The sequence below is a fragment of the Aegilops tauschii genome, chromosome 4 (genome assembly GCF_002575655.3).
Source record: "Aegilops tauschii subsp. strangulata cultivar AL8/78 chromosome 4, Aet v6.0, whole genome shotgun sequence".
Classification (NCBI taxonomy): domain Eukaryota; kingdom Viridiplantae; phylum Streptophyta; class Magnoliopsida; order Poales; family Poaceae; genus Aegilops; species Aegilops tauschii.
In genome coordinates this window covers 478,406,364-478,476,788 of record NC_053038.3, presented here as the reverse complement: position 1 = coordinate 478,476,788, position 70,425 = coordinate 478,406,364, and the positions used below count along the sequence as shown (strand labels likewise).

At 46.1% G+C, this 70,425-nt stretch overlaps 6 protein-coding genes across 7 annotated transcripts; 2 read left to right on the top strand and 4 right to left on the bottom strand.

Moving 5' to 3' along the window:
- Positions 1-9,929: 9,929 nt before the first annotated feature.
- Positions 9,930-11,253, bottom strand: LOC109735149 (uncharacterized). The gene is made up of 2 exons (XM_020294351.4): positions 10,899-11,253; positions 9,930-10,789 (listed from the first exon to the last, which is right to left on the bottom strand). Exons 1-2 carry the CDS (start codon positions 11,039-11,041, stop codon positions 10,408-10,410), a joined length of 525 nt encoding a protein of 174 aa, XP_020149940.1. The 5' UTR covers positions 11,042-11,253; the 3' UTR covers positions 9,930-10,407.
- A 19,442-nt stretch (positions 11,254-30,695) lies between these two features.
- On the top strand, positions 30,696-33,155 carry LOC109735148 (origin of replication complex subunit 2). The gene is made up of 6 exons (XM_020294349.4): positions 30,696-30,973; positions 31,078-31,184; positions 31,296-31,428; positions 31,930-32,224; positions 32,312-32,539; positions 32,656-33,155. The coding sequence occupies exons 1-6, from the start codon at positions 30,788-30,790 to the stop codon at positions 32,850-32,852; spliced, it is 1,146 nt and encodes a 381-aa protein (XP_020149938.1). The 5' UTR covers positions 30,696-30,787; the 3' UTR covers positions 32,853-33,155.
- A 126-nt stretch (positions 33,156-33,281) lies between these two features.
- Positions 33,282-35,782, bottom strand: LOC109735166 (uncharacterized). The gene is made up of 5 exons (XM_020294373.3): positions 35,365-35,782; positions 34,875-35,003; positions 34,126-34,290; positions 33,713-34,018; positions 33,282-33,608 (listed from the first exon to the last, which is right to left on the bottom strand). Exons 1-5 carry the CDS (start codon positions 35,620-35,622, stop codon positions 33,468-33,470), a joined length of 999 nt encoding a protein of 332 aa, XP_020149962.1. The 5' UTR covers positions 35,623-35,782; the 3' UTR covers positions 33,282-33,467.
- Positions 35,783-35,888: 106 nt separating this feature from the next.
- On the top strand, positions 35,889-38,549 carry LOC109735147 (B3 domain-containing protein Os03g0184500). The gene is made up of 6 exons (XM_020294348.4): positions 35,889-36,156; positions 36,293-36,406; positions 37,519-37,547; positions 37,632-37,815; positions 37,913-38,119; positions 38,220-38,549. Exons 1-6 carry the CDS (start codon positions 36,019-36,021, stop codon positions 38,271-38,273), a joined length of 726 nt encoding a protein of 241 aa, XP_020149937.1. The 5' UTR covers positions 35,889-36,018; the 3' UTR covers positions 38,274-38,549.
- Positions 38,550-38,681: 132 nt separating this feature from the next.
- On the bottom strand, positions 38,682-41,312 carry LOC109735176 (probable LRR receptor-like serine/threonine-protein kinase PAM74). The gene is made up of 9 exons (XM_020294384.3): positions 41,201-41,312; positions 40,582-41,122; positions 40,003-40,466; positions 39,682-39,817; positions 39,432-39,503; positions 39,283-39,351; positions 39,134-39,205; positions 38,984-39,055; positions 38,682-38,892 (listed from the first exon to the last, which is right to left on the bottom strand). Exons 1-9 carry the CDS (start codon positions 41,310-41,312, stop codon positions 38,868-38,870), a joined length of 1,563 nt encoding a protein of 520 aa, XP_020149973.1. The 3' UTR covers positions 38,682-38,867.
- A 5,910-nt stretch (positions 41,313-47,222) lies between these two features.
- Positions 47,223-53,570, bottom strand: LOC109735165 (UDP-glucuronate:xylan alpha-glucuronosyltransferase 2). Of its 2 annotated transcripts, none has more exons than XM_020294372.4 (3): positions 52,950-53,570; positions 52,174-52,801; positions 47,223-48,382 (listed from the first exon to the last, which is right to left on the bottom strand). In XM_020294372.4, the coding sequence occupies exons 2-3, from the start codon at positions 52,721-52,723 to the stop codon at positions 47,445-47,447; spliced, it is 1,488 nt and encodes a 495-aa protein (XP_020149961.1). In that variant the 5' UTR covers positions 52,724-52,801; positions 52,950-53,570; the 3' UTR covers positions 47,223-47,444. The 2 variants fall into 2 exon arrangements, with proteins under 2 accessions (XP_020149961.1, XP_020149960.1); XM_020294371.4 differs by having other exon boundaries at positions 52,955-53,458.
- Between the last annotated feature and the right edge of the window lie 16,855 nt (positions 53,571-70,425).

Here is a 70,425-nt window from a genome sequence, read left to right as displayed (position 1 = left end):
GTTACGACGTTCGGACACACCATTACGCTGTGGTGTTCCAGGTGGCGTGAGTTGTGAAACTATTCCACATTGTTTTTAAATGAAGACCAAACTTGTAACTAAAATATTTGCCTCCGCGATCAGATCGTAGAAACTTTATTTTCTTGTTACGATGATTCTCCACTTCACTCTGAAATTCTTTGAACTTTTCAACTGTTTTAGATTTGTGTTTCATTAAGTAGACATACCATATCTGCTCAAATCATCTGTGAAGGTCAGAAAATGACGATACCCGCCGCGAGCCTTAACACTCATTGGACCGCATACATCCGTATGTATTATTTCCAATAAGTCAGTAGCTCGCTCCATTGTTCCGGAGAACGGAGTTTTAGTCATTTTGCCCATGAGGCATGGTTCGCAAGCATCAAATGATTCATAATCAAGTGATTCCATAAGCCCATCAGCATGGAGTTTCTTCATGCTTTTACACTAATATGACTTAAACGGCAGAGTCACAAATAAGTTGCACTATCATTATTAACTTTGCATCTTTTGGCTTCAATATTATGAATATGTGTATCACTACGATCGAGATCCAACAAACTATTTTCATTGGGTGTATGACCATCGAAGGTTTTATTCATGTAAACAGAACAACAATTATTCTCTGATTTTAAATGAATAACCGTATTGCAATAAACATGATCAAATCATATTCATGCTCAACGCAAACACCAAATAACATTTATTTAGGTTCAACACTAATTCCGAAAGTATAGGGATGTGCGATGATGATCATATCAATCTTGGAACCATTTCCAACACACATCGTCACTTCACCCATAACTAGTCTCTGTTCATTCTGCAACTCCCGTTTCGAGTTACTAATCTTAGCAACTGAACTAGTATCAAATACTGAGGGGTTGCTATAAACACTAGTAAAGTACACATCAATAACATGTATATCAAATATACCTTTGTTTACTTTGTCATCCTTCTTATCCGCCATATACTTGGGGTAGTTCCGCTTACAGTGAACAGTCCATTTGCAGTAGAAGCAATTTAGTCTCCGGCTTAGGTCCAGACTTGGGCTTCTTCACTTGAGCAGCAACTTGCTTGCGGTTCTTCTTGAAGTTCCCCTTCTTCCCTTTGCCCTTTTTCTTGAAACTAGTAGTCTTGTCAACCATCAACACTTGATGCTTTTCTTGATTTCTAGCTTCGCTGATATTAGCATCGCGAAGAGCTTGGAAATTGTTTTCGTCATCCCTTGCATATTATACTTCATCACGAAGTTCTAGTAACTTGGTGATAGTGACTAGAGAACTTTGTCAATTACTATCTTATTTGGAAGATTAACTCCCACTTGATTCAAGCAATTGTAGTACCCAGACAATCTGAGCACATGCTCACTGGTTGAGCTATTCTCCTCCATCTTGTAGGCAAAATACTGTCAGAGGTCTCATACCTCTCCACACGGGCATGAGTCTGAAATACTAATTTCAACTCTTGGAACATCTTATATGTTATGTGGCGTTCAAAACGTTTTTGAAGTCCCGGTTCTAAGCCGTAAAGCATGGTGCACTAAACTATCAAGTAGTCATCATACCGAGCTTTGCCAAATGTTCATAACGTCTGCATCTGCTCCTGTAATAGGTCCGTCACCTAGCGGTGCATCAAGGACATAATTCATCTGTGCAACAATGAGGAAAATCCTCATATCACGGACCAAGTCCGCATCATTGCTACTATCATCTTTCAACTTATATTTCTCTAGGAACATATAAAAAATAAATGGGGAGCTACATCGCGAGCTATTGATCTACAACATAGATGTGCTAATATTACCAGGACTAAGTTCATGATAAATTAAAGTTCAATTAATCATATTACTTAAGAACTCCCACTTAGATAGACATCCCTCTAGTCATCTAAATGATCACTTGATCCAAATCAACTAAACCATGTCCGATCATCACGTGAGATGGAGTAGTTTTCAATGGTGAACATCACTATGTTGATCATATCTTCTATATGATTCACGCTCGACCTTTCGATCTCCACTGTTCCGAGGCCATATCTGCATATGCTAGGCTCGTCAAGTTTAACCCGAGTATTCTGCGTGTGCAAAACTGGCTTGCACCCATTGTATGTGAACGTAGAGCTTATCACACCCGATCATCACGTGGTGTCTCGGCACGACGAACTGTCGCAACGGTGCATACTCAGGGAGAACACTTGTACCTTGAAAGTTAGTAAGGGATCATCTTATAATGCTACCGCCGTACTAAGAAAAATAAGATGCATAAAGGATAAACATCACATGCAATCAATATAAGTGATATGATATGGCCATCATCATCTTGTGCCTTTGATCTCCATCTCCAAAACACCGTCATGATCACCATCGACACCGGCTTGACACCTTGATCTCCATCGAAGCATCGTTGTCGTCTCGCCAACTATTGCTTCTACAACTATCGCTACCGCTTAGTGATAAAGTAAAGCAATTACATGGCGATTGCATTTCATACAATAAAGCAACAACCATAAGGCTCCTGCCAGTTGCCGATAACTTTTACAAAACATGATCATCTCATACAACAAATTATATATCACCACGTCTTGACCATATCACATCACAACATGCCCTGCAAAAACAAGTTAGACGTCCTCTACTTTGTTGTTGCAAGTTTTACGTGGCTGCTACGGGCTTCTAGCAAGAACCGTTCTTACCTACGCATCAAAACCACAACGATTTTTTGTCAAGTGTGTTGTTTTAACCTTCAACAAGGACCGGGCGTAGTCAAACTCGATTCAACTAATGTTGGAGAAACAGACACCCACTAGCCACCTGTGTGTGAAGCACGTCGGTAGAACCAGTCTCGCGTATGCGTACACGTAATGTCGGTCTGAGCCGCTTCATCCACCAATATCGCCGAATCAAAGTATGACATGCTGGTAAGCAGTATGACTATTATCGCCCACAACTCTTTGTGTTCTACTCGTGCATATAACATCTACGCATAGACCTGGCTTGGATGCCACTGTTGGGGAACGCAATAATTTAAAAAAAATTCCTACGCACACGCAAGATCCCACTACTAGGGAAAACCTTATACACAGAACTTTAGTTGTAGCGCGTGTTTCAAAAGCACGCTGGTGCTAAGTAGCAGTAGCGCGCTGGTGTAAACGGCGCTACAGATACAATTGTAGCAGTAGCGCGCCTGAAGATAAAAGCGCTACTACTAAAATTCCCACGACTTAGCCGATAGGCTACACATAGTAGTAGCGATCTACGTAGAACCGCGCTACCGCTACTTGCTTTGTAGCAGCGCGTTTACGATGAAATGCGCTAATGCTAAAGGAAATAAAATTAAATGGAAAGCAAATAGAAAAGTAAATGAAAATGAAAGAAATAGAAAAAGGTGAAAGGAAAAAATAAAATGTGAAGAAAAATAAATGAAAAAGGGGAAAAAAGATAAAGGAATAGCAGTAGCGCGTATCGAGGAAAACGTTGTAGCTAGCTTAGCAGTAGCGCACTTCCTGGAACGCGCTACTGCTAGTTCTGACTTAACCACGCGGTCGTTCTTCCCCACGGCCACTTCCCCCAAATCCAACTCCTCCGCTGTCGCCGCCGCCGTCGCCCGTCGGCCGCCGCGCGCTCTCCCGTCACTCACCGCGCACCCTCGACGCCGCCCCCGACCCCGACCTCGACGCCGCCCTCCGCCGCACGCCCGAGCCCCGACCCCGACCTCGACGGCGCCTGCCCCTCCCTCGCCGCAGGCACCCGAGGTGAGCACGCCTGCTCCTCCCCCTCCCCTACCTCTGCCTAGCTAGGGTTCTTCAAATTTTAGTTGCATCAAATTAGTTAGGGTTCATCTATGGGTGGAAATGAATCGGATATAGATGCGGCTCGGATGTTTTCTTAGATGGTGAATAAACACTATTGTAATGCATAATAAAACAAGTAAAATTTGACCACTTATTTCACTTTTAAGTTGGATAATTGGAATATCCGCTACCACTTTCCACCCCTAGGTTCATCAAATTAGATGGTAATTAGGACAGTAGTTCCTAGGTACTAATTAGTTAGTAAGAACTAGGTACTAATTAGGTACTAGTTTATTTTTATTTATAGTAAGTTTATTTTTAGTAAGAACTAGTTGAATTAATAGAACTAGTTAGTAATAACTTGTTATTTTTCTAGTTAAAGCAATTTTTCCCGCATCGACGTCGACGATGCCTATCCCGCATCCTCGTCGTCGACTCGGTGGAGGACACCTGCTTGACCAGATGGGCCATGTCCGGGACTGGGCTCCGTCGGGCTGGTATTGGGAGGCGCTACCTACCGGGGGCGCAGCTTGGTGAGAAGCCAGCCCATCGTTGAACCGAACCTTCTTTGGTGGCGGTCGCGTGGGCCAGTGACGGTGCAGAGGCTTGAGGACCCCACGGAGGTGGTACGTCACCGTGTCAGCGAGGAGGACGTGCACGTCCGTCGCTACTTGTTTGCGTTGGAGCACAGGTTCTCCAATACCTGGCAGGTTCTCGAGGGATCTCACTGGAGCTATGATCATGTGATGGTTCCTTCTCTTTGGGTGTCCACCGCCCGCGCCGATACCCGTCGTGCGCTAGGGTTTTAGTTGTATTAGTGATGTTATATGTATGATACTATTCGGGATGTATTAGTGATAATATTCGACAATGTACGGACGCATGAGATGATTTACTTTTGCTTATTGAATGCATGCTAATTTGAATACTTATTTATTTTACGATTTGGTTTTGCTTATTGAATGCTCATGTCAATATGAGTCCTATAAGATATTTTGAAATGTATATCTTGTGTTGCTCAAATAGGATATGTGCTTGCCCAAGTGGCCGGCCATGTTTGCAGGTTACACCTCCGAGTGGCCTATGTTTTGCCGGAGTGTTGATTCATTTCTGTTCCGGCAAATTTCAGGCGCTCGATATGTCCTATTTTAGCAAAGGTCATGCCGGATTTTTCCGTGAATTTTGGCATGACTTGTGCCAGAATATGTAGGAAATATCGAGTGCCCCGGATTTGTGTGTTGAGTATCCTGGTAGTTGTCTTCGATCGATTTTCAATTAATGATTCAACTATGAACACAGGAAATGTCTGACAACGAAAAAGATTTCGGTATTTGCAAATACTGCGAAGACGAGTGCGGCCTGTGCGACGGAATCTTCCTAGATGATGATAGGTGCTTCAGCATCAAGCTGGACGAGAACTTCGAAGTGGATACAGTAAGTCACAACGACAAGTCTTTTTTCGTAATTAAGCATGACATCTGCTTCATTTGCTTCAACTTATAATATTTTTTACTATTCTACTAGCGTATCCCCTGCCATGCAAGAGTTTTTGTCTTGGATAAGATAGGTTTCAGTCGTACTATGGAGGTAAAGAATGTTTACTTGAAGACCGAGCATGGTTGTATTTTCCACGCAAAATTATACAACGCAGACGACTACACCTATTTTGGATGCAAAACTTGGCGAGCACTATGCAAGACTTATGCATTTGAGCCTGATATGGTTATCACCTTTGATATTCGTCCGGAAGATGATATTGAAGGTAATATCGACATCTGGGTCGATGTGCAGACGCCTCCAGTTATACCATTATGTGAGTTTCTCAACCATATTTATGTCTTTGATATTGTTTATTCAAAAATAGTTGACAACTAATTTCTATTGTCAGCTTATTTCCGTTCAAGCAAACATGTCCAACGCTTGGTAGACAGGACCTACTACTACCCCGGGGCTGAACTAAACTGCGAGGAGATAAGTCATTATGTTTCATGGCTTGAGGATCTTCATACTGTCAAGACAAATTTTCTTCCCGCACTTAGAAATGTTAGTACTTAAAATGTGCGACCAATAGTGTTCGTACTGAACTATGGTCACATCTATTTAGGAAAGATGTTAAGATTTTTACTATTTGTCCTCAGTGCATCTTTTGCATACATTATTTTTTAAGCTAAACTTCATTGCTAAGTATGTTACTATACGATGTTCTTCAACAGGGACTCCCCATGAATGTTGTGCCTCATGGGATCGAGACTAAAGGTACCATGAGTATTGTTAGCTTACGGCCAAGATATCCTACAATGCACTTTAGTGCATTCAGGATTTCTAATAGCGAGGAATGCTTAATAGTGAAAGACTGGAGCAAAATTGTGAAGGAGGAGTGCAGAGAAGTACTAGGGGGCAGCAATCAGAAGCGCATCCCATGATTAGGAGACAGGTTCATCTGCATGCTCCAACTTGATGAAGGAGTGCTACACATGTTTTATGTTATTTAACCTGAGAGAGAGCAGCATGAGTGATTAGCTAGCTAGAAATGAGTTTGAAGATGATGATGTGCTACACTATGACTATGATGATTAAATAGCTAGTGTTGGTGGTAATGACTATGATGATTATTATTAGCTAGTGTTGGTGGTGATTAGATAGCTACCGCAGCTAGTGTTGGTGGTGATTAGCTAGCTAGAATGAGTTTGAAGATGATGATGTGCTACACTATGACTATGGTGATTAAATAAATATTGTTGGTGGTAATGACTATGATGATGATTAAATAGCTTCTGCTGGCGGATTAGATTCAAGTGGAGACAACATGTGGTGCACATCGAAAGTACTACTAGTCCAAACTAGATCAAGTTTGGATTAGTAGTATACTTTTGACATGCACCACATATTGCCTCCACTTGAACCTAATCCACCTTCATTTGACACACTGTTATGGACATAATGATATAAACCTCATAATTGGTATTGTACCAAAATTTGTATAACGGCGTATAAATACACTAAAAATAAAAAAATTGAAAAAAAGAATACTAGTAGCGATGGATAGTAAACACGCTGCTACTAGCTAGATTAGCAGCAGTGCGGGAGAGAACAAGCGATGCGGCTATGTGTCTCACGCTACTGCTAAGTAATAGCTGTAGCGCCTTATTAGTAGCGCGGCAGCACGCGCTACTAGTGGGCATTAAACCCGCACTACTACTAGGGTTTTCCCTAGCAGTGTCCATCTAGGTGATGCATAGCAACGAGAGGGGAGAGTGTAGTCCACGTATCCTCGTAGACCGAAAGCGGAAGCGTTATGACAATGCGGTTGATGTAGTCGTACGTCTTCACGATCCGACTGATCCTAGCACCGAAGGTACGCCACCTCCGCGATCTGCACACGTTCAGCTCGGTGACGTCCCATGAACTCTAGATCCAGTTGAGGTCGAGGGAGAGTTTTGTCAGCATGACGGCGTGATGACGGTGATGATGAAGCTACCGGAGTAGGGCTTTGCCTAAGCACTGCAACGACATGACTGAGGTGGAAATCTGTGGAGGGGGGCACCGCACACGGCTAAACAATCAACTTGTGTGTCTATGGGGTGCCCCCTCCCCCGTATATAAAGGAGTGGAGGAGGGGAGGGCCGGCCCTCTCATGGCGCGCCCAAGGGGGGAGTCCTACTCCCGGTGGGAGTAGGATTCCCCTTTCCCTAGTTGGAGTAGGAGAGGAAGGAAGGAGGAGAGAGGGAGAAGGAAAGGGCGGGCCGGCCCCCACCCAATTCGGATTGGGCTTGGGGGGCGCCCTCCACATGGCCGCCTCCTTATCTCTCTCCCACTAAGGCCCATTAAGGCCCATACACTCCCCGGGGGGTTCCGGTAACCCCCCGGTACTCCGGTAAATGCCCGAACTCACCCGGAACCCTTCCGATGTCCAAACATAGCATTCCAATATATCGATCTTTATGTCTCGACCATTTCGAGACTCCTCGTCATGGCCGTGATCACATCCGGGACTCCGAACTACCTTCGGTACATCCAAACACATAAACTCATAATACCGATCGTCACCGAACGTTAAGCGTGCGGACCCTACGGGTTCGAGAACTATGTAGACATGACCAAGACTCATCTCCGGTCAATAACCAATAGCGGAACCTTGATGCTCATATTGGTTCCTACATATTCTACGAAGATCTTTATCGGTCAAACCGCATAACAACATACGTTGTTCCCTTTGTCATCGGTATGTTACTTGCCCGAGATTCGACCGTTGGTATCTCAATACCTAGTTCAATCTCGTTACCGGCAAGTCTCTTTACTCGTTCCGTAATGCATCATCCCGCAACTAACTCGTTAGTCGCATTGCTTGCAAGGCTTATAGTGATGTGCATTACCGAGAGGGCCCAGAGATACCACTCCGATACACGGAGTGACAAATCCTAATCTTGATCTATGCCAACCCAACAAACACCTTTGGAGACACCTGCAAAGCATCTTTATGATCACCCAGTTACGTTGCGACGTTTGATAGCACACAAGGTGTTCCTCCGGTATTTGGGAGTTGCATAATCTCATAGTCTGAGGAACATGTATAAGTCATGAAGAAAGCAGTAGCAATGAAACTGAAACGATCATAATGCTAAGCTAACGAATGGGTCTTGTCCATCACATGATTCTCCAATGATGTGATCCCGTTCATCAAATGACAACACATGTCTATGGCTAGGAAACTTAACCATCTTTGATTAACGAGCTAGTCAAGTAGAGGCATACTAGGGACACACTGTTTTTTCTATGTATTCACACATGTACTAAGTTTCTGGTTAATACAATTCTAGCATGAATAATAAACATTTATCATGAAATCAGGAAATAAATAATAACTTTATTATTGCCTCTAGGGCATACTTCCTTCAGAAAGTGCATGGAGGGAGAGAGATCCGGTTTCGGCTTAACATCCGAAACGCACACCTTTTCTGGTCGATCGATCTCGTACTCGTCCCTCGAACGGGGGCTCAGGTCCGAGGTTTCCTTAAGTTGGATTCCGCCGGCCGAGCTAATCAAAGGAGCATAAAGCTCCGAACAGGGTTCCCGATCGCGCTCTGCCACCTCGAAGGGGGAGTGCGACTAGGGATCCATCGGGCCCTCAGATGGCCTGTTGGTGAGAATTGTCGATACGCCAGAAGTACTGAGGGGACTCGGATTGCCAATTGGTGAAGCCATCGTCCCAAGGCGATCACACAGCGACCTCTCAATGAAAGCACCAATGTCGGGGTTAATACCGGCAGACCTCGGGTAGGGGGCCCGAGCTGTGAGATCAGATCGATGGGTAACAAGAGACAAGAGACATGATGCTTTTACCCAAGTTCGGGCCCTCTTTAAGCAGGTAAAACCCTACGTCCTGCTCTTGCTTATATTATGGATGTATCAAAGTACATAGTTGATCTACCTCGATATCGTAAACTGTGGTCTAAACCCTAGGGGTAATGGTGATAATGATGAATAAATGAATGACTGCCTCTGCGGACTAAACCCTCTGGCTTATATAGGCACCAGGGGTATCTAAGGTTACACATGGTCGGTTGCCATCCAGGGGTTACATGCCAAACCTAAATAGACATACTTGGAGTACACGCCAAGTCCTCGGTGAAGTCCGATACACTCACGCCACATATTAGAGGCCTTTGTAGTTCCTCCTCTTTAGCGGATCGTCAGGCCGGCCCATGGACTAGGCCGGCTAGGCCGGGACCCCCTAGTCCAGGACACCGTCAGCTGCCGTCTACCATCCTAACGTCAACCATGTTGCAATCTTTGTCGAAGCGCGGGACGGATCGACATCAACGACAACCGCAGCATCAGCCGTGTTGCAAAACACTCTTCATGCAAATCTCCGAGCATAACATGATCCATGTTGCAAACATCCATCGTCAAGTGGATTGGACTGAACACGACATAGTCATGTGGCAAACCTCATCAAGACCATCCTGCTATGTATCCAACGACTCGCAACCGGACAAATCTTTTCAATCTATCAGCGGCCGAACGCTTAGCGTCGTCCAAAAACTAACCGGCGCAGTCACCTGAAATGCCGCGGGCATCGCTCGTGGAGCGTTGTGCCAGGAGCCCAAGACCAGGCAAGCTCCCATATTGAACACGACTTTTTTTTAACACAATACAGACACAAGCGCTCATATACACGCGCATACACTAATCTCTATTTTAACACAATACAGACACAAGCGCTCATATACACGCGCATACACTAATCTCTATGAATGCACACATGCACACCCACGACTTGAAGGCATCCCGACACCCAAACGAGGCTAAATTGCAGTACTCACTAACCTACAAGTCACTGGCACGAATCTGCTGATAGCGTGCAGAGACGGATACGGCAGCGTCATGTTCAACCTACCAATCCTCCGAGGTTTCCCCTCTTGATTTCGTCCATTTATCTTATCTATCTACCAACAGCACGAGGTTTCCCATGCTAAGCATCAACTGGAGTAGATGTCAGTAACATTTTCACACAAACAAACAAGCGCTGGAGCACTGCACTGGATCGTCGGGTGATTTACGAAAAGTCAAATCAAATCAAGGATGATTAGTTCCAGATCAGAGCAGGAGGTTGCCGAGCGCGAGGCCTACGCACACCGCCAGCGCGACCCACCACGCGGCGGCCACCGGGTGCCGGGCGGCCCCCGCGCCATCCTCCTCCTCGGGCTCCTCGGTCTCCGCACGGGCGGCTCCTACTCCTCCTGCTCTGAGCGCGGAATTCTCGGCCTCGAGCATCATCACCCACCGGCGGTGCGCCGAGAGCGCCACCGAGTCCCGCACGAGCAGCGCCGCGAGGCCTCCGCTGCTGGCGGCCGCGGCGGCCAGCTTCTCCTCGGCCTCCCGCGCCCGCGACTGCGACAGGCGCAGCGCCCGCAGCAGGCTGTCCTTACCGTCGCCGTTACCCTTCTCGTCGGCTCCGCCCGTGCTCCCCAACCTTTCCCTGCGCAAAAAGAGGAGAGGGAGAGAGAGGCCACTCAGTCCGAGCAACGCAAATCCGTCGAGGCGAACGCATGGCGCGACAGTAAAAAGAGCACGGCGCCTTGCCTTACCTCGGCAGGTGCAAAGCCGGGAGCGGGCCGAAGAGCTTGGCCGGAGGGGGCAGGTCGCAGTTGAGGAGCAGATCGGCGGACGGCGGCCGTCCCCGGCGGCGCCTCTGGTGGTCGTCGGCGCCGGGCGCGGCCATCAGCAGCATCCCTTCCTCGGCTGAAGCGCCGGGGCCGGGTCTGGTTTGGTGAGGGGGCGTGGGGTTTGGTGCAGAGGAAGGAAGGAGGTAGATGGGGGAGCGGTTGCTGGGAGTAGGCTTCCGCTGGGAAGAAACCGCGCGGGGCAGTGGGTTGCCGCCGCACGGAGGAACCCGTTTCGCGTGAGGCTTGGCTTGTCCAAGTGCCGAGACGAGGAGTGGCGGACGACGTCGTCGTCGTGACGCTGCTTCCGAAACCTGGCGTGCGTGCTTTTCGGTTCGGCCCACCCTTGGGCTCGTCTCGACGGTCGGTCTCTGCGTCTTTGAGCAAGTAAAGTATATATATCGCGCTTCGCAACTTGCAGGGACGGACCCGGCGTTTCCGGCATAGATTATCTGCCGAGTGCGCGACACACGACGGACAGGAGTGAGCACGGACGGAATCGCGGTGGCAGGTTGCCGTCGACAAATGGCGCATGAACGCGACCGACGAATCTCCGCCGGGACGGTCGGGTTAAACAAGCGATTGGCTGGAGACTTTGTTCGAAACGCATCCCAGCCGCGCACGCCTCTTCCGGCGTCCCGTTTTCAGCTGCCATGCGGTTTTTGTCGGCGAGGCGTGAATAGCGCCATGTGTGTCTATTAAGCAGCAGCAGATACACTCCAAACGCCATGCGTGTCTATTAAGCAGCAGCAGATACACTTTCCAGCGTCTGCGTATGTTTTTTGTTTTACTCCTTCCGTCTCTAAATAATAATAATATTCTTAGAGATTTCTATATGTAGTTCATATTTCTAAATAATAATAATAATATAAGTCTTCTTAGAGATTTCTATATGCACTACATACCGATGTATATAGACATATTTTGAAGCGTAGATTCACTCATTTTGCTCCATATGTAGTTCATATTGAAATCTCTAAGATCCACTCCTTTTGCTCCATACCAGTCTCGCCTCGTAGATCCACTCCTTTGCCGATCGCTGCTTCTCACGCCGCTACCGGGGAAGGTTTCTTGTTGGGAGCCCAATATTGATGGTTACCATGATGGATGCACATGAGATCACCGTGGGAGGGTACCCGCAGGAGCCATGGAGTTTGTAAAAAAAAACTACCATTTCCGCAATAGAAGCTCGTCTATGAGTCAGCCGAGACGACACCTGCGGAAGGAGTTGGATCCAACCCTCCTCCATGTATAGATAATTAGAGATCAAAGATCATACTGGAGGTCGGTGTGACGCCCCCGGTTTGACCGTACACTAATCATGCACGCAAATGTGTACGATCAAGATCAGGGACTCACGGGAAGATATCACAACACAACTCTAAAACATAAATAAGTCATACAAGCATCATAATACAAGCCAGGGGCCTCGAGGGCTCGAATACAAGTGCTCGATCATAGACGAGTCAGCGGAAGCAACAATATCTGAGTACAGACATAAGTTAAACAAGTTTGCCTTAAGAAGGCTAGCACAAACTGGGATACAGATCGAACGAGGCGTAGGCCTCCTGCCTGGGATCCTCCTAACTACTCCTGGTCGTCGTCAGCGGGCTGCACGTAGTAGTAGGCACCTCCAGTGTCGTAGGTGTCGTCGTCGACGGTGGCGTCTGGCTCCTGGACTCCAGCATCTGGTTGTGACAACCAGATAGAAAAGAAAAGGGGGAAAAGAGGGAGAGAAGCAACCGTGAGTACTCATCCAAAGTACTCGCAAGCAAGGAGCTACACTACATATGCATGGGTATATGTGTAAAGGGGCATATCAGTGGACTGAACTGCAGAATGCCAGAATAAAAGGGGGGGATAGCTAGTCCTGTCGAAGACTACGCTTCTGGCCATCTCCATCTTGCAGCATGTAGAAGAGAGTAGATTGATGTCCTCCAAGTAGCATCGCATAGCATAATCCTACCCGGCGATCCCCTCCTCGTCGCCCTGTTAGAGAGCGATCACCGGGTTGTATCTGGCACTTGGAAGGGTGTATTTTATTCAGTATCTAGTTCTAGTTGTCATAAGGTCAAGGTACAACTCTGGGTCGTCCTTTTACCGAGGGACACGGCTATTCGAATAGATAAACTTCCCTGCAGGGGTGCACCACATAACCCAACACGCTCGATCCCATTTGGCCGGACACACTTTTCTGGGTCATGCCCGGCCTCGTAAGATCAACGCGTCGCAGCCCCACCTAAGCACAACAGAGAGGTCAGCACGCCGGTCTAACCCTATGCGCGCAGGGGTCTGGGCCCATCGCCCTATGCACATCTGCACGTTGCGTACGCGGCCGGAAGCAGACCTAGCCTAGTGGCGTTCCAGTCCAATCCGGCGCGCGCCACTCAGTCGCTGACGTCACGAAGGCTTCGGCTAATACCACGACGCCGGGATACCCATAACTACTCCCGCGTAGATGGCTAGTGCGTATAGACCAAATGGCCAGACTCAGATCAAATACCAAGATCTCGTTAAGCGTGTTAAGTATCCGCGAACGCCGACCAGGGCCAGGCCCACCGCTCACCTGGGTGGTCTCAACCTGCCCTGTCGCTCCGCCACAAAGATCCACTTGCGGGTACTCCTACGAGCCGACCCGACTTTAGTCATCACATGTGTCATGTATGTAGTATATAAGTATATACCCGTGATCACCGCCCAGGTGATCACGGCCCGATAGTATAGCACAGCAGACGGACAAGAATGTAGGGCCACTGATGGAAATCTAGCATCCTATACTAAGCATGTAGGCTTGCAGGTAAAGGTAACAACAGTAGTAGCAAGGATAGGCTATGCATCAGGATAGGATATCGGAAAGCAGTAACATGCTACACTACTCTAATGCAAGCAGTATATAGAAGAATAGGCGATATCTGGTGATCAAGGGGGGGCTTGCCTGGTTGCTCTGGCAAGTAGGAGGGGTCGTCAACTCCGTAGTCGAACTGGGCAGCAGCAGTGCCGGTCTCGTAGTCTACCGGAGAGAAGAGGGGGAAGAAACAGTAAATACAATGCAAACATAAGCACGACGATGCGTGACATGAAAACGAGCGGTGCTAGGTGTGACCTAACGCGACAGTAGATGGTACCGGTGAAGGGGGGAAACAACCGGGAGGTATTCCCGATGTTTCGCGTTTTCGGACAGACGGACCGGAGGGGGAAAGTTGCTAGTTCGATAGGTTAGGGAGGTGTGGTGGACGAACGGATTGCGTATTCGGATTCGTCTCGTCGTTCTGAACAACTTTCATATAGAAAACATTTTCATCCGAGTTACGGTTTAAAAGATATGAATTTTCAAAGTTTATTTGAATTTCTGTAATTATGTGAATTAAGCAAAAATGAATTATGATGTCAGCATGAGGCAATGCTGACGTCAGCAGGTCAACAGGTCGGCTGACCAGTCAAACCAGACAGGTGGGTCCAGTGGGACCCACATGTCAGCCTCTGTTAGTCTAATATTAATTTAAACTAAACTAAGAGTCTAATTAGAGGGGTGGGCCCCATATGTCAGTGAGTGATTAGTTAATCTAATTATTTTTATTTATAAAACATTTTTCCTTTTCTTTTTCTTTTTAAATTTTGCGGCGGGGCCCGCATGTCAGTGCCTGGGCCTGCCCAGTCAGCACGTTGACTGGGTGGACCCAGTCAACGGGGCCCACGGGGCCCACTGGCAGTGGCACTGGGGGGGGGGGGCCCAGGCCAGCCACGTCGGCGGCCGGCGCCGGAGCAACTCCGACGAGCCAAACGCGGCGGCGCGGCTCGGGAGGGGCGCGGGTTTCGCGCACAGGGGGTCTGCGGGGTCGTGGCTGGGCGCGTTCGACGCGGCTCGGCGCCGCGCGTCCAACGGTGGTGGCCGGAGCGGCTGGAACGGGCGGGGGCGAGCGCTACTAGCTCGCCGGCGGCAAAGTGCTTCGGGCTGGGGCGGGTGCGGCGTTAGAGCGCGCGAGCGGCCGAACTAACTAGCTAGGCGGGTGCGGCACGATGCGGTCGAGCTAACGGGCCTACGCCCATGACCAAATGGTCACCGGAGACCCGCCGGCGACGAGCTCCGCGGCGCGGCGTTCGGGCGCGCGTGGGGAAGCCGCTAGGGGGCGCGCGCGAGAGAAAGGACAGGGGAGGAGGGGGAGAGGCTCACCGCGCGGCACACGGAGGCCGGTGAGGGGCTTAGGAGCAGCAGATCGGCGCCGGGGAAGAAGGGGGTCGTCGGCGTCCGAAGTTGAAGGCGAGCTCGGGGAGGTCGTTGCAGGGGCTCCGGTCTCCAACGGGCTGCACCAGACGAAGCAGCGGGCGACGGCGGTCCTTGGAGACACCTTGGGGCGGCGAGGTGGGTACGGTGGCCGGGTGAACGACGGTGAACGGCGGCGACCGCGTCGGGCGTGGGGAAGGAAGGAGTGGCGCGGATCTGGGGGGAGAAGAGAGAGGCGCAAGGGCCGAGAGGAGAGCGGGGGCGAGTGGGAGAGAGGCCCGAGGAGGCGGGGGGAGCTGGCGTCCTTATCCTCCCCGTCGCCGGCGAGGGGGTGCGGCGGGGACTGCCCCTGTTCCGACCCCGGTCGGGGGAACAGGGAAGGGGGCGAGTGGGAGAGGTGGGCTGGGCCGGGGGTCGGCCCAGTCGGGCCAGGGGTCCAGTGGGGGGGGGGAAGGGCCTCCTCTTTTTTCTTTTTCTTTGTCTGTGTTCTTTTGCATTTTCCTTTTTTGTTTATTTTCTTTTCTGTTTTATTTCATTTAAAAGTATTTAGGTATTTTATAAAAATGTGTTTTCTCCACCATAATTACCAGTGTATTATTTGGCACCCACCGAACAATTTTGTTTAAATTTTTGAAAACTTTTATTTTCCACTTTAATTTTAATTGAAGTTTGAAAAGAAATGTGATTCCAAATGTGATCATGCCCTGTTTAGCAACATGATTAGCTTAATCACAGAGAGTTACTGTAGCATGATCCTCAGGGTGTTACAGTCGGCTTACCAAGAAAAGCTACCATTGCCGCAGTAGGAGCTCGTCTATGAATCAACTCGGACAACACCCGCGGAAAGAGCTAGATCCAACACCCCTCCAAGTTCTCACTGACAATGGATGCCCAGCCCGGTGTCGCCACCATCATGGTCCTTCAAGGCCAAAAAGAAAGCACTCCACCCTATGAATATGGTCCAGCCCGGCGTCGCCACCATCCCGTTCCTTCAAGGCCAAAAGGAAAAGCACTCCACCCTATGGATATGGCCCTCCCCAGCGGCGTGTCCAATCCATGGCTGAGGTCGACGTCGTCACCAGATCCGCAAGAAAGCCAACTTCGGAACCCCAGCGGTCGGTATGATCTGATGGAACTGAATGGAATTAACCTCCCGAACAACGCTAGAGCGCCGAGGTACCTTGGTTGGAATGCAGAGAAATAAGGGAGAGGAGGACCAACGCATCACGAACACCATCTCGATAACACAATCACCACACCGGAGGGGAACATAGCGTGAGAGATTTAGGAAGAACCGTGGAGGCGAGTCGGACCGACGGTTGTGCCGGAGGAGTGCCTTCACACAGAGATGGGATCAGGGGCCGCGCCCTATTGTGGCCATGGGAAAATATTTGTGTAGGAAAGGAGGACGCGATGGTAGGGAAAATATAGGAGAGAGGGATCAATCCTGGGAGAGAGAAGGTTGTGTTGTACGCTGGTCATCTTGTGGTGTGCATGTTCTGTAGTTGTAATTGAATTGAAAAGGAAACAATAGTCTCTTTGGTGACAAGGTTTCAGGGAATGGGTACATGTAAAATGTAATTGATCACACGATTTGTTGTCAACCTGTGGTGGACCCTCCTGCAATTGCTTGTGTGGTTGGATTGTTGATGTGGACAACCTGCATGTTAAGATAAATATGATAGCGGGGATGGGTCTCTTAGGTATATATAGGATGAGCTCTTGCCAACATCTCTAGGGTTTAGAAAGGTATTTTGGATACATTGAAGGAAATTCAGGGTTTCGCCACTTTAACTAGTTATTTTGAGGCTTGTTCATCATCATTTCAAATTCATTTAAATTTATTTATGGTGCACTTTGGTCATTTGCATACAATTCTATTTAAGTACCTTCAAGTAATTTTTGCCAATTTTAGGATCAAACTATAACACACTTGTAGTTCAATTTTGTAACACTTTTCGTAAATGCCCAGAATTTATAGTAAATGGAGTATAGCAAAGAAGCTCAAAAACACAAAATCTTTTGATAGTAGGCATCCAATATGGTCTAATTTGTGTGAAAAACAACATAAGTCAAAATTTCAATCTTATTTGTGGTAGCTGATTCCTAAAACCCCCCATTTTGGAACTTCAAAAATCGAAAATCAATGTTTTCCCATAACAAGTTGGAAACTCCTTTTGTCATTCTTGTTTGGCATGCCAACCCACATGTGTCTGCCAAATATGGTCACCTTGTCATCAAATATGCCATGGATATGGCCATGAGCTTGATCATTTGTCTTGGAAGCCATGAATCTTCATACATGGTATTCCATTTTGTGAACACCTTTTTAAGAAATTGCCGTGTTCATAGTTTATTATTTTCCTGGCATCCAGTACACATAGGACTCCATGTGAAAGATTGCAATTTTCTTCACTTTAATTTGTGGTACTTGACTCACAAAAAAACATCTGTGGCATTTCACAAACGAAAAATCAATGTCTTCCCATAAAAGTTGGAAACTCTCTTTGCCATTCTTATTTGGCATGCCAAGCCACATGTGTGTGTGTGAACATAATTTTTTGAAAGCTATGATTCCTCATGCATGATAGTCCATTTTGTGAACATATTTTTAGAAAAATCATTGTGTTCCTAGTTTATCCTTTTTCCTCGCAAGCATTACACAAAAAATGACTACATGCGAAAGGATTGCAATTTTTGGATTTTTTTTTCTTCATTTTCTTTGATTTTTAAATGAGGTCAAAATTACACACATGGCTATTCATAGCAAGGGGTTAACTCTTTGAACTTTTTTGTGGATATTGTATACAATTCTACTTGGGTACCTTAAACATTTTTTGTCAATTTTTAGAACCAAAATTTAACACACCTTTGCTCGGCATATGTCCGGTAATTCATATGATCAATAGAATATAGCAATGAATATCAAGAATTCAAAATCTTAGCCACAGGTTTACAGACTGAGCCACCAAACCCGTCGGAAGACATCGGGCACGAGAGGTGCAACCTAAGTGGATTTATTGGATCCTGGGGAACCATCACAAGTACGGTCGTGAAAGAGTAGAATGAGAAAGCTAATGAATCTTAAACCCATTGTTAAAAAGAAAAAATAGAGGATAAATAATAATAATATAGTATAGTTAGGGAATAAAAGAGGGTCAAGCATGATCACCTATTGCAAACTGCAAATATCGTGGTCGGCATACCCCCGGGGTATGCTCCCTTGACGGGCACTCCAGGACCCGCCTAAGAAAAATGCAACCCATTAATTGATCCCTCGTTAGAGTAGTATAAGTACATCCTCGACTATAGCACGAGTAGAGTCGAGTTCTTGTACTAACCTAAGAGCATATATGCCGAAATATTTCCACGTTCAAGCAGCTAATCAGTAAACGACTTCTCCGTAACAGTTTGAATATTGGTCGCAACATCCCAAGGTGGTACGTATCCTATAAAATCTGTCACAGTCATTAATAGGAATATCACAACTCCGAGACACCGAACAAATTCCCTAAGAATAAAAAAACGTTATGATTAAGTGGAAAAGTTGTATCTGAGAGATAAAATGATTTATTTCGACGGTTGCATGACCGTTCTTTTCTGTCAGTTCAGCTCTCTACCGGGACCCAACACAAGTATTCATCCTTCCCAATTTGAAAAAGGTGTTGCCGAAAGCTTACCGTCTTCCACACGGATGCTACAGCCGCTATCACTTTTGCAGGAGTGATTAGAAAGGAGGAGCCGACGAAGCATGAACTAAAAAGATTGAAAATTGGTATTATGCATAATATAAAACGACAAAGGTACCTGACTTCGTAGGATACTTTGATGGACTAGTAGAATGGCAAAAACTACTTTGAATTGAATTTGGTTAATATTTATTAACCCCATAAAAAGAAATAATAAAGGCCATTTCTTCGCAAGGAGGTGCCTGGAAGTGGAACAGAGGATCCGGTGGGAAGAAATCCCCAAGAGCAGGGCAAGTCTCGAAAAGGCTGAGCACGAGGAAACTTTACAATGTTACAAAGAACTTCAGGACATTATCGCAATTCTTGGCTTGGATGAATTATCGGAAGAGGATCGTTTAACTGTAGCAAGAGCAAGAATTATTTTATCGATGCAATTGGATTTGGATAGAAGGGTACATTCTTCCTAATATTTTAGATAGAAGAAACATTTCTTCTATTTAAAATATTAGAAAGAATTTTGTGCTTGGACAGGAATCTTTCAATCAGTGGAATCTTTTGTCAACAAGTGTCAAATCTGTCGGCAAGCTAAGGTAGACCATTAAAAACTCCCTGGCTATTATTCCTACAATATAAACTAGGGGATATAGGGGGTAACACTGTCCCCATAAATTCCTTTTTTCCTTTTCTTTTTTATCCGGAATTGAACAAAAAATAAATTATGGAAGATGTTTTCTTCATTTTCCATTTCGGTAGGAAAATGCAGTCGGATGTTTGGGGTACTATAAGTGACCAAGGGGTGGTAACTCATATTACAGGGGGAAACTTTGCCAGGAAGAAAAGCTGGATCGACGTGTTATAAGACGTCACCGTAGCAGAGAGAAGCTCTCTAATCACACCTGCTTCCTTAGCTCTATCCAGAATTGCAGATAGTGCATCACCTACTAGGTGAAAAAGTAAAGAAAAAAGTAGGCTGTGAAATGATAGGAAATATGCCATGCAGATCGGATGACCCGGCTTATCTTTGCAGTTAGTAAAAGAAAATTAATGAACCTACAAATATCGGCAAAACAACAAGTATTGTTAACCAAGGAAAATAACTCATGATAAAGTGATAAAAAAACCTTCAATGGAAGAGTTTACTTTTTTTTGGCAAATTTTCTGTAAATTTGAAGTTGAACTTAATTAAACAAGCCAAGCAATTCTATTTGCTCACAATCACAAGAAATTTGTCCTCTGCCATATTTTCTTCTCAAGAAATTGTGCATATAGAAACCTCTAAAGAAAAAAAAGGAGACCGCCTGTCTTCTGGATTTGGAGAAGTGCTGATTTTCAAGAACGCGAATCCTATGATATGGTGGGAATCCTGGCACTTTCTTCTTGTTTATTCGCTGTTGCTCATATACAAGAAGTGCAATGGATCCAGAACGCAGCGGAGAGCTGAAGCTCAAATAGCAATGATTCGAAGCACTTCTTTTTCCATTACACTATTTCGGAAACCTAAGGACTCGATCATATGGATATGGAAGATACAGGATTTTGGACTATTAATTAGTCCAAAAAATACTACTAATTTTGCGACAAAACCACTCATTCCTGGTAAGGCAAGAGAAGACATTGAAAAGCTACTAAACATGGTGTTTGTATTGCAAAATGGAGAGGGAACTACTTGCTAATGGTAGTAAAACCGCCCTGCTCTTCTTGGTTAGTATGGAGAGAAGTTATCTGAAAGGTTGAAAGATGCCAATGTGAGCTAGCGTCTCGTTATGCTTTATCATCAAAGAATACCAAAAGGTATTTCCAGAGAAAAAAACGTGATTCATTAAAGATTGGAAGGTAGCAGGTGCATTAGTGAGTCCAAATGGCATCACTAAGTATTCATAATGACAAAAATATGTCCTAAAATTTATGAATGACTTGGTGTTGGGGAACGAAGTAATTTCAAAAAAAATCCTACGATCACGCAAGATCTATTTAGGAGAAGCATAGCAACAAGCGGGGAGAGTGTGTCCACGTACCCTCGTAGACCGAAAGCGGAATCGTTTTATTAACGCGGTTGATGTAGTCGTACGTTTCATGATCCGACCGATCCTAGCACCGAACGTACGGCACCTCCGTGTTCAGCACACGTTCAGCTCAATGACGTCCCTCGTACTCTTGATCCAGTTGAGGCCGAGTGAGAGTTTCGTCAGCGCGACGGCGTGGCGACGGTGATGATGAAGTTACCGGCGCAGGGCTTCGCCTAAGCACTACGACGATATGACCGAGGTGTGTAACTGTGGAGGGGGGCACCGCACACGGCTAAGAGATTGTCTGTTGTGTTTTGGGGTGCCCCCTTGGCCACGTATATAAAGGAGGGAGGAGAAGGAGGCCGGCCTAGGAGGGGCGTGCCTATAGGGGGAGTCCAACTAGGATTCCCAATCCTAGTTGGAGTCCCCTTCCTTTTCCAAGAGGGGAGAGAGGGAAGGAGTAGGAGAGGGAGAAGGAAAGAGAGGGGGACGCCGCCCCCTCCCTAGTCCAATTCAGACTTGCCATGGGGGGGGGGGGCGCGGCCACCCCTTGAGGCCCTTCTCTCCTTTCCCGTATGGCCCATTAAGGCCCACTACTTCCCCCGGCGAATTCCCGTAACTCTCCTGTACTCCGAAAAATACCCGAATCACTCGGAACCTTTCCGATGTCCGAATATAGCCTTCCAATATATCGATCTTTACCACTCGACCATTTCGAGACTCCTCGTCATGTCCGTGATCTCATTCGGGACTCCGAACAAACTTCGTTCATCTAATCACATAAATCATAATACAAATCGTCATTGAACGTTAAGCGTGCGGACCCTACGGGTTCGAGAACTATGTAGACATGACCGAGACACATCTCCGGTCAATAACCAATAGCGGAACCTGGATGCTCATATTGGCTCCTACATATTCTACGAAGATCTTTATCGGTCAAACCGCATAACAGCATACGTTGTTCCCTTTGTCATCGGTATGTTACTTGCCCGAGATTTGATCATCGGTATCATCATACCTAGTTCAATCTTGTTACCGGCAAGTCTCTTTATTCGTTCCGAAATGCATCATCCCGCAACTAACTCATTAGTCACATTGCTTGCAAGGCTTATAGTGATGTGCATTACCGAGAGGGCCCAGAGATACCTCTCCGAAACGCGGAGTGACAAATCCTAATCTCGATCTATGCCAACCCAACAAACACCTTCGGAGACACCTGTAGAGCATCTTTATAATCACCCAGTTACGTTGTGACGTTTGATAGCACACAAGGTGTTCCTCCGGTATTCGGGAGTTGCATGATCTCATAGTTAGAGGAACATGTATAAGTCATGAAGAAAGCAGTAGCAATAAAACTAAACGATCATTTATGCCAAGCTAACGGATGGGTCTTGTCCATCACATCATTCTCTTAATGATGTGATCCCGTTCATCAAATGACAACACATGTCTATAGTCAGGAAACATGACCATCTTTGATAAACAAGCAAGTCAAGTAGAGGCATACTAGGGACACTCTGTTTTGTCTATGTATTCACACATGTACTAAGTTTCTGGTTAATACAATTCTAGCATGAATAATAAACATTTATCATGATGTAAGGAAATAAATAATAACTTTATTATTGCCTCTAGGGCATATTTCCTTCAGTCTCACACTTGCACTAGAGTCAATAATCTAGTTCACATTGCCATGTGATTTAACACCAATAGTTCACATCATTATGTGATTAACACCCATAGTTCACATCGCCATGTGACCAACACTCAAAGGGTTTACTATATTCAATAATCTAGTTCACATCGTTAATGTGATTAACACCCAAGAGTAATAAGGTGTGACCATGTTTTGCTTGTGAGAGAAGTTTTAGTCTACGGGTCTGCCACATTCAGTTCCGTAAGTATTTTGCAAATTTCTATGTCTACAATGCTCTGCACGGAGCTACTCTAGCTAATTGCTCCCACTTTCAATATGTATCCAAATTGAGACGCAGAGTCATCTGGATCAGTGTAAAAGCTTGCATCGACGTAACTCTTTACGATGAACTTTTTGTTACCTCCATAACCGAGAAATATTCCCTTAGTCTTCTAAGGGTAATTTTGACCGTTGTCCAGTGATCCACTCCTGGATCACTATTGTACCCTCTTGCCAAACTCATGGTGAGGTACACAATAGGTCTGGTACACAGCATATCATACTTTATGGAACCTATGACTAAGGCATAGGGAATGACTTTCATTCTCTTTTTATTTTCTGCCGTGGTTGGGTTTTGAGTCTTACTCAACTTCACACCTTGCAACACAGGTAAGAATTCCTTCTTTGAATGTTCCATTTTGAACTACTTCAAAATCTTGTCAAGGTATGTACTCATTAAAAAATCTTATCAAGCGTCTTGATCTATCTCTATAGATCTTGATGCTCAATGTGTAAGAAGCTTCACCAAGGTCTTTCTTTGAAAAACTCCTTTCAAAGACTCCTTTATGTTTTCCAGAAAATTCTACATCATTTCCGATCAACAATATGTCACTGACATATACTTATCAGAAAGGCTGTAGTGCTCCCACTCACTTTCTTGTAAATACAGGCTTCAACGCAAGTCTGTATAAAACTATATGCTTTGATCAACTCATCAACGCGTATATTCCAACTCCGAGATGCTTGCACCAGTCCATAGATGGATCGCTGGCGCTTGCACATTTTTGTTAGCATCTTTAGGATTGAAAAAACCTTCTGGTTGCATCATATACAACTCTTCTTTAAGAAATCCATTCAGGAATGCAGTTTTTTATTCCATTTGCCAGATTTCATAAAATGTGGCAATTGCTAACATGATTCGGACAGACTTAAGCATCGATATGAGTGAGAAAATCTCATCGTAATCAACACCTTGAACTTGTAGATAGTAACACTACTATCAGCGTCCGTCTTCCTCTTGAAGATCCATTTATTCTCAAATAGCTTGCTGATCATCGAGCAAGTCAACCAAAGTCCATACTTTGTTTCTCATACATGGATCCCATCTCAGATTTCATGGCCTCAAGCCATTTTGTGGAATCTGGGCTCATCATCGCTTCCACATAGTTTGTAGGTTCGTCATGGTCTAGTAACATGACTTCCAGAACAGGATTACCATACCACTTTGGTGCGGAACGTGCTCTGGTTAACCTACGAGGTTCGGTAGCAACTTGATCTGAAGTTTCATGATCATCATCATTAACTTCGTCACTAATTGGTGTAGGCATCACTAGAACTGATTTCTGTGATGAACTACTTTCCAATTTGGAAGAAGGTACAATTACCTCATCAAGTTCTACTTTCCTCCCACTCACTTCTTTCGAGAGAAACTCCTTCTCTAGAAAGGATCCATTCTTAGCAACGAATATCTTGCCTTCGGATCTGTGATAGAAGGTGTACCCAACAGTCTCCTTTGGGTATCCTATGAAGACACATTTCTCCGATTTGGGTTCGAGCTTATCAGGTTGAAGCTTTTTCACATAAGCATCGCAGCCCCAAACTTTAAGAAACGACAACTTGGGTTTTTCTTGCCAAACCATAGTTCATAAGGTCTCGTCTCAACGGATTTAGATGGTGCCCTATTTAACGTGAATGCAGCTGTCTCTAATGCGTAACCCCAAAAATGATAGCGGTAAATCAATAAGAGACATCATAGATCGCACCATATCTAATAAAGTACGGTTATGACGTTCGAACACACCATTACGCTGTGGTGTTCCAGGTGGCGTGAGTTGCGAAACTATTCCACATTGTTTCAAATGAAGACCAAACTCATAACTCAAATATTCTCATCCACGATCTCAGATCATAGAAACTTTATTTTCTTGTTACGATGATTTTCCACTTCACTCTGAAATTCTTTGAACTTTTCAAATGTTTCAGACTTATGTTTCATTAATTAGATATACCCATATCTGCTTAAATCATCAGTGAAGGTCAGAAATAACGATACCCGCCGCGAGCCTCAACACTCATCGGACCGCATATATCGGTATGTATTATTTCGAACAAGTCTGTTGCTCGCTCCATAGTTCCGGAGAACGGAGTCTTAGTCATCTTGCCCATGAGGCATGGTTCGCAAGCATCAAGTGATTCATAATCAAGTGATTCCAAAAGCCCATCAGCATGGAGTTTCTTCATGCGCTTTACACCAATATGACCTAAACGGCAGTGCCACAAATAAGTTGCACTATCATTATTAACTTTGCATCTTTTGGCTTCAATAGTATGAATATGTGTATCACTACGATCGAGATTCAATAAACCTTTTATATTAAGTGTATGACCATAGAAGGTTTTATTCATGTAAACAGAACAACAATTATTCTTTGATAAATGAATAACCGTATTGCAATGAACATGATCCAATCATATTCATGCTCAACGCAAACACCAAATAACATTTATTTTAGGTTAAACGCTAATCCCAGAGGTAAAGGGAGTGTGCGATGGTGATCTTATCAACCTTGGAATCACTTCCAACTCACATCATCACCTCGCCCTTAACTAGTCTTTGTTTATTTTTGCAACTCCCGTTTCGAGTTACTACTCTTAGCAACTGAACCAGTATCAAATACCGAGGGGTTGCTATAAACACTAGCAAAGTATACATCAATAACATGTATATGAAATATACCTTTGTTCACTATGCCATCCTTCTTAGCCGCCAAGTATCTAGGGCAGTTCCACTTCCAGTGACCATTTCCTTTGCAGTAGAAGCACTTAGTTTCAGGCTTGGGTCTAGCTTTGGGCTTATTCATGGGAGTGGCAACTTGCTTGCCATTCTTCTTGAAGTTCCCTTTCTATTCCTTTGCCCTTTTACTTGAAACTAGTGGTCTTGCCATCAACACTTGATGCTTTTTCTTGATTTCCAGCTTCGCCGATTTCAGCATCGCGAAGAGCTCGGGAATTGATTTTGTCATCCCTTGCATATTATAGTTCATCACGAAGTTCTAGTAGCTTGGTGATAGTGACTAGAGAACACTATCAATCACTATATTATCTGGAAGATTAACTCCCACTTGATTCAAGTGATTGTAGTACCCAGACAATCTGAGCACATGCTCACTGGTTGAGCTATTCTCCTCCATCATGTAGGCAAAGTACTGTCAGAGGTGTCATACCTCTCGACACGGGCATGAGTCTGAAATATTAATTTCAACTCTTGGAACATCTTATATGCTCCATGACGTTCAAAACATTTTTGAAGTCCCGGTTTTAAGCCGTAAAGCATGGTGCACTAAACTATCATGTAGCCATCATATCGAGCTTGCCAAACGTTCATAACGTTTGCATATACTCATGCAATAGGTCTGTCACCTAGCGGTGCATCAAGGACATAATTCTTCTGTGCAGCAATGAGGATAATCCTCCCTAGTCCGCATCATTGCTACTATCATCTTTCAACTTAGTTTTTTCTAGGAACATACCAAAAAATAAAACAAGGGAGCTTTACGCGAGCTATTGATCTACAACATAGATATGCAAATACTATCATGACTAAGTTCATGATAAATTAAGGTTCAATTAATCAAATTACTTAAGAACTCCCACTTAGATAGACATCCCTCTAGTCATCTAAATGATCACGTGATCCAAATCAACTAAACCATATCCGATCATCACGTGAGATGGAGTAGTTTTCAATGGTGAACATCACTATGTTGATCATATCTTCTATATGATTCACGCTCGACCTTTCGGTCTCCAGTGTTCCGAGGCCATATCTGCATATGCTAGGCTCGTCAAGTTTAAGCCGAGTATTCTGCGTGTGCAAAACTGGCTTGCACCCGTTGTATGTGAACGTAGAGCTTATCACACCCGATCATCACGTGGTGTCTCGGCACGACGAACTGTAGCAACGGTGCATACTCAGGGAGAACACTTATACCTTGAAATTTAGTGAGAGATCATCTTATAATGCTACCGACGTACTAAGAAAAATAAGATGCATAAAGGATAAACATCACATGCAATCAATATAAGTGATATGATATGGCCATCATCATCTTGTGCCTTTGATCTCCATCTCCAAAGCACCGTCATGATCACCATCGTCACCGGCTTGACACCTTGATCTCCATCGAAGCATCGTTGTCGTCTCGCCAACTATTGCTTCTACGACTATCGCTACCGCTTAGTGATAAAGTAAAGCAATTACATGGCAATTGCATTGCATACAATAAAGCAACAACCATATGGCTCCTGCTAGTTGCCGATAACTCTGTTACAAAACATGATCATCTCATACAACAAATTATATCACATCATGTCTTGACCATATCACATCACAGCAAGCCCTGCAAAAACAAGTTAGACGTCCTCTACTTTGTTGTTGCAAGTTTTACGTGGCTGCTACGGGCTTCTAGCAAGAACCGTTCTTACCTACGCATCAAAACCACAACAATTTTTGTCAAGTGTGCTGTTTAACCTTCAATAAGGACCGGGCGTAGTCAAACTCGATTCAACTAAAGTTGGAGAAACAGACACCCACTAGCCACCTGTGTGCGAAGTACGTCGGTAGAACCAGTCTCATGAACGCGGTCATGTAATGTCGGTCTGGGCCGCTTCATCCAACAATACCGCTAAATCAAAGTATGACATGCTGGTAAGCAGTATGACTATTATCGCCCACAACTCTTTGTGTTCTACTCGTGCATATAACATCTACGCATAGACCTGGCTCGGATGCCACTGTTGGGGAACGCAGTAATTTCAAAAAATTTCCTACGATCACGCAAGATCTATCTAGGAGAAGCATAGCAACGAGCGGGGAGAGTGTGTCCACGTACCCTCGTAGACCGAAAGCGGAAGCGTTTTATCAACACGGTTGATGTAGTCGTACGTCTTCGTGATCCGACCGATCCAAGTACCGAACGTACGGCACCTCCATGTTCTGCACATGTTCCGCACGATGATGTCCCTCGAGCTCTTGATCCAGTTGAGGCCGAGGGAGAGTTTCGTCAGCACGACGGCGTGGCGACGGTGATGAGGACGTTACCGGCGCATGGCTTCGCCTAAGCACTACGACGATATGACCGAGGTGTGTAACTGTGGAGGGGGGCACCACACACGGCTAAGAGATTGTCTGTTGTGTTTTGGGTTGCCCCCTTGGCCACATATATAAAGGAGGGAGGAGGAGGAGGCCGGCCTAGGTGGGGCGCGCCTATAGGGGGAGTCCAACTAGGATTCCCAATCCTAGTTGGAGTCCCCTTCCTTTTCCAAGAGGGGAGAGAGGGAAGGAGTAGGAGAGGGAGAAGGAAAGAGAGGGGGGCGCCGCCCCCTCCCTAGTCCAATTCAGACTTGCGATGGCGGGGCGCGCGGCCACCCCTTGAGGCCCTTCTCTCCTTTCCCGTATGGCCCATTAAGGCCCACTACTTCCCCTGGCTAATTCCCGTAACTCTTCGGTACTCCGAAAAATATCCGAATCACTCGGAACCTTTCCGATGTCCGAATATAGCCTTCCAATATATCGATCTTTACCTCTCGACCATTTCGAGACTCCTCGTTATGTCCGTGATCTCATTCGGGACTCCGAACAAACTTCGGTCATCTAATCACATAACTCATAATACAAATCGTCATCAAACGTTAAGCGTGCGGACCCTACGGGTTCGAGAACTATGTAGACATGACCGAGACACATCTCCGGTCAATAACCAATAGCGGAACCTGGATGCTCATATTGGCTCCTACATATTCTATGAAGATCTTTATCGGTCAAACCGCATAACAGCATACGTTGTTCCCTTTGTCATCGGTATGTTACTTGCCCGAGATTCGATCGTCGGTATCATCATACCTAGTTCAATCTTGTTACCGGCAAGTCTCTTTACTCGTTCCGAAATGCATCATCCCGCAACTAACTCATTAGTCACATTGCTTGCAAGGCTTATAGTGATGTGCATTACCGAGAGGGCCTAGAGATACCTCTCCGAAACACGGAGTGACAAATCCTAATCTCGATCTATGCCAACCCAACAAACACCTTCGGAGACACTTGTAGAGCATCTTTATAATCACCCAGTTACGTTGTGACGTTTGATAGCACACAAGGTGTTCCTCCAGTATTCGGGAGTTGCATGATCTCATGGTCAGAGGAACATGTATAAGTCATGAAGAAAGCAGTAGCAATAAAACTAAACACTCATTTATGCCAAGCTAATGGATGGGTCTTGTCCATCACATCATTCTCTTAATGATGTGATCCCGTTCATCAAATGACAACACATGTCTATAGTCAGGAAAGATGACCATCTTTGATTAACGAGCTAGTCAAGTAGAGGCATACTAGGGACACACTGGTTTGTCTATGTATTCACACATGTACTAAGTTTCCGGTTAATACAATTCTAGCATGAATAATAAACATTTATCATGATGTAAGGAAATAAATAATAACTTTATTATTGCCTCTAGGACATATTTCCTTCACTTGGGAATCCCTGATTAAAGGTTTTAGTCCGTGCCTGGCAGTTTCAGCCATGGTCCAGTCCAGCAGCCTCTTTTCGATCCAAGAGTCACATGAGAAGAAAGCTTCCGGTTAGCTTCTGTTAGTGTTAGTTAAATAGAACGCGATAATATCTACTGTAGGGATACTTTTGATTTTCGTTGAAATATGTTTCACCACGAAAAGAAGAGTGCAAATAATAATATATATAAAGAGCACAAGAAAAGGATAGTTTATGTCATGATACCAAAAAGAAATAGCAAGAATCTGAAAGAAAAGATGATCTCCCATACAACTAAAAAAAGTAATTTCCTTCTTGAATGGCAGTTCCAAAAAAACGTACTTCAATGTCAAAAAAGTGTATTCGTAAAACTTTGGAAGAAAAAGACTTATTTTTTTCCGAACGTTTTCAATCAAACCTTCTCGTAGAAGTATTTTTACAAAGTTTTCGGTAATATTAGTAGACGCTATTCGAACCCTTCCTTTAATTAAGATTAGAATTCTTATTCTAACAAATTACCTAAGTTTGAAACCATAATTTTTATCACTAATTAGTTTGATCTTTTTTCCCACCTTCAGAAGAATGAAGCATAGGTAGATATAGAGCCTTCGTTCAAATTTTCTGAAAGGTAACTATCCCGGAAGATCCTCCACCCGACGGCCGACTGGACCTCCAGCCTGTCTTTAGCATCCAAGCCCCAACCATCAATCGCCTAATGTCCAGGGGTTCCACTCTGCTAGCGCCACCTGACAAATCTGGGCAAGGGCGTCTAGTGACATTTTAAGGAAATGTTAATACAATGTAAAACAATGTTCACACATTTTTTTAAAAGCTTGTATCATTCAATAAAATATTCATGACATTAAAAGAATATTCACTCGTTTCAAAAATATGTTCATGACATTTTAAGAAAATATTAATACTACAATGTAAAAAAATGTTCGCAGAATTTCAAGCAAACATTCTGCACCATTCAAAGAAATGTTCAACGTGTATTTGAAATAAATAAATAAATAATTATATATATATATATAATGTTTTTTAAAATGTTCAACGTGTATCAAAGATTTGTTCTAGGTGTATATAAAAATGTAAAATGTGTATTGAAAAAAGTAGACATGTAAAAAATATTTAAAAGTAAAACAAGTCCGAAAAACCAATAAAAAACACAGAAAACCCAATATAAAAAATTCGATAAAAACCCTCGCTGAAGCTTCTAAAACCGGTACAAACCAAGTCCAACCAGCGGGTTACTGGTGAGGCCGAATGAAACCGTCTCGCCAGCCCGGCCCACAAAGCCAGGCCATTTCCCGCGATAGTAGGCAACGAAGCGCGGGAAAGGCAATTGACGCTGAGCATTAACCGCCTGTGCCCCTTCCCCGTCCTCCATCCTTGCGGCGGCGGCGGGGGAAGAGGGAGCGAGTTCCTATGGCCCCGAGAGGCGGACACGCGGCGGCGAGCTCCGGCTCCGAGGACGAGGAGGAGGAGGCGGAGGCGGGCTTCTCCAGGAGCTATTTCCTCGCCAAGGAGAAGGAGCCCTCCTCGGCCAAGAAGCGCGCCCGCGCCGCCGCCGCCGTCGGCAAGCTCTCCGACCTCAACCTCGTCGACGAGCAGGTCTAGCAATCCACCTCTCCTCGGAACCCTCCGACCCATCTCTTCGCTTCTCGCGCCCTTTTCTATCTCGCTACGATTTGCTGATTGATCTGGGATCTGCGCAGGTGTTGCGGGCATCCCTCGCGGAGATCCCCCCGAAGCACGAGAAGGAGGTAGAGGCCCTCACCAGGAGCTACAAGGACCAGTACCGCAACTGGCTTTTCGAGCTGAGGTATCGCCTTCTTCCGATGCTAATAAGCGCGACGGCACCACACAAATTTCATTTCTGCTTGGACTAGTGAATATGTTGATCGAAATGAATGGTTGCGCTGTTCTGCTGTAGGTGCGGTTTCGGCCTGTTGATGTATGGCTTTGGGTCTAAGAAGCTGTTGCTGGAGGATTTTGCCTCCACGACCTTGACTGATTTCACTGTCATTGTGGTCAATGGTTATCTTCCGTCCATCAACTTGAAGCAAGTATGTCCTTCTGCCTAATACTGACCTCTTGCCTGTATAATTGCTTGCCTCTGTACTCTCCTTTAAATGCTTAGAGAACTGATGCACATGTATCATGTGTAGCTGTCTTGAACTTTCAGTCTTTGTGGACAAACAAACCAAAGATGGCTGAATTAGCTTGGTTTCTATCAAACAACGCTCACAGCGATCGATTGGCTTTAACCTCTGTTAGCTAACAGGTTTGGGAATTAAAAGTAGATGAAACAACCACATGAAACAGGGGCGAACTTTTGCATATTAAAACCCACCAACTACCACTTCAATTGCTATGAAAAAATTGGTCTTATAGTTGTATTGTATGGAACACCTAAAGAAGTTTCCGTGTGATCTTGGTTTGCACACCCAGATCGCCAAATTTGACGCCTTGAGTAAAGGAAATGCAGCCGCATTTGATTGCTAGATTTGTAACATCAACGCGATTTGAAGTACCAATTCTGCCTCTCTTAATCTCTTCTTTTTCAGGTATTGGCAACAATAGCTGAAATGTTTTGGGAGCAGACAAAACTTAAGCGAAAACGTCACTCAGGAACAAGGTCCCAACCATCACAAAATTTTGCATCCCAATCAATGGATGATATTATCTCGTTTTTGAACAACCAGACATCAGAAGATGGGGTCGATGGCATGTGCCTTCTTGTTCACAATATAGATGGACCTGCATTGCGTGATGCTGAATCACAGCAGTGTCTAGCACAAGTTTCTTGCTGTCCACAAATCCACATTGTTGCATCAGTGGATCATGTCAATGCACCTTTATGTAAGTTCCTGGCACCTTTAACTTCTCCTTTTGTAATGCCTTCATTATTCAAGGTATCCTAAACTGGCAATTACTGACTTACTGTAGTGTGGGACAAGAAGATGGTGCACACACAGTTCAAGTGGAGTTGGTACCATGTCCCAACATTTGCACCTTACAAAGTTGAATGCGTGTTCTACCCATTGATACTTGCTAGTGGCGGTCATGCACAGACCACAAAAACTGCCCTTGTTGTTCTTCAGAGTCTGACACCAAATGCACAAAGTGTCTTTAGAGTTCTTGCTGAATATCAGTTGGCAAATGAAAAAGAGGAAGGTAAGTTATGTGGTGGTTCTTCTTGAGAAGAACAGAGCAGCCTGTTTTATCAACTTATTTTCCCTGTATGAGTTTCCATTTTTTGCATACTGAATCACATTTGTAATGTTTGTCAGGTATGCCAGTCAGCAGCTTGTATACCAAATGCCGTGAGCGTTTCCTGGTGAGCAGTCAAGTGACATTGAACTCCCACCTGACAGAGTTTAAAGATCATGATCTTATAAAGATCAAAAAGCACTCTGATGGCCAAGATTGCCTCCACATCCCCCTTGTTCCTGATGCGCTGGGGAAATTGCTGCAAGAATTGGCCTGATATCCTGAATTTTTACCTTTTCGGTTGATTATTTGATTCAGCAAGACTCTTTGAGAGGAGAGGATTTATCTGCTACATGTAGTGTTACCATGAAAATAACTCAGTTGAGTATTCCATACTGTTGTACATCGATTATCCAGCATTTAGATTTATGAGATGGCTGAATGTTGTACTCATGTTATTATCTTTCTTTGTCTCAGCATTTTTGTTGTGAGTTTCAACATGGCATTGCGTAATTTCAATAGGGAACTGTATTCTGAAGCCCATGTTTGTTATCTTGATCAAAGCATGGATTGCACCGAAGTATCCGTCCGACGCAATTTTTCATATTTTTGGGTGCATTTGTTCTCAACTTTTGAAGTTGTCTTTCTTTCAATACTCCAAAAGCAACTACTCATGCAATTGCAGCATGCATAGAATCAACCAGTATCAGAAAAATAATACAGTCTCTTCCTTTATATGAATATATGGACTCAGTATTACATTATTACATCTCAACTTGATACAACAGAACAGTGGCATACTGCAGTATATACATGTCAATGATCCAGTACATAAGACATGACGGTCTACATGAAGTGAGAAATGTAACGGAAGTAATAACAGAGTAGAACACTAAAATTTGATCAGTTTCTCGTTCTTGAGCCATAAAAGCATCTCAGCAAGACCTTCAGTCAAGTTTCTTGGATTGTAGCCTAGTTCCCTTTTTGCTTTCTCACATGAATACGCCCATTGATGTCTAATAACACGCACTGTCTGCAATCCACAGTATGGAGACACTATTAAACACAAAAGAATGGACTGTATGCAAACAAGTTAAATGCTTAGAATATAATTTTTAAGAAAGTACTGGGACATACAGGGTAACTGATAAGAGGGAGCTTTCCAGTGATGCGGGAAATAAAAACTGAAATCCATCCATATATTTCAATCAACCAGAGCGGTACGTGGAAGTACGGGGCCTTTGTGTTTGTGATATTAGCAGCCATATTGAAAATATGCATGAATGACAAGTTTTTGCCGGTGAGCAGATATCTTTCTCCCACTCTGCCCTTCTCCATAGCTGCTATGTGCCCACTAACAACATCGTCGACATGGCAAAATGATTCTCTATCATACCCATCTCCAATGTAGCCAGGTAGACGGCCATTAAACCTTTCAATTAACTGCAAAAAGTCACAGAGGTTCAGTTTCTGGTTTTGTCAAGGCGCTGTGTTTTATGCATCATGCACAAATGTGTGATAAATAACTATGGGCAAGAAGGTTCTCATACAATGCGGGAAACAAGGTTTCCAGTTGTAAGTTTTCCAGGACCATAGATGACTCCTGGATAGACAATGGTTATTGGCACCCCCTCTGCTGCTGCCTGCAATGCGATTCTATCTGCAAGAACCTTTGATTTCTCATACTCCGTGCAAAATGTTTTCCCTTTGTGCATCTGCAATTTAGAACAACTTAGTTGTGTTACAGCTAGCACAGTTTGTGCAAAAAGCTCTGCCTAAATATAGATAACTCAAATCGTTCAATACCCCAATTTTAATAGCAGAGGAGCAGTCTGCTAGTTAGCTGGGTGTTACTGTACACGCATAATTGTTCTTGGAAATAGCACCAGTGACCAGAACAGTTAGGTTTCCAGATTTGACCATCGTAGAATATCTATTTACCCTTGCAATTTGATGCAATCAAGTACATAGACCAAGTAAATATCTGTATGCTCTTGTGCAAACCAACGTGCTAGCCTAGAACAGAACTACCAACCAAGTTGTTGCTCAAAAATCATTCATAAGGACATACTCCCTCCGGGTCAGTATATTAGTCGGGCACGGGCTTTTAGGTATTTGATTTGATTAACAAAACATGTATAATATGCCACAAAAATTATACGGTTAGATACTACATTAGAAGACCTAAAAATCCGTGCCCGATAAACCAAACCAGAGGGAGTACCATCATTTATTTCACAGAAACTAGCAAGATGGAAAACGACAAAGCCAATACAGTTCAATAGTAGCACAATTTCACCTGTGTCTCATCTGCGACATAACCATCTGTTGGGCCAAGTGCGAAGAACGACGACGTGTATATGATCTTCTTTACTGTCGGCGTTCTCTTGGCCGCTGTTAACACATTCTCAAGCCCTCTCACATTGACCTGATAATGACCGCATGCAGCACACACATGTTTAATAATAATAATACAACTTCACTTGGTGTGTTGCTAATTTCGTCCAGGCTTGGTGCCTTCATAGTTCTTACTCCGAATTTTACTATGAATAGTTGATCATAGTTCTTATCTAAGCAGCAGCATAAATAGATTTATATGACAATCATACTACAACCGCATCAAACAACCAAGCACCAAATGCATCATGATTCACCGTCGACCTGGGGACGCAGGTCACTACCAATCCACGAACCTGATCAACCAATTTTCAACAGCAACCTCTAACCACTGGAAGAAAAATCGGAAAGCAAAACGCCTTGATTCAGCAAGTACTAGTGCGTGCACGTACGGCCGTGAAGACGGAGGGGTCGGGGAGCCATGGCTCGACGGAGGCGGCGGCGTGGAAGACGGCGTCGCGCCCGTCGAAGGCCGCGGCGAGGGAGTCCGCGTCGCCGACGTCGCCGTAGGCGAGCTCGACGGCGTCGGGCAGGCCGGACGCGTCGCCGGTGCGGCGCACGAACGCCCGCACGTCGTGCCCCGCCCCCGCCAGCGCCGCGCACAGGCGCCCGCCCAGGTACCCCGTCGCGCCCGTCACCACCACCCTCATGTCGGCCGGTCGCCGCCGACACGCCGCGGCACTCGGAAGCCGATCCAACCACTGCTTTCTCCCTCCCCCGATCGGTCAACTCGTGTGAACCACCCACGAGTCCACGACGACTCTCTCACTGAGCGAGCTAGTGGGCCGGTCCAGAGAAATGTCTCGGCCGTCGCCAGCCCGGCCCGGCCCGGCCCGCACGTTCTTCTGGAAGCCTCCAACGGTCGACTTCCACCGCGCTACGCCCCCGAGGCACATTGAAAAACCCCAACCCCCTCCCTCCACTCCCCGAAATCCCCGGCTTAAACCCACGCCTTCCTCCCCCAACCTTCGCCTGCCTCCAAGAAACCCAATCCCACCACCTGCTGCTGCTGCTCCTGCTCCGGGATCGAGGTGCGCGCGGCGGCGATGGCGATCGAGAAGAAGGGGATGTCGGCGTACGAGGCGGAGCGGGAGAGGACGGTGGAGGAGAACAAGCGCAAGATGGAGGCGCTCAACCTGCGCCACCTCTCCGCCGCCGTCGCCCCCAAGACCCCCTCCCCCATGGTGACCACCCCTCCCTCCTCGCCGCCTTCTCTCTTCCTGCCTCTGCCGCGCGCGGCCGCCGCCCCGTTCGCCGAATCGGTCGCTCGCTGCCATTAACCGTGCGTTTTCTTTCTTGTGTTTGCGCATGCCTGAGCAGAAGCACAAGCGGCGCAGGATCATCGAGGCCGCGACCCCCGTCCCGTCGCCGCCGAGGAGGTCCCGCCGGCTCGCCCACATCCCCGAGGTCAAGTACGCCGACGCCTGCGCGGAGGTATCCATCCATCCATCCATCCATCCATCAATCTCCCTTGCCTGATCTGTACCAAGCTTTTGGGGGAAATGCTTATACTAAATAAAGGCACCTGTTTCCTGTGATTTTTGCATCCATACGGTCTCTGTGTCGTCCCTTGCGTGGCTAATTCGCCTTTTGCTGTGAGATGGCAACTGATTTTGTCCATCTTTTGATGCGAGATGGCAACTGATTTTGCATTCTGCTCGCTCTTCTTACTGCCTAGTGCTGCTCATACTGTAACTGCAAATACATCCTGTTGCGGAAATGAAGATGATGTTTACTTTACATTTGTATCTGTTGAACTGTCCTACATTATGTCAATTTTATTTATTATGAATTAGTAAAAGTAAAGGCAACTAATTTGACCGTTCTCACTGCTCTTACTGGCTTGTGCTGCTAGTACGGTACGTACAGCCTGTTGCTCAACTGAAGATGCCATTTGCTCCACAGTTTTATCTGTTGAACTGTCCCAGATTATTTGAATTTGGTATGAACTAGTAAGAGTTAAATAAAGTGTATGGGCAGCATTAACATAGGTGCTCTAGACCTGCTCTGCTTCTGTTCAGAGGCATCTTGTATTCTTTTCTGCAAAATCTCCTATCCTAAAACAAAAGGCCTCAGGCATTGAGCCATTGTGCTGTGATCTTTAAATACGTTTTCTATCTTGTCCTTGCATCGCTTATTTGCCTTTTGATGTGAGATGGCAACTGATTTATCCACCTTTTGCTGTGAGATAGCAACTATTTTGCTTTTTACTCGCTGTTTTTACTGCCTAGTGCTGCTCATACTGAATTGCAAGTGCAGCCTGTTTCAGAACTGGAGACGATTTTACTTCACTTTTTTTACTGTGGAACTGTCCCAGATTATGCCAATTTATTATGAATTAGTAAGAATAAAAACAAGCGTATGTCATTCTAAAATTTTCGTGCCAACTGCTTCTGTTCAGAGGCAGCTTGTATTCTTATCTGTAAAATCTCGTATCCTGTGAGAAAGAGCTTCAGGCACTGAGCCATTGTAGTATTGTCCCTACTGTAATCAGCTGAATTCCATATTTGCTTCTCTGACAAGTAAGGTTTGTTTTCAATTGACAGGTGGGAGAAGATAGTGAGAGAGTGGGAAGGTTTGTGAATCATAGGAGCTCGAGACCTGTAATCTCTTCCATCGTGTGAAATAACTAAATCGTATCTATCCATTTCTTCTGCAGGTGGTCTCCTAGAAGACGAAGTGGCAGCATCTACTTAGCAGGAGGTGGAGGTGGACCAATTTCCATGAAAGCTAGGATGGAGGCAGCAAGCAAAGCTGAGGAGTTAGAATCACAACTTGACCCTGAATTTCCATCCTTCATGAAGCGGATGCTACATTCACATGTGGTGCGAGGGTTCTGGTTGGTGAGTATTGCACTACTATTGCACGTCGTGTGAATTCATGGCTCATCGATCTTGTATTCTCCTGCGTCCTAACTTTGTTGTATGACATGATCAAAAGGGTCTCCCAAGCCATTTCTGTGACACGTACCTGCCAAAGAATGACTGCACTATCACTTTGGTGGATGAGAAAGATGAAGAGTTCGAGTCCAAGTACCTTGCCTACAAGAAGGGGCTAAGTGGTGGCTGGGCTGGTTTTGCTCTGGATCATGTGATTCGGGATGGAGACTCGACGGTCTTTCAGCTGATCAAGCCTACAACCTTCAAGGTTCGAAAACCTACTGGACACTAATATCTGAATGATATGCAGCTGCGAACTCAAGATGGTTTTATTCTCGAATAATGTGAATGACTGAACTTCTTTTCAGGTGCATATCATCCGAGCTGCTGTTGGTGATGACAACAACGAGGAAATGGAGTGAGCACACCTTGCAGCTTCACTGCTAAGAACTAACCTATCGGTAGATGGTACTAGTTAGGAGTTGGGTATGGTTTAAGCTTTATCTATCTGGGTCGCCTGTGCGGTTATGCATTTTGTTGGTATGTCCACCAGTTGCTTACAAGATGGCAAGTAGGATTTGGAGCGTGGTGTAAGGCTTTTGTGTATCAGGATTACCCGCGCAGCTATGTAATATGTTTCCGTGTCCACCAGTACTGATAATCAAGTAATCAGCTAATTGTGTGTCTGTCTGCTACTACATATTGATCTTCCTAAATGAAGTCTCTAGTGTAACATAATACACATTTTTCCTTAGATAGACCAGGAAATGATTCTTTGGCCTAAAATTGTATGTACCTAAAGTCCTACACTAGGAGAAGGACACAATGGCTCAAAAGGATGCCAAATATCACATCAATCTTCAGCTCACATAAATACACATGGTACATCAGTATATCATCATCCTACACTTTCTGAAGCCTTTCACTCTTCTCCCTTCTTCAATTGTATCTCTTGTATACATAAGTGTACCGTTAGATTAACAAATTAGCATCACGATATTTCCTCCTTGCCAGCCTCATTGAAGTTTGTTCCCCTCAGTCCTGTCAGAAGTTATTCATGCAAACCATATCATCATGAGGCAAAAAGTAAACAATGTAAGCGGAGCGATTCGTTACTCGTCAATCGGCATACCTCATGACAAGTCCAGGCTTGATTTTCAGGCTTGGTGGTATCAGTCCGGAGAGATTGTTGTTGTTCAGGAACCTGCCGTTGTGCAGAGCAAACGTATCAGGGGAAGAAAGCCGGTGAAAGAACCTCGAGAAGGAGAAACTGAGCACTTACAGTTCCTTAAGATTGGTGAGGTTTCCCAGCGACGGGTTGATCGGTCCGCTGAACTGGTTGCCGTCAAGATGCCTTTTTGGAAATGTGGAATGTTAGCATGAAGGAAAATAATCCTAGGATGAATAATTCAATATATGCATTGAGCTTACAATGCAGTTAAGGTCTGCATGCTGCTGAAGTCAGGTATGGGCCCTGAGAGCTTGTTGCCACTGAGAGAACTGCAGGGAGGGAAATCAGAGCCAAGATTAGAAGGAGTGTTTTCCCTTACAAGATTTGATTTCTATATATCTTATCTTACATGGTATTCATCCCAGTCAAATTTCCAATGCTGTCTGGAAGCGATCCTGAAAGACCACGATTTTTTAGATCCCTGTAGTACAGAACAGAGGTCATATTATTGCAGAAATGGTCAGCACAGTTTACTGAATCTAAGTTTCATAATACTGTATCACAATTCCAGTGGGCAAATTTTATCGAAATTATTTCAGTTTGAGCACTGTTAGCAACTGGATAAAGAGCACAAGAGTTCATATAATCTGTTTGCTTACAGTGACAAGACGCGCACGGGTGAGTCGTCGGAGCAACCGACCCCGGTCCACGAGTTCTGCCGCGGCAGGCAGGGGTCGCCGGCCCAGTCCGGCGGCGGGTTCTTCAAGCTCCTCGCGAGATCTTCCATTGCACCCACTGCACAATGTAGAAGAAGCCTGAACCTTTTTATCACCCAATCACGTACTAATTCCACAAACGTAAGGTGAAAATACACTAATTACTAGTACTACTCCAGACAGATGATGACAATTTACAGTCTGAAAGTACGTACCTACATATTGGCATATGATATGAAGGGTCTGAAATTGAGTAGCACATACCATCGCTGGTGGCGGTCCTGCCGCCGACGGGCACGATCTGGTAGATCTCGGCGGCGTTGATGAGCGGGCCGACGGGGCAGGTCCCGTTGGGCGTGAGCAGGATCTCCGTCTTCCCGGCCAGCTGAATCGTGTTGGAGTAGACCATGACGCCGGCGGCCGTCGCGTTGAGCCCCCGGAAGAAGTCCTTGCCGTTCATGGAGACGTCGAAGACGCGCCAGCTGTAGGGGCTGGCCGTGCGCGGGTCCTGGAAGTAGAGCGCCACGTAGTAGCTGGCGAAGGGCAGCTCCAGGGGCGGCCACTGCACGGTCAGCTTCTTCCCCCGGCTGGTGGTGATCGCGCCCTTGAGCGCCCTGGCCGGCGGCAGGTTCCAGAAGTCCGCCGGCGCGATCGGCGAGTGGCTCTCCGTCGTGGGGTTGCCGTCCGTGAACGGCGCCCAGTACCGGTTGTACTGGTCATCTGGATAGCTAGAATTGGTAATGCCAAGCAGCACGTCACGTTAGGGTCTCCATGCATGGATGCCATGCCACTGCCATGCATGCATGCGCTGCGCCGGTGCCGACGGACGTGCAGCGTGCGTACCTGATGATCTCGCCCTGGGCGCCCAATGCGCTGCGCGTGACGGTGCTGAGGACGTACTTGTCGAAGTCGGTGGTGTTGTACATGGAGTCCTCGAGGTCGACGAGCTCCAGGGCGGAGATGAAGGGGCTGGACCTGGTGTCGGGGCGGCGCGCGAGGCAGACGCTCATGGACTTGCCCTGCGCCTGCGCCACCATCTCGAAGTAGGTGGACATGCCGCGGCGGGCGCTGTCGGCGGTGTTGACGGCGCTCCATAGGGTGCCGTCGACGATCTGGTCGAACACGGGGGGCTCGGCGCCGCCGTCGAAGCCGCCGTAGAAGTAGGTGGTGCGGACGAGGTAGCGCGAGCCCTTGACGGCGGGGACGGTGTAGCAGTACTTGCGCGCGGTGGCGTCCGGGAAGTGGCGCAGCGTGGCGAGCACGGGCAGGATGGCGGGCTTGTTGACGGCGGAGGCGTTGCCGACGGCGATGAAGCCGGCGTCCGGGACCCACTTGATGCTCCCCACCTGCACCTCCTTGTCCGCCCCGCAGTTTATGTAGAACCCTGTCACGCGGCGGACGCATCGATCAACCAATGCGATGCCGATAATTCATCCGAGGCTGCTGGTTGGATCATTGGTACCTCTGGGTTGCGGGACGGCGGGGGCGGCGTCGGCGGCGTCGGCACGGGAGGAGGGAACGGTGGCGGCGAGGAGGAAGAAGAGGGGGAGGAGGAAGGCAATGGGGAGTGGCATCGTAATGTCATAATAGGATTGGATGGATGGAGCACCCGCGAAGGGGAGGCTCCCGAGGAGAAGAGGCCAGGAAAGGGGGCTCCGGAAGGGAGGAGGCAAATGTTTATGGGTACGTCTCGTCTGGACGCGCGCGCCGTCGCCGGATGCCAGCCAGCCAGCCGCACCACCAACGGAGGTCGATCGCACGGAGGAGGACGTACGGCTGGTCTTGGTTCATGCATGCATGCATGCATGCAGGGTCACCGCTTAAATATAGTAACTGTACTGTATAAGGTTGAAGGGGTCAACGCAGCGTGCTTGGGGGCCTCATGTCTTCTCTTGGCGCGTCGCGGGGAAAACGGGCGATGCCGCGCCCGGGGAGCACGCACGTCCATCTACCGGTCAGCTATACTGGTGCTCGCATTTATTAGATTTATTTCAGTGTTTTCGGCGATATTCGTTCAGTGGAAGAAGACGTTTTGTCTGACTATGAAGTATCTGTGATGACTTCGTCAATTTTAAGATGTTGTGTCCTTCGTATTTTGATAATACTTATAGAAATAGGGTCTGTCTATATAACATCTAGATGTCACCCTGTTTCTGGCTTTTTCATTGACAATTTTCTACTGCTGGTTTGTTATTTCTTTTGTTTTTCTGTTTGATGGTTGTCCAGCCAAGTTTCTCCCCTTGGTGCTAAACAAGCTAAGTGCGTCTACTTAGGCGCTGTTCGGCAGTCCGCCCGCTCCGTAAAAATTGAGAATTTCGGGAGTACCGTTTCGCTGGCTCTGCACTTTTTAACTAGAACTCAGTCAGCTCCGGGAGCGGCCTCGCGGAGCGGAGGGGCTCCGAACAGGCCCTTAAGTGTGAAACAAGCTCACATTTTTACGACTGGGCTGGTACACAGCTAGTGTGTTGGTTTATAGCACACGGGAAAAATTCCTAAGTGCGTTGTTTCGTCTCAGAAAAAAAAGAAAAAGTTGCAAGATAAAGGCAGTTAAGAAGGAATCGAACTACCAAGCTCCGACTACTTAAGGTTTCTTCTAGCCACTAGAACAAATGGATGTTCGTGATATTCGATCAGCGCGAATATTTAAGAACTCACTACGCGTCAGAATTGAAACCTTTTTGAACATTTATTAAAAAACTGAGAACAATTTATAAATGCAGAATATTTTTGTAAAAAATGTGAACACTATTTGTAATTCCATTTTTTTAAAACACAAAATAAATTAAAATCTCGGAAAGTTTTTTAGAATGCAATCAATTTTTTAAATTTTGAATATTTTCTTAAACACCAACAGTTTCCCAGAAACACGAACATATTTTTTAAAATGAGAACCTTTTTGGAAATTCCAGAACATTTTTTGAAAATGTGAACTTTTCCATGAAACATGCTTTTTTTTATTTGTGAACAAATTCTGAAAATGGGAACATAGTTTGAACATTCGGAACATTTCTGTCATACAAAATAAACTAGTACGTACTCTGACATGCATGTACTAGAACGTACTTTGACATGCATGCACATGCAACGCTCATCGAAGGATCAGCTAATATAATGCACACACCGGTGTGATGACATGCTTCCTTCCCTGTGTATCCTATGCATAACGATAAACTTTCAAATTAAAAAATGATTTGTAGGGTAGTCACGTAGGAGAGGGAGAAAAAAAGGCGGCCCATATATTTCTTTCTTTTTTTAGTACTAATAAAAGTATTTTACTTTTCTTGTTTGGCATAAAACTGTATCAAAAATGTGTGTACAAAATGGACTTGCAAATAGGTGACACATTTGTGTGTCAAAAAGGACGTGCAGCTGGGTTAGAGGGTCGAGAACAAGTTGCAAGTTAATGATGAACATGCAACAACACCCCCCCCCCCCCCCCACACACACACACACAAAAAGATAGCTCCCAAACACACGTATAACATACCTTGGTTTGATATTTTATCATCATAAAACACAAAAGGTAAATAAAAAGCCCCCCTCCTAACCTGTTGCGTGCCGAGGGTGCACTTGTAACTAGGAAAAGAAATAGGCCGGGCCGAGTTACCTGTCGATGGTGCACTTGGAACCGAGACAACAAATGGGTAGGGCTGAGTTGCGCATCAAGGGTTGACTTGCAACTGTGGCGAAACAAGCTATGAGCCCAGTTGCGAGCCAAGGGTGGACTTGCAACTGGGATGAAAAACAAAAACACCTGCTCCAGTTACAAGTCGAGGGTGGGCTTGCAAGTCTGACAACTACGAGTCCAGTTGCGAGTCATTGATCGACTTGCAACTAGGATGAGACAAACTACACACCCAGTTGCGTGTCAGTGATGAACATGCAACTGGGATGAATAATAAAAACAAATATGCTCCGGTTGCGAGTCGAGGGTGGGCTTGCAACTCAGACAACTATGAGCCCAGTTGCGAGTCAACGGTGGACTTGCACCTGGGACAACTACGGAACTACGAGCCCAATTGCGAGTTAGTGACCGACTTGCAAGTAGGATGAGACAACATACACGGCCAGTTGCGTGTCAATGATGGACCTGCAACTGGGATAAAAAATAAAAACACATGCTCCGGTTGCGAGTCGAGGGTGGGCTTGCAACTCGGACAACTATGAGCCCAGTTGCGAGTCAATGATGGACTTGCACCTGGGACAACTACGGAACTAGGAGCCCAATTGCGAGTCAGTGACCGACTTGCAACTAGGATGAGACAACATACACGGCCAGTTGCGTGTCAATGATGGACCTGCAACTGGGATGAAAAATAAAAACACACGCTCCGGCTGCGAGTCGAGGGTGGGCTTGCAACTCGGACAACTATGAGCCCAGTTGCGAGTCGATGGTGGACTTGCACATGGGACAACTACGAAACTGCGAGCCCAGTTGCGAGTCAAGGATCGATTTGTAACTAGGATGGGACAACATACACGCCCAGTTGCGTGCCAATGATGGGCCTGCAACTGGGATGAAAAATAAAAACACATGCTCCGGTTGCGAGTCAAGGGTGCGCTTGCAACTCGGACAACTATGAGCCCAGTTGCAAGTCAAGGATGGACTTGCAACCGGGACAACTACGAAACTACGAGACCAGTTGCGAGTTAAGGGTCGACTTGCAACTAGAACGAGGCCCAGTTGCGCGTCAATGATGGACCTGCAACTGGAATGAAAAACAAAAAAAATACATACTCCAGTTGCGAGTTGAGGGCGTACTTGCACCTGGGACAACTACAAACTATGAACCCAGTTGTGAGTCAATGATCGACTCGTAACTAGGATGAAACAAACTACATGCCTGTTGCATGTCAAGAGTGGACCTATAACTGGGATGAAAAATAGAACACATGCAAAATAATAGGGGTCAAAGATCGGTCAGTGAGAATATGGGGGATAAGCTTCATAGTCAAGCCCCCCAAACGACGACACATATGAGCCCATGTGAAAATAAATGCGAGAACACGATGACACAAAACAAACAGGACAAGAGGACGCCGCAACAAAAAGGAACAAGTTGACACGGCATGCATGATCAAGTCTATGCGAGCATGATCGAAATGGGACCCAAGACCACGCCGCGAAAATGGCCCGACAAAAGACACACGTGCAAGCAAAGTCGACAAGTAGATACCAAACACACAAGAGGCGACACAGAGCACGCGTCATAAAGTAACCTGCAATCAAGATTTGCATGAAATTTAAAGCGAACATATGACAGAGTGAAAACAATTTCATGAATTTTAAACGAATAAATGAACAATAAAAAAATAAAAAGGTGAAAATAGAAAATATAAATAAAAACAAAAAATGATGAATTTAAAATTGTCCATTATTTAAAACAATAATGAAACAGAAAAAATAAAACAAAAAAGAACAAAAAACGAATACTTGAAGTCAAATGGGAGTTTAGAAAAAAAAAGAACAACCAAAACTGAGTGATGGGACATACTTGTGAAAAGAAAATAGAAAAACACAGACGAGCTCGCACTAGCAACAACCTTCAGGAGGACAGACTTGTGGCAAAAAGAAAAGGAGCACAAACTTGTGCAACCCAACAATGGCCCGACTAAGCAGCGACCTGGACATAGGCTGCACGCGAGACAAGGTGCCGCCAGCGAGCCGCTAGCGCAGCAGCCAGACCATCATGTTTTTGCACGAATATTAAAGACAGACGCTCCAATGACTCTGCACTTAAATGTGAGATAGTTATTTCACATCTAGATGTGAAATAGCAAATCCGATAGAAATAAGGTATGTGTATGTACATTCATATGAATGAATGTATATATATAACAGGGAAATAAGCTACTCCCGTGCGGCCGCGCCGGGCCGCACCGGGGCGCCCCTGCGGGCTTGAGCAGGCCCCCCTGCGCCTCCCTCTCCTCTTGCCGCCGCCGGAGGCGTCGCCGGGCAAAGCCCTGGCGGCGCGGCGGCGGCGGGACCCCTCGGTCCCGTTCTCGAGAGCGGGGGCGGCACTGCTCCAGGCGGTGATGCTGCGAGAGGGTGGTGGCTGGCCGTGGCTGGGCGTGCTCGGCTCGGCTGGACTTGGTGCTCAGTCGGGCGCCACTCGACGGGCGGTGGAGGCTGGATCTCGGGGCGGCGGCCCCGGGACGGTGGTGGGTGACGACGGCTGCGGTGTTCACGCGGGCGAAGCAGTGGCCGTGGTATGCCGGCTGGTCCAGCCGGTCTTCGGTCGTGGGGTGCGGCTGCTGGTGAAAACCATGCCTGACTGCGTTCGGGGTGACGATGGCGGCGTCCACGGGCGTCGTGACCCTGTTGAGGGCGTCGTCGCTACAGCTCGTCTCCTGACTGAGTTTCCGGCTGTGGGGACTCGTGGATGGCGCTAGTCCAAGATGGTGGCTGACGGTGTTGCCGGGGCGGCGGCCCCGGGTTCGGTGGTGGCGGCTTCGGCCAGGGGGTGGTGCGTGTCTGGCCGCGGTGGATCGTGGGATCCCGTGGCCAGAGTGAGGTCGGTCTCGGCAGAGGTGGTGGTTAGTGGGCGGCGGTCGGTGGTGGCAGATGGTCGGCACATCTCCGGGAGAAATCCTTGCTCCGGTCTTCACCGGAGCCGACAACGGCGGCGCCTGCGGGTGCCGCGATCTTTCTTGGAAGCGTCGTCGTGGAGGTGCTCCTCCTTCAACCCATGGCTTTGGCTCCGGAGGGAAACCTCAGATCCGCTGCATCGGGCGATGGAGGCGTCATAGCGTCTTTCTCCTCCTTGGGGCATCGTCTCGGAGCCGGCTACGACTGAGAGACTGGTGGATGATGGCATCTTCGCGGTCGATGGCGGCATCTTCGCCGCGTGGTTTGCTGAGGCGGGGCGCTGGTTTCTGTTTGGCAACGATGATGGCGTCGAGAGGAGCTTGGGTCGCGGCGTGGTCTTCGGTAGTCGGATCTTCCCGGCGTGTCCGAGGTGCTCTTCCGTGGTTGCTTGGTTGCTTTGAAGTCGGAGCTGCGATGGAGCGAGTCCAGGTGATGACGATGACAGACACTCGGCGGTCGTTTGCGGAGGGCACGGTCGGCGCAAGTCCTGCATATTTCCCTTCTGTTTCTCGTCGTCGAAGTCGGAGCTGTCGGTTGTTTGCGAGTGTGGCCATCTGTTGGCATGTGCCGTCGTGGATTCTGTTCCATGTCGGTGGCCAGGTTGGCCGGTGGTGCCCATGTCATGTGGGTTGTGTTGTATCGGTTTTAGCCCGCTTTTCCATTAATTAACCGGGCAATTCTCTTCTTCTTAATCAATGAAAATGGCAAGTCTTTTACCTCGTTTAAAAAAAAACTTTAGTTGGGACAAGGAAATAGGATCGAGTCGTTCTTTCTTCCTCTCAGACGAAAAGGCCAGCGCCCGTCGCCAGGGGTGCTCGATCCTAGCCCTACAATTGAATCCACTTTTAGAATACGTGACAGGAAGTTTTGACATGTACCCTGCTGCAACTAGTGATTTCCTCAACTGAATGACTACTCATTATTCAACCACCAAAGTTTGTGCAATGACCACATGCATGCTTGTGTATACGTACGTATTATATGGACAAAAAATAATAGAGAAATCATAACTCAAAATGCGGCGAGCTCGATCAGCTGCTGCCGCCGCTCCGGCCGGCCGGCGCGGCCAGTTAGACTAGTCACGTTCGTGTCCACGGAGACCCGCCGTGGCGTGGCACTACTCCCATTTCCTGGGGTCGGTGATGTTGATCTTCCAGTGCTCGTCGGCGTACCCGATCTCCTGGGCGACGTGCCTGTCCCACGCGATCTCGATCTTCCTCCGCTCCGACAGCGCGCACGGCCCCCGCATCACCTCCCCCATCTGATCATACACCTGCCACCACCGCCGGTGCGCCTCGTCGCTGGCGTACACGCGCTGGTCGTCGATGTTCCAGTTGCAGTCGTAGTCCCTGTAGCACCTCCAGGGCTTGAGCCCGAGGTAGTGGATGGACCACACCTCCGCCGGCTCCGCCCTGAACAGCCGCTCCTTGAGCGCCCGCTCCCCGGTGGTGTTGGCCCAGAAGTTCTTGAGGTAGTTCACCCGGCGAGGCAGTCGGTGCCACCACACGAACACCTCGTTCAGGTACCCCTGGTCGCCGCCGTTGTAGGACCGGATGGTGCGCCGCCCGCGGACGAGCGCCTCGAACGTGCACGCGGACGGCTCGAGCACCATGATCCCGGAGTTGAACAGGGAGCCGTCGTTGCCCACGGCGGAGATCTGCGGGAAGCGGAAGAGCGCGTCGAGGGAGCGGAGGACAAGGATGTCGGCGTCGATGAAGACGACGCGGAAGTACTCCGTCAGCTGCCACAGCCGGAACTTGCTGTAGTTGTACTCGTTGTAGGAGCCCCGCTCCGCGCGCGGGTTGCGGATGCGCCGGATCCTGCGCGGGATCCAGCCGGCGGCGACCAGCGCGCGGAGGGCCGGCTTGGAGACGGTGTGGTCGTGGAGGAGGACCATGTCGCGGGTGGAGCCCGACCGCCGGATGCTCTGCGCCAGCACGATGGCGCCGCACAGGTACCGGTCCGACGAGTGCAGCACCGTCGCGTACGCCTCGCGCCGCTGGCTGCCGGCGTCCACCGCTGTTAGGTCCGACGCGTTGAACACCTCGTGGATGCCTGTGTACGGGTTGCAATGCATGGTTAGTTGATTTCCGAAACGTGACAGGAACAGTAAAATAAATAAAAATGTAACCTAACTGTAAAACCACGAAACAGGCATAGCCCGCTTTACAGATAAAAACTACTCCCGCGTAGTATTCTAAACGCTCTTATATTAATTTACGAAGAAAGTACTTTACACACAACAATGCACATATAATTTTTGGACGATGCCTTCTTTGAATGGTGCTGGTTTGTAAAATGATGCGATCTAATGGATGCTTTGATCCATCGTGCAGGAATCGGAACGGAAGTTGTCGTCTGTATATCACTGCTCTTACAGATAAAATACAAACTATTTGTCTGTATATCATTTATTAGTACCGACAAATAACACTACTCCCTCTGACCTGAGTTAATTGACACAGCCTTTATACAATGTAAAATGGAGTAGTATATTCGACACCTAATTTTCAGCTTAAAATATGTTTGATAATTAATTTAATTTAATTTATTTTCCTATATTCCCCAAAAAATGTGTTTCCCCATTTCCTTGTAAATTAGTCGTTTATAAATCATTTCCCTCTTTCCTACTTGCTATATTTTCTTATCCTTGCTGTCAATTTTACACCAACCGGGTTGCTCGGGGTGCGAAGTCATCATCACATCATTGCTAAATCGTTTTCAACGTTGCAAATAGAAAAAGAAAAATACTCCCTCTGATCCATATTAATTGACATTATTGTACGTTGGTTTAGTACAAAAAGTTAGTGCAACTTTTTACTAAACCAACGTCAATTAATATGGATCGAAGGAAGTAGATGACATTGAGAGACCATTCATATTTAGTTCTACCCCTAAAAAAAAATAGTTCTAGAGGTAACAGAGAAAATCTCAACTTTATTGTAATAGATGAGGGACCAAAGATGTACTCCCTCCGTTCCGAATTGTAAGATGCTCTAACTTCTTTTTTTGAACCAAATGTATATAAGTGGGTTTTAGTTTGTTCGCTTACTCATTTCAGTCCATGTAGTCCACACTGAAATATCCAAAACGTTTTGTAGTCCGGAACATAGGTGATACGCATTTATCTTGTCTTAAAAGTTTTAACCACGCAATGCACGCCCCTGTCCTTGTCCGAACATGCACACGTGCAAGTTTTGAACGCCATCCATCAACCCAACCAGAGCCTAGCTAGCTTGAAACAAACTGCAAGCTAGCGCTGGATATCGGAGCGGTCAAAATCACCACCACCACCACCAACAACAAAAAGTGGATCGAATCGAATTATATAACCACACAGGCGGTACTTTTGCGTTGGTTCTTCGACGTTGCGTACGTTTGGTGTGGATTGGCCATCCGTCGATCCATCCACTCCACCGCGTAGGCGTAGCTAGAGTGTAGTAGCATGCAATGCAAGTATCACCTGGCCTTGGCCTTGGCCTTGATGCATGCACAAGCTAAGCTAGCCAGCCAGCTAATCCGACAAGCTACCCTGTGTCTGTCTGTCACACCAACCGAATCTAAGTTTCATCTGACGTGTCGACGGCGTCGTGTCGATCGACGCACGCACACACCCGCCGCCACAGTGCTCCCCTCGAGCGATCGAGGTCGACATGGCCGGCCGGCCGGGGAGGCGATCGATCGATCGAGAGATCGACTCGCAACCAGAAGCGTTAGGTGGAGAGGCCCCAGCCGGCCAGCCTCTCTGCGGGTCATTTCCCAAGCTTCACTTCAAACATTTCATGTCTTTCTTCTTCTTCTTACCATGTTCACTGATCAGGAGTTGTGACCCGATCCAAGCAATGAATGAAGTGGCGTCCTTTTCCTACGATCTTGTCTAATTAGCAGCAGGAAGGAAGGACACAGGAAAGTGATCAGTTGGGACTTGGGAATAGCTAGCTTGGGACGGAGCCACACCACACCTACCTAGATCGATCTATCTGCTTGCTGTGTCTGTGAGGACAGATCTTGGGTCACTTTTGGGCAGCACTGGTGAGTGGTGACAAGACACTGATAGATGGCTCCATGATTACCAACACAAGTTTCCATTTCAATGGTGGGATATATGCTTTCGATCGTGCTGCTTAATGCTAGCTAGGCAGTACCACTCCAGCTTTTTGATGGTACTGTACTAGCTAGGATATAAGGCTAGCTAGAATGTGTAGGGCTAACGTGGAATGCATATGGTACGTACTTGGAAACCAATTTAACGGCCGCAAATGAATGTTCGGCCATATATATGGTTGCCAAAACAGATGGTACCGGAGTACGTTCTTGTATGCACCCTGATTAATTACTTTTGTACTACTAGTATGAGAATGGAGTAATCATCACGCAGCTGAGTGATGAGTAAGTTGATTAAGCCAGTGATTGGGTCAGATTCTTAAGTTTGTTGCGAATGGGGGCTACGCAGCATTGTTGTTTTAGGACCAAGGACAGTGGAGTGGTGATAGGAATCGATGCATTATCAGCTCGATTGATCGATCGCACGCAGCATTTCCCGACCAGATTCCTGTAGATAGATAGATGTTCTCCCAGATGGCTTGTCCTACACAAACATATATATATGCCCCGTTGATTAACATGGTCCCTACGATCATATGCCGCATTACGAAGGGCGAAAAAGAGAGGCGGGAAAATTAAAGAAGCAGGCTTGATTATATGCGCTGTATCGTCGCCTCAATTGTATTAGGTGGAGTGTTACGTCCTTATAACACAGCTGCGTAACACACCGACACGTACGTGCAGGGGATCCGATGCTAATCTAATTTCTTGAAATCTTTATTTTTTGTGTGGGGAACACTTTTCTTGGTATTATCTCATGTTTTCTCCAAACACTTGCTTCAGAACTGGATGATACTATTTTTTGAATTACCAGTAAATTAATTAAAAAAAAGTCAATTCCTAGATTGCCTTGAGTGTAAGACAATGGATCAACATCTAATAATTCTCCAATGCGTACAGTTTTAGCGTTAAAAAGTTGCGTTGATGTAATTAACACTGAATTAAAAATTGCATCGACGTAATTAACACTAAAATTGCGCACTTTGGAAGGTTGCAGTTTTACGTGTTCCTTTTTTTTGTTAAAAGAATCCCAGTTGGCTGAAATTAGCAAAGCTCCGACAAAATAGCACTATAAAATTATGGTACTCCCTCGATCCATATTAATTATCGCCAATTTAATGGATTGGAGGGGGTACTACAAAAGTACTTTTCGGACAAATCTACTTGCACGATTTTCATATATGGAGGAGAGAGAATTTCCCCCAAAATGACATTTTCTAGTTTTGATGTCAATAGGGCCAGGGATGTAAACCAGGTCCGTTTAAGATCATTTATGGTCTAACAGTTCAATAAAAAAATCGGAGAAAATGAACTATTGCGAGCTAGCTAAAACTAATTAAACGAGACTTGCAGGAGCCGTTTATTTCCCATTTACATCCCTGCAATAGGCATTCTTTGCTCTTTTTTGCTTTTTAGCTCTTGTGATGTCAGTTGGCATTCTTTTAGCATTTCGCCCATATGTGTGTGTTTCCTTTGCTGCTATCTCAGCTGTTTTCTTTCGATTTCTAGAAGAACCATCATCGTCTCCATATCTATCTTATCTTACCACTATTGGTCGTTAGCATGGGTGCAACTGCACGCTTGACTTACATTACATGCATATGTGTGTGTGTGCGCGCGTGCGTGCGTGCGGTGCAACCGCAACAAGACCGACACGGCAGAGCAAATTATGCTCACGCACGTACGTACACTACTATACGTAGTACGTGATCCAGTCCAAGAATTACGTAGTATGTACGTACCTGTTGGCCCCCAGAGCGGCAGCGCGAGGTTGCAGGAGCCGATGGGCAGCCGGAGCTTCTCCTCCATGCGCGGCGCGTCGACGCTGTACATCCACCAGTCCCCCTCCCGCCCCACGGACTCGTCGCACCGGAACAGGTCCATCATCGGCTCGCACTCGCTCCGCAGCACCACGCGCACCCGGCCGGCGCCGTCGCGCCGCCCCTTCCGCGCCGCCATGTGCGCCGCCACCAGGTGCACCTGCAGCCTGAACACGTCGCGGTTCCACCCCCGGACCGCCGTCCGGTTGCACGGCAGCGCCGCCACCACCACGTCCACGCCGTCGTCGTCGTACCGGGAGAAGTCCGGCATGGGGATCTCCGGGCAGGAGGGGACGCCGTCCTCCTCCTCCTCGTCGATCCACTCCGGGAACAGGTCTGACCACCGGAACACGTCCGACACGCGGTCGAAGTCCACGCCCACGGCGTCTCCCTCCACGCCCAGCGCCAGCAGCTCGTCGCGGCCGATGTTCACCAGGCCCATCCGCAGCCGGCCGCGCAGCTCGTTGAACATGGTCGGCGCGCGCCCCGCGTTCACGATCCGCTCCGTCGCCACCACCTTGTTCGCCGCCGCCACTGATCTTCCTCCCGGCTGCACGCACGCATATACGAACGTGTTAATTAATCGAGAACCTACATACGCGCAGTGTCGGTGGCGAGGCGAGGTTGGCCGGTATTAATGTCGGACGGCAAGGCAAGAACCCCACCGGTGGCAGCGGTCGGGACTCACGCTCACGTACCTTACCTTCCGTGAGAGGTGGGACGTGGACGGGCAGGCGTCGCGGAAGGTGCAGCGGACCAGAGAGGAGGCGCCGCGGTCGAGGATGTGGGAGTACTTGGGGTGGAGCAGGAGGGCCATGTAGACGAGGAAGAAGAAGGCGAGGAAGGCGGCGTTGAGCTTGACGATGGCCCCGGCCCGCAGCCCGGCCATCGGCGACTTGACAGCCTCACCGGCGCCGGTCTTCATGGTGACCCGGCCTCGTGAAAGCGCACGCTACGGCGTTCTCAGGTACGCCGCACCGTGCCGGTGCGTCTCTGCGCGCGGCGGCGAGGAGGTCGGTGTGTCGGTCGGTCGATGGAGCTGCGGCCTAAGCCGAGACGCCGGTGCATGCGCGGGATATATAGGCGGGACGGTGCTCTTCACTGTGGGAGTCGGGGGTGTGAGTGAGCGGGAAGACTGCGGGGCTGCAGTGCGCTGCGGCGGCCAATAGGCGGTGGTTGGGGACGGTGAGCTAGGTAGGAGAGGGACGCATGAAAGGACGGGCCCAACGAATTTAGGGGCCACGCGTCGAGCTCCATTCCGCGATCGAGTTTGGTTTGGTTCGCGCGCGCGCGATCGCCACTTCTCAGCGAACGAGCTCACAGCTCAGGCAGTGAGTAATCATGACTTGTGTAGGAGTTGATATTTTTTTTATTGAGAAGTAGGAGTAATATTTTCCATCGATCAATTTCCGCTCACTTTCTGAAAAAAAAATCAAGCTCAATCAATTTCCGTGTTCCCGCCATTGCCATCGATCCGCCCGTCGCCACTGAAACCGGATCCTCTAACATTCTCAAGAAAAGTCACAGTGCTACAGTGTTTGTCTAGTGTAAAATGAAGAAGAAAAGTTAGGGACGGTTAGTAAGTAGTTAGTAGGTTATTTACTGTTGGTATTTACTGTAAATATAAATAATTTAAAATTAATTTTATGTCACCATCAATTTGTTTGTATGTAATTACTATAAATGCACACAATAGATCATCAATTTGTAAATTAATTCATTGTAGCCATAATCATATAGATAGAAAGAAGGAAAGTTAGGGTATTGTAGTTTCTCTAACTTTCCTTCTCAATGTTAGAGGATCCGGTTGCGTCGCCACCGGGCTACTGTGTCGCCTAGCCCCCTTCCTGCCCAAGCCATCACCTTGGCCGAGCCGCTGCCACCCTAACCACCCCTAAACCCCCTTCTCTGGCATCGCCCCCACCTGCACCCAGCAACTCTCGAACTTTCTCCACCATCGGCGATCCCGCAACCGGCCGTGTCGTCCTGTCTCTGGCTCGTAGTGAACATGCTCTCGCCAGCCGACGCCACACCCCCATGAAGATGGGGATTTCATGTACGACTGTGTCAGTGACTGAAACACCACTTCATATCTGGGTGAAAATTCATACAACCTTTACTGGCCAGACTCAATGGCACAAGTGTGTCGTTACCTTTTTTAAGATGTTTGTCTTCCTGTCGATATTCTGGCTTTTGACTAGCGGGACCCATCATCCAGGATGAAAATTGTCATCCAATTGATAGATTTACGAAAAAACTAACGCCCACACGTGTGGGCGTTTGCACATCGCCCACACGCTTCCATCACCATTCAATTTGCCACGTATGAACAGATGACATCAGCAGAAATCTTTTTGGTTTTCGGTTTAAAAATGTTTTATCTCCTAATTAAAAAAGCGAATTAAAAATCCGTTTTCACCATTAAATCCGTCTCGACGAGATCTTCAAAACTAGACCCCATGTTGATATGTTCGACGAATTTTTTTTTGCCCAAAAGTTGCCATGATGTTTACACTGTAGTTGCCATAGTGCTTAAACTAAAGTTGCCATGTGGCAATTTTAGTTTGTAGATCATGGCAATTTTAGTTTTTCGATGATGGCAATTCCAGTACTTTGACCATGAAAATATTTTTTTGTATGAACCATGGCAATTTTAAGTGCATTTATCATGGCAATTTTAATTTATGGTGCATGGCAAGTCTAGTTTCTTAATTCCCTGCTTTATAATATGTCAAAATTTACTTTTAAATGTAGAAGAAAATAGCTGAAACATATCATGACAACTTCAGTGTAAACATCATGGCAATTCATGTGCAATAGACACGGCAACCTTTAACAAAAGAATTCGTTGAAATTTACTGATACGAGATCTAGTTTCGAAGATCTCGTCGCGAGGGATTTAATGGTGAAAACGGATCTTTAATCGGATTTTTCATTTAAGAGATAAAACATTTTAAAAATAGAAAATCCAAAAAGATTTCCACATGCATGCATGCGGTGACATGGCGTAGTCTGTGTGCTATAGGGCGCGTGGGCGGGTTTGGCTCTCACCACACGTGTGGGCGTTAGCGTTGTCCTAGATTTATGACGTTGGCGTGAGTCCGCGTGTCAAATAAAATGATAACTTAATCTTAGGTGTTCTTTTTCTATCTTGTGTGTCATGCCATTGTTGTTTATTTCATATAGCAGTAAGATGCCCGTGTATTGCACAGAACATTAAGATGCATTTTTTTACAAAACACCTGTTGTGATTGACCCATGCGGGAGTAATCTCATGTGTAAAAACTAATGATATCTTGAGAAAGAGGAGAGATAAGGTGAGGAGGAGTGGGGCGTGGTGGTGATTGGTGGTCGGACTGAGCGGAGGCATGGGGATGGACGACGCCGGCAGCAGCCACCATGCCAGATTGTTCTAGAGGCTTCCTTTTTTAATTGCTCAACAATGAGGTTGTGGGAGATAAAGATGAACGAGGGAAGGCCTTATATGCAAATCTGAAGAGAGCTGTGGGTATCTTTTTTTAAAATTGCCATAGTTTACTTTCTATCCGTAAGATATAGATCGAATGGTCTATATTGCAAGATGGCAGGCATATCATCATCATCAACTTGATTTTTTTTATAAGAGTAGAGATATTATACTTGTTGATGCTTTGGTGTTAGTGGTCTTGCATCTAGTAAAATCTTGTCCATGTGCATCCGTGCATGGAGAAGCCCCGAGGTTGGCCTTTGTGAAAAATATATTGATTTAACTTTTTAAAATTTGAAAATAAGCCTTTTTCTCTGAGCTATTGCTGAATCACTATTTTGGTCCATAAAATCCAAAAATAGAGCAAATGGACCATCCACTATCGAAATCGTATTACGTCCCTCACACCATTGCATCGTGGTTTTGGGTTATGTCTTTTTAACAGAAAAAAGGGCCCCAAAGGACCGAAACATCACACATGAAGTTGCATTAGACGTAACATGAGTACATGACACAAATACAACTTATAGTAGAACACAATTAAAAACAAAAACCACAACCAGGACCTTACATTTTACATAAAGGACCCAAGAATACAAAGTTATATTGCAATCTGGTCATGAATAGAAGTATCCAACTAGGAAAGTTTATCGTCACTGGGGACGAACCGCTTGTGTCGAAGAACTTGGCGCCACATCATTGTCAACTGCGCAGAAAGGAGCAGCAGATGCCCAACAGAAAGCCTAGTTGCTGCCCATTTGGCAACCAGGCTGTGATGCAAGAATGAGGACAGCGTAGGCGAACGCCAAAGCTCCATATGCCCCCCTTCATCTCGAAGATGCGGACCTCCTTCCGAGTCGCCCACGCGTGGCGCCGGAAGGCAACCCTAGACCCCGCCGGCCGCCCCCCTTTCCTCCTCCTCCTCCCTCACCGTCGTCCGAGGGCGTGGTCGGGCGAAGACTAGCCCTCGCCGACGGCAGCAGGGACTCTGGGTCTTCCCGCTCGAGCGGGGCTGGCGCGGGCTGGAGTGTGGCGCAGGGCCAAGCGTCACGGCAGGTGGTGGCGGCGCTTCGGCACTTCTGCTCCTCCGCGGTAGGCAGCTAGGTGGACTGGTGTGCCTTGGTCGCCAGGGATGACGGCGGCGGCGCGGCCGGATCTGGGCCCTAGGCGGCAGGGGTTGTGGGCGGCGTGAGCTGCGGGCGTCCGCCCCTACCATGGCCATGGTTGGTGGCGGTGGAGGCGCAGCGGCGATGGTCGGGGGGGCGAGCTGGCCGCCCTTCGGTGTTTCGGCAGCTGGACGGCGGCGGTGGCGCAGATGGTCTCCTCGGTGAGCTCTCTTAGCGGTGGGATGGCAGTCCTTGGGGTTCCTCTTACCGGTGGACGAGCCTTCGTTGATGGCCTCGCGTGGCTCGTAACCGGCCGCCCTGGTGGTGACGACACATGGGGTGTCCGGAGGAGAGGTTGGTTGGAGGGATGGGTGGCATGATATGTGACATGCAATCAAAATATGTGACATGATATGTCCATCATCATCATGTGCCTATGATCTCCATCTCCAAAGCACTGTCATGATTTCCATCGTCACCGGCTTGACACCTTGATCTCCATCGTAGCGTCGTTGTCGTCTCGCCAACTATTGCTTCTACAACTATCGCTAACGCATAGTGATAAAGTAAAGCAATTACATGCCGATTGCATTTCATACAATAAAGCGACAACCATAAGGCTCCTGCCAGTTGCCGATAACTTTTACAAAACATGATCATCTCATACAATAATGTGTATCACATCATGTCTTGACCATATCACATCACAACATGCCCTGTAAAAACAAGTTAGACGTCCTCTACTTTGTTGTTGCAAGTTTTACGTGGCTGCTACGGGCTTCTAGTAAGAACTGTTCTTACATACGCATCAAAACCACAACGGTGATTTATCAAGTTTGCTGTTTTAACCTTCAACAAGGACCGGCCGCAGTCAAATTCTATTCAACTAAAGTTGGAGAAACAGACACCCGCCAGCCACCTTTATCCAAAACTAGTTGCATGTCTGTCGGTGGAACCGGTCTCATGAACGTGGTCATGTAAGGTTGGTCTGGGCCGCTTCATCCAACAATACCGCCGAATCAAAATAAGACGTTGGTGGTAAGCAGTATGACGATCACCGCCCACAACTCTTTGTGTTCTACTCGTGCATATCATCTACGCATAGACTTGGCTCGGATGCCACTATTGGGGAACGTAGCATGCAATTTCAAAAAATTTCCTACGCTCACTCAAGATCTATCTAGGAGATGCATAGCAACGAGAGGGGGAGAGTGTGTCCACGTAACCTCATAGACCGAAAGTGGAAGCGTTAGACAACACGGTTGATGTAGTCGAACTTCTTCTCGTTCCGACCGATCAAGCACCGAACGTACGGCACCTCCGAGTTCTGCACACGTTCAGTGCGATGACGTCCCTCGAACTCTTGATCCAGCAAAGTATCGAGGGAGAGTTCCATTAGCACGACGGTGTGGTGATGGTGATGGTAAAGTGATCTGCGCAGGGCTTCGCCTAAGCACTACGTGAATATGACCGGAGGTGTAAACTGTGGAGGGGGCGCCGCACATGCATGGTTAACAATGTTTGTTGTGTGTTCTAGGCGCCCCTCCCTACATATATAAAGGAGGGAGGGGGAGGAGGCCGGCCCTAGGCGCGCCCAAGTAGGAGGAATCCTACTTGGCCTCCTAGTTGGATTCACCCCCCTTTCCTTTTACCGGAGGGGGAAAGGGGGAAAGAGAGAGAGGGGGAGAAGGAAAGGGGGGCGCCGCCCCCTCCCCCAGTCCAATTCGGCCTCCTTCCCTGTGGGAGGCGCGCCACCCCTTTGTGGGCTGGTGTGCTTCCCTCATATGGCCCATATCTTCTCCCAGGGGGTTCCGGTAACCCCCCCTCGGTACTCCGATATGTACTCGATACACTCCGGAACACTTCCGGTGTCCGAATACTATCATCCAATATATCAATCTTTACCTCTCGACCATTTCGAGACTCCTCGTCATGTCCTGATCTCATCCGGGACTCCGAACAACATTCGGTCACCAAATCACATAACTCATATAATACAAATCGTCATCGAACGTTAAGCGTGCGGACCCTACGGGTTCGAGAACTATGTAGACATGACCGAGACAACTCTCCGGTCAATAACCAATAGCGGAACTTGGATGCTCATATTGGCTCCCACATATTCTACGAAGATCTTTATCGGTGGAACCACAATGACAACATACGGTATTCCCTTTGTCATCGGTACGTTACTTGCCCGAGATTCGATCGTCGGTATCTCCATACCTAGTTCAATCTCGTTACCGGCAAGTCTCTTTACTTGTTCCGTAATGCATCATCCCGCAACTAACTCATTAGTCACATTGCTTGCAAGGCTTATTATGATGTGCATTACCGAGAGGGCTCAGAGATACCTCTCCGATACTCGGAGTGACAAATCCTAATCTCGATCTATGCCAACCCAACAAACACCTTCGGAGATACCTGTAGAGCATCTTTATAATCACCTAGTTACGTTGTGACGTTTGATAGCACACAAGGTATTCCTCCGGTATTCGGGAGTTGCATAATCTCATAGTCAAAGGAATATGTATAAGTCATGAAGAAAGCAATAGCAATAAAACTTAATGATCATTATGCTAAGCTAACGGATGGGTCTTGTCCATCACATCATTCTCCTAATGATGTGATCTCGTTCATCAAATGACAACACATGTCTATGGTTAGGAAACTTAACCATCTTTGATTAACGAGCTAGTCTAGTAGATGCTTACTAGGGACACTGTGTTTTGTCTATGTATCCACACATGTATCAAGTTTCCAGTTAATATAATTCTAGCATGCTTAATAAACGATTATCATGATATAAGAAAATATAAATAACAACTTTATTATTGCCTCTATGGCATATTTCCTTGATTCGTCTCCGTCGTATCTACTTTTCCAAACACTTGTATGATTTGAATGGAACTAACCCGGACTGACGCTGTTTTCAGCAGAATTGCCAGGGTGTTATCTTTGTGCAGAAACAAAAATTCTCGGAACGACCTGAAACTTCACGGAGATTATTTTTGGAAATAATAAAAAATACTGGCGAAAGAATCAAGGCCAGGGGCCCACACCCTTTCCATGAGGGTGGGGGCACGCCTGCCCCCTGGGCGCGCCCCCTGCCTCGTGGGCCCCCTGGAGCTCCACAGACCTCAACTCCAATTCCATATATTCGTGTTCGGGGAGAAAAAAATCTGAGAGAAGGATTCATCGCGTTTTACGATACGGAGCTGCCGCCAATCCCTAAACTCTCTCGGGAGGGCTGATCTGGAGTCCCTTTGGGGCTCCGGAGAGGGGAATCCGTCGCCATCGTCATCATCAACCATCCTCCACCACCAATTTCATGATGCTCACCGCCGTGCGTGAGTAATTCCATCGTAGGCTTGCTGGACGGTGATGGGTTGGATGAGATTTATCATGTAATCGAGTTAGTTTTGTTAGGGTTTGATCCCTAGTATCCACTGTGTTCTGAGATTGATGTTGCTACGACTTTGCTATGCTTAATGCTTGTCACTAGGGTCCGAGTGCCATGATTTCAGATCTGAACCTATTATGTTTTCATGAATATATGTGAGTTCTTGATCCTATCTTGCAAGTCTATAGTCACCTACTATGTGTTATGATCCGGCAACCCCGAAGTGAAAATAATCGGGACCACTCCCGGGGATGACCATAGTTTGAGGAGTTCATGTATTCACTATGTGTTAATGCTTTGGTCCGGTACTCTATTAAAAGGAGGCCTTAATATCCCTTAGTTTCCATTAGGACCCCGCTGCCACGGGAGGGTAGGACAAAAGATGTCATGCAAGTTCTTTTCCATAAGCACGTATGACTATATTCGGAATACATGCCTACATTACATTGATGAATTGGAGCTAGTTCAGTGTCACCCTATGTTATGATTGTTACATGATGAACCGCATCCGGCATAATTCTCCATCACCGATCCAATGCCTACGAGCTTTTCACATATTGTTCTTTGCTTATTACTTTTCCGTTGCTATTGTTACAATCACTACAAAACCCAAAAATATTACTTTTGCTATCGTTACCGTTACTTCCATATTACTTTGCTACTAAATACTTTGCTGCAGATATTAAGTTATCCAGGTGTGGTTGAATTGACAACTCAACTGCTAATAATTGAGAATATTCTTTGGCTCCCCTTGTGTCGAATCAATAAATTTGGGTTGAATACTCTACCCTCGAAAACTGTTGCGATCCCCTATACTTGTGGGTTATCAAGACTATTTTCTGGCGCCGTTGCCGGGGAGCATAGCTCTATTCTTTGAGTCAGTTGGGATTTATATATGCTGGTCACTATGAAGAACTTGAAAGACGAGAAAACAAAAATTTATCCCTCAACTACGAGGGGAGGTAAGGAACTGCCATCTAGCTCTGCACTTGATTCACCTTCTGTTTTGAGTAAGCTTGCGACACCTAAACCTGCTTCTGCTATTAATTCTGATATGTCGCATGTTATTGATGATTCCACTTCTGCTATGCATGATACTTATGATGAAACTACTTCTATGCTTGATACTACTGTGCCACTTAGTGAATTTCTTGATGAAGAACTTGCTAGGGCTAGAGAGAATAAAATTATTGAAACTGATAATATTGATGAAAGTGATGATGAAGATTCTCCCCCTAGATATGAATTGCCTGTTGTGCCTGAGGGTTATGTTATGGATGAAGAAACTGCTAGAGACTTTCTTGCTTGCAATGATAGAAGTGATCTTAAGAAATTATTAGCTAAGCTGAAACAAAAAAAATCTGAATGCTAGAATGAAATATGACCCTGCTTATGCTACTTCGCCTATCTTTGTTACTGATAAGGATTATGAATTCTCTGTCGATCCTGATATAATTACTTTGGTTGAATCTGATCCTTTTTATGGCTATGAATCTGAAACTGTTGTTGCACATCTTACTAAATTAAATGATATAGCCACCCTATTCACTAATGATGAGAAAACTCGCTACTATTATATCCTTCAAATATTTCCGTTCTCATTAAAGGGTGATGCTAAGATATGGTTTAATTCTCTTGATCCTGGTTGTGTGCGTAGTCCCTAGGATATGATTTATTACTTCTCTACTAAATATTTCCCTGCTCATAAGAAACAAGCTGCTTTAAGGGATATATATAATTTTGTGCAAACTGAAGAAGACAGTCTCCCACAAGCTTGGGGGAGGCTTCTCCAATTACTTAATGCTTTGCCTGATCATCCTCTCAAGAAAAATGAAATACTTGATATCTTTTATAATGGACTAACCGATGCTTCCAGAGACCACCTGGATAGTTGTGCTGGTTGTGTTTTCAGGGAAAGAACACCAGATGAAGCTGAAATTTTATTGAATAATATGTTGACCAATGAAAATAATTGGACACTTCCTGAACCAACTCCTAAGCCAACTCCAAAGAAAATGGGTGTTCTATTTCTCAGTCCTGAAGATATGCAAGAGGCAAAGAAATCTATGAAGGAAAAGGGTATTAAAGCTGAAGATGTTAAGAATTTACCTCCTATTGAAGAAATACATGGTCTTAATTTACCGCCTGTTGAAGAAATACATGGTCTTGATAACCCGACACAGGTAGTAAATGTAAATTCTCTCTATAGATATGATAAAGCTGAAATCCCTCCTACTAAGTTTGCTAGCCAATGCTTGGACGAGTTTGATAACTTTATGGTTAAGCAAGAAGATTTTAATGCTTATTTTGGTAGACAATTAAAACAAAATGCTTATATGATTGAACACTTGAGTGATTATATGTCTAGAGTTAAAGGTGAACTTAAACTCATTAGTAAACATGCTTCTATGGTTACCACTCAAGTAGAACAAGTACTTAAAGCTCAGAATGATTTTCTCAATGAATTAAATAGTAAGAATAATGATTTTGCTGTTAGAGTGGCTACTAGAACTAGTAGAATGACTCAGGAACCTTTGTATCCTGAAGACCATCCTAAGAGAATTGAGCAGGATTCTCAGAGAAATAATATTGATGCACCTAGTCCTTCTAAAAAGAAGAAAAAGAAAAATGATAGGACTTTGCATGCTTCTAGTGAACCTGTTGTAGACACACCTGAGAATCCCAATGATATTTCTATTTCTAATGCTGAAACACAATTTGGTGATGAGCATGAACCTAGTAATAATGTTAATGACAATGTTCATGTTGATGCTCAACCTAGCAATGATAATGATGTAGAAATTGAACCTGCTGTTGATCTTGATAACCCACAATCAAAGAATCAACGTTATGATAAGAGAGACTTTGTTGCTAGGAAACACGGTAAAGAAAGGGAGCCATGGGTTCAGAAACCCATGCCTTTTCCTCCCAAACCATCCAAGAAAAAGGATGATGAGGATTTTGAGCACTTTGCTGAAATGATTAGACCTATCTTTTTACGTATGCGTTTGACTGATATGCTCAAAATGAATCCTTATGCCAAATATATGAAAGAAATTGTTACTAATAAAAGAAAGATACCGGAAGCTGAGATTTCCACCATGCTTGCTAATTATACTTTTAAGGGTGGAATACCAAAGAAACTTGGAGATCCAGGAGTACCCACTATACCATGCTCCATTAAAAGAAACTATGTTAAAACTTCTCTATGTGATCTTGGAGCCGGTGTTAGTGTTATGCCTCTCTCTTTATATCGTAGACTTGATTTGAATAAGTCGACACCTACTGAAATATCTTTGCAAATGGCCGATAAATCAACTGCTATACCTGTCGGTATTTGTGAGGATGTGCCTGTTGTGGTTGCAAACGTTACTATTTTAACGGACTTTGTTATTCTTGATATTCCCGAGGACGATAGTATGTCTATTATTCTTGGAAGACCCTTTTTAAATATTGCAGATGCTGTTATTGATTGCAACAAAGGCAATGTCACTTTTCACCTTAATGGCAATGAGCATATGGTACACTTTCCGAGGAAACAACCTCAAGTTCATAGTATAAATTCTATTGGAAAAATTCCATCGATTATTTTTGGAGGTTTTGAATTTCCTCTACCTACTGTCAAGAAGAAATATGATATTCTTATTATTGGGGACGTGCATATCCCCGTTGAGGTAACATAGTGTTATTCGAAATTTCTCCGGTTTCATGTTATTCGAAATGAGTTTGTTAACAAGACTTGATCAACCTTGTTAGTGGATTCCTTTTGATGAGCATGAGATGGATGAAGTTAGAAAGCACAACCTTCTGTACCCTCCTTTTACTTTCTGTTATTTAGTTGAAATAAAGCAAAAATAGTATTTCCGGTCAGTTTTCTGATTTATCCGTGCAATAAAAAATACCCCAAAAATAAAAGTTCTCCAAATGCCCCGAAAATGAAATATGATTTTTTCTAGATTATTTGAGAATATCTGGCACAGAGAACACATCAGGGGGAGCGAGCACCTGGCCACGAGGGTCCAGGGTGCGCCCACCCCCCTGGGCGCGCCCCTGCCTCGTGGGCCCACGGTGGTGTTGGAAATATGCCCTAGAGGCAATAATAAATTGGTTATTATTATATTTCCTTGTTCATGATAATCGTTTATTATCCATGCTAAAATTGTATTGATAGGAAACTCAGATACATGTGTGGATACATAGACAACACCATGTCCCTAGTAAGCCTCTAGTTGACTAGCTCGTTGATCAATAGATGGTTATGGTTTCCTGACCATGGACATTGGATGTCGTTGATAACGGGATCACATCATTAGGAGAATGATGTGATGGACAAGACCCAATCCTAAGCCTAGCACAAGATCGTGTAGTTCGTTTGCTAAGAGCTTTTCTAATGTCAAGTATCATTTCCTTAGACCATGAGATTGTGCAACTCCCGGATACCATAGGAATGCTTTGGGTGTACCAAACGTCACAACGTAACTGGGTGGCTATAAAGGTACACTACAGGTATCTCCGAAAGTGTCTATTGGGTTGGCACGAATCGAGACTGGGATTTGTCACTCCGTATAAACGAAGAGGTATCTCTGGGCCCACTCGGTAGGACATCATCATAATGTGCACAATGTGACCAAGGAGTTGATCACGGGATGATGTGTTACGGAACGAGTAAAGAGACTTGCCGGTAACGAGATTGAACAAGGTATCGGGATACCGACGATTGAATCTCGGGCAAGTAACATACCGATAGACAAAGGGAATTGTATACGGGATTGATTGAATCCCCGACATCGTGGTTCATCCAATGAGATCATCGTGGAACATGTGGGAGCCAACATGGGTATCCAGATCCCGCTGTTGGTTATTGGCCGGAGAACGTCTCGGTCATGTCTGCATGGTTCCCGAACCCGTAGGGTCTACACACTTAAGGTTCGATGACGCTAGGGTTATAGGGAATAGATATACGTGGTTACCGAATGTTGTTCGGAGTCCCGGATGAGATCCCGGACGTCACGAGGAGTTCCGGAATGGTCCAGAGGTAAAGATTTATATATGGGAAGTCCTGTTTTGGTCACCGGAAAAGTTTCGAGTGCTATCGGTAACGTACCGGGACCACCGGGATGGTCCTGGGGGTCCACCAGGTGGGGCCACCAGCCCCAGAGGGCTGCGTGGGCCAAGTGTGGGAAGGGAACAGTCCCTAGGTGGGCTGGTGCGCCTCCCACAAGGGGCCCAAGGCGCAGGGAAGGGGGGAAGGGGGAAACCCTAGGCTCAGATGGGCCTAAGGCCCACCTAGTGGTGCGCCCCCCCTCTCCCCCCCTTGGCCGCCCCCCTAGATGCATATAGTGAAGGAAATATGCCCTAGAGGCAATAATAAAGTATTATATATTTCCTTATATCATGATAAATGTTTATTATTCATGCTAGAATTGTATTAACCGGAAACATAATACATGTGTGAATACATAGACAAACAGAGTGTCACTAGTATGCCTCTACTTGACTAGCTCGTTAATCAAAGATGGTTATGTTTCCTAGCCATAGACATGAGTTGTCATTTGATTAACGAGATCACCTCATTAGGAGAATGACGTGATTGACTTGACCCATTCCGTTAGCTTAGCACCCGATCGTTTAGTATGTTGCTATTGCTTTCTTCATGACTTATACATGTTCCTATGACTATGAGATTATGCAACTCCCGTTTACCGGAGGAACACTTTGTGTGCTACCAAACGTCACAACGTAACTGGGTGATTATAAAGGTGCTCTACAGGTGTCTCCAAAGGTACTTGTTGGGTTGGCGTATTTCGAGATTAGGATTTGTCACTCCGATTGTCGGAGAGGTATCTTTGGGCCCACTCGGTAATGCACATCACTATAAGCCTTGCAAGCATTGTGACTAATGAGTTAGTTGCGGGATGATGTATTACAGAACGAGTAAAGAGACTTGCCGGTAACGAGATTGAACTAGGTATCGAGATACCGACGATCGAATCTCGGGCAAGTAACATACCGATGACAAAGCGAACAACGTATGTTGTTATGCGGTCTGACCGATAAAGATCTTCGTAGAATATGTGGGAGCCAATATGGGCATCCAGGTCCCGCTATTGGTTATTGACCGGAGACGTGTCTCGGTCATGTCTACATAGTTCTCGAACCCGTAGGGTCCGCACGCTTAAAGTTAGATGACGGTTATATTATGAGTTTATGTGTTTTGATGTACCGAAGGAGTTCGGAGTCCCGGATGAGATCAGGGACATGACGAGGAGTCTCAAAATGGCCGAGACGTAAAGATCGATATATTGGACGACTATATTCGGACTTCGGAAAGGTTGATTCGGGTATTTTTCGGAGTACCGGAGAGTTACGGGAATTCGTATTGAGCCTTAATGGGCCATACGGGAAAGGAGAGAAAGGTCTCAAAAGGTGGCCGCGCCCCTCCCCATGATCTGGTCCGAATTGGACTAGGGAAGGGGGCGCCCCCCTTCCTTCTTTCTCCTTCCCCCTTCCCTTCTCCTACTCCCACAAGGAAAGGAGGAGTCCTACTCCCGGTGGGAGTAGGACTCCCCCCTTTGGCGCGCCTATACCCTTGGCCGGCTGCCTCCCCCTTGCTCCTTTATATACGGGGGCAGGGGGGCACCCCAGAGACACAACAATTGATCCTTGAGATCTCTTAGCCGTGTGCGGTGCCCCCTCCACCATATTACACCTCGATAATACCGTTGCGGAGCTTAGGCGAAGCCCTGCGTCGGTGGAACATCATCATCGTCACCACGCCATCGTGCTGACGAAACTCTCCCTCAACACTCGGTTGGATCGGAGTTCGAGGGACGTCATCGAGCTGAACGTGTGTAGAACTCGGAGGTGCCGTGCGTTCGGTACTTGATCGGCCGGATCGTGAAGACGTACGACTACATCAACCGCGTTGTGATAACGCTTCCGCTGTCGGTCTACGAGGGTACGTGGACAACACTCTCCCCTCTCGTTGCTATGCATCACCATGATCTTGCGTCTGCGTAGGAAATTTTTGAAATTACTACGTTACCCAACAATGGCATCCGAGCCTAGTTTTATGCGTTGATGCTATGCACGAGTAGAACACAAGTGAGTTGTGGGCGATATAAGTCATACTGCTTACCAGCATGTCATACTTTGGTTCAGCGGTATTGTGAGATGAAGCGGCCCGGACCGACATTACGCGTACGCTTACGCGAGACTGGTTTCACTGTTCGGAGCACTCGTTGCTTAAAGGTGATTGGCGGGTGTCTGTCCCTCTCACTTTAGTTGAACCGAGTGTGGCTACGCCCGGTCCTTGCGAAGGTTAAAACAGCACCAACTTGACAAACTATCGTTGTGGTTTTGATGCGTAGGTAAGAACGGTTCTTGCTAAGCCCGTAGCAGCCACGTAAAACATGCAACAACAAAGTAGAGGACGTCTAACTTGTTTTTGCAGGGCATGTTGTGATGTGATATGGTGAAGACATGATGTGATATAATTTGTTGTATGAGATGATCATGTTTTGTAACCGAATTATCGGCAACTGGCAGGAGCCATATGGTTGTCGCTTTATTGTATGAGATGCAATCGCCATGTAATAGTTTTACTTTATCACTAAGCGGTAGCGATAGTCGTAAAAGCAATAAGTTGGCGAGACGACAACGATGCTACGATGGAGTTCAAGGTGTCGCGCCGGTGACGATGGTGATCATGACGGTGCTTCGGAGATGGAGATCACGAGCACGGTGCTTCGGAGATGGAGATCACAAGCACAAGATGATGATGGCCATATCATATCACTTATATTGATTGCATGTGATGTTAATCCTTTATGCATCTTATCTTGCTTTGATTGACGGTAGCATTATAAGATGATCTCTCACTAAAATTTCAAGATAAAAGTGTTCTCCCTGAGTATGCACCGTTGCGAAAGTTCTTCGTGCTGAGACACCACGTGTTAATCGGGTGTGATAGGCTCTACGTTCAAATACAACGGGTGCAAAACAGTTGCACACGCGGAATACTCAGGTTAAACTTGACGAGCCTAGCATATATATAGATATGGCCTCGGAACACAGAGACCGAAAGGTCGAGCGTGAATCATATAGTAGATATGATCAACATAGTGATGTTCACCATTGAAACTACTCCATCTCACGTGTTAATCGGACATGGTTTAGTTGCTTTGGATCACGTAATCACTCAGATGATTAGAGGGATGTCTATCTAAGTGGGAGTTCTTAAGTAATATGATTAATTGAACTTAAATTTATCATGAACTTAGTCCTGATAGTATTTTGCAAATTATGTTGTAGATCAATAGCTCGCGTTGTTGCTTCCCTGTGTTTATTTTTGATATGTTCCTAGAGAAAAATTATGTTGAAAGATGTTAGTAGCAAAGATGCGGATTGGATCCGTGATCTGAGGATTATCCTCATTGCTGCACAGAAAAATTATGTCCTTGATGCACCGCTAGGTGACAGACCTATTGCAGGAGCAGATGCAGACGTTATGAACGTTTGGCTAGCTCAATAAGATGACTACTTGATAGTTTAGTGCACCATGCTTAAAGGCTTAGAATCGGGACTTCAAAGACGTTTTGAACGTCATGGACCATATGAGATGTTCCAGGAGTTGAAGTTAATATTTCAAGCAAATACCCGAGTTGAGAGATATGAAATCTCCAACAAGTTCTATAGCTAAAAGATGGAGGAGAAACGCTCAACTAGTGAGCATGTGCTCAGATTGTCTGGGTACTACAATCGCTTGAATCAAGTGGGAGTTTATCTTCCAGATAAAATAGTGATTGACAGAATTCTCTAGTCACCATCACCAAGTTAGTAGAACTTCGTGATGAACTATAGTATGCAAGGGATGACGAAAGTAATTCCCGAGCTCTTCGTGATGCTGAAATCGACGAAGGTAGAAATCAAGAAAAACATCAAGTGTTGATGGTTGACGAGACCACTTCAAGTGTTCATGGTTGACGAGACCACTAGTTTCAAGAAAAGGGCAAAGGGAAGAAGGGGAACTTCAAAAAGAACGGCAAGCAAGTTGCTACTCAAGTGAAGAAGCCCAAGTCCGTACCTAAGCCTGAGACTAAGTGCTTCTACTGCAAAGGGACTGGTCACTGGAAGCGGAACTACCCCAACTATTTGGTGGATAAGAAGGATGGCAAAGTGAACAAAGGTATATTGGATATACATGTTATTGATGTGTACTTTACTAGTGTTTATAGCAACCCCTCGGTATTTGATACTGGTTCAGTTGCTAAGAGTAGTAACTCGAAACGGGAGTTGCAGAATAAACAGAGACTAGTAAAAAGGCGAGGTGACGATGTGTGTTGGAAGTAGTTCCAAGATTGATATGATCATCATCGCACACTCCCTGTACTTTCGGGATTAGTGTTGAAACTAAGTAAGTGTTATTTGGTGTTTGCGTTGAGCATGAATATGATTTGATCATGTTTATTGCAATACGGTTATTCATTTAAGTTAGAGAACAATTGTTGTTCTGTTTACATGAATAAAAACCTTTTATGGTCATACACACCAACGAAAATGGTTTGTTGGATCTCGATCGTAGTGATACACATATTCATAATATTGAAGCCAAAAGATGCAAAGTTAATAATGATAGTGCAACTTATTTGTGGCACTGCCGTTTAGGTCATATTGGTGTAAAGCGCATGAAGAAACTCCATACTGATGGGATTTTGGAATCACTTGATGCTTGCGAACCGTGCCTCATGGGCAAAATGACTAAAACGCCGTTCTCCAGAACTATGGAGAGAGCAACAAATTTGTTGGGAATCATACATACAGATGTATGTGGTCCGATGAATATTGAGGCTCGTAGCAGGTATCATTATTTTCTGACCTTCACAGATGATTTGAGCAGATATGGGTATATCTACTTAATGAAACAGAAGTCTGAAACATTTGAAAAGTTCATATAATTTCAGAGTGAAGCGGAAAATCATCGTAACAAGAAAATAAAGTTTCTACGATCTGATCGTGGAGAAGAGTATTTGAGTTACGAGTTTGGCCTTCAGTTAAAACAATGTGAAATTGTTTCACTACTCACGCCACCTGGAACACCACAGTGTAATGGTGTGTCCGAACATCGTAACCGTACTTTATTAGACATGGTGCAATATATGATGTCTCTCACCGATCTACCACTATCGTTTTGGGGTTAT

Bases quoted from the DNA above. Each gene is read 5' to 3' on its own strand.
- LOC109735149 (XM_020294351.4), bottom strand. From the start codon at position 11,041: ATGCTGCTGATGGCCGCGCCCGGCGCCGACGACCACCAGAGGCGCCGC. The intron at 10,790-10,898 runs GTAAGGCAAGGC...CTTTTTGCGCAG, and splicing joins CCGGCTTTGCACCTGCCGAG to GGAAAGGTTGGGGAGCACGG.
- LOC109735148 (XM_020294349.4), top strand. From the start codon at position 30,788: ATGGCCCCGAGAGGCGGACACGCGGCGGCGAGCTCCGGCTCCGAGGAC. The intron at 30,974-31,077 runs GTCTAGCAATCC...GGATCTGCGCAG, and splicing joins TCAACCTCGTCGACGAGCAG to GTGTTGCGGGCATCCCTCGC. The intron at 32,225-32,311 runs GTAAGTTCCTGG...GACTTACTGTAG, and splicing joins TCATGTCAATGCACCTTTAT to TGTGGGACAAGAAGATGGTG.
- LOC109735166 (XM_020294373.3), bottom strand. From the start codon at position 35,622: ATGAGGGTGGTGGTGACGGGCGCGACGGGGTACCTGGGCGGGCGCCTG. The intron at 34,291-34,874 runs GTGAAATTGTGC...TCTAAATTGCAG, and splicing joins ATGTCGCAGATGAGACACAG to ATGCACAAAGGGAAAACATT. The intron at 34,019-34,125 runs GTATGAGAACCT...GACTTTTTGCAG, and splicing joins GAAACCTTGTTTCCCGCATT to TTAATTGAAAGGTTTAATGG.
- LOC109735147 (XM_020294348.4), top strand. From the start codon at position 36,019: ATGGCGATCGAGAAGAAGGGGATGTCGGCGTACGAGGCGGAGCGGGAG. The intron at 37,816-37,912 runs GTGAGTATTGCA...CATGATCAAAAG, and splicing joins TGGTGCGAGGGTTCTGGTTG to GGTCTCCCAAGCCATTTCTG. The intron at 38,120-38,219 runs GTTCGAAAACCT...ACTTCTTTTCAG, and splicing joins TCAAGCCTACAACCTTCAAG to GTGCATATCATCCGAGCTGC.
- LOC109735176 (XM_020294384.3), bottom strand. From the start codon at position 41,312: ATGCCACTCCCCATTGCCTTCCTCCTCCCCCTCTTCTTCCTCCTCGCC. The intron at 39,206-39,282 runs GTAAGCTCAATG...ATTTCCAAAAAG, and splicing joins ATGCAGACCTTAACTGCATT to GCATCTTGACGGCAACCAGT. The intron at 39,056-39,133 runs GTAAGTGCTCAG...GCACAACGGCAG, and splicing joins CTCACCAATCTTAAGGAACT to GTTCCTGAACAACAACAATC.
- LOC109735165 (XM_020294371.4), bottom strand. From the start codon at position 53,176: ATGAAGACCGGCGCCGGTGAGGCTGTCAAGTCGCCGATGGCCGGGCTG. The intron at 52,802-52,954 runs GTAAGGTACGTG...GCGTGCGTGCAG, and splicing joins CGTCCCACCTCTCACGGAAG to CCGGGAGGAAGATCAGTGGC. The intron at 48,383-52,173 runs GTACGTACATAC...ACCCGTACACAG, and splicing joins GCCGCTCTGGGGGCCAACAG to GCATCCACGAGGTGTTCAAC.